Below are 60,948 nucleotides of genomic sequence, written 5' to 3' on the forward strand. Positions count from 1 at the left end.
AAAAACAGCAATATCCAATATGCTTACAACTATTGGTTGACAACTCAAAAGTTCCCAAAAGAATTTTTGACACTAAATAAAGGTAAATAGCCTGGAAAGCCTGCAAGCCAGCATAGGAAGGAAGTGGAAAATGAAATGTTGATGGAAAATAAATCTGGAAGTCCGGGCGTGGTGGCTCATGCCTGTAATCCCAGCACTTTGGGAGGCCAAGGTGGGTGGATCACCTGAGGTCGGGAGTTCGAGACCATCCTGACCAACATGGAGAAACTCTGTCTGTACTAAAAATACAAAATTAGCCGGGTATGGTGGTCCATTCCTGTAATCCCAGTTACTTGGAGGCTGTGGCAGAAGAATTGCTTGAACCCAAGAGGCGGAGGTTGTGGTGAGCTGAGATCTCCCCATTGCACTCCAGCCTGGGCAATAAGAGCAAAACTCTGTCCCCCCAAAAAAAGAGAAAAGAAAAGAAATCTGAAAAAAGGAAAAGAGAATTGAGGATAAAGCTTTGCAAATACAAAATCCAAAATCAAATGATAGAAATAAGTTCAAATATATCACTTTTTCCTACCAAACATAGAGGGATTAACCTCATATATTAAAATACAAAATTATCAATAACAAAGCAGCACTTTCAAATTAAAGAAATAAAAAAATAAAAATTTTATAAAAATTTTAAGTAAATATTCACAGAAAGCAAGCTGCTATCACAAAATTAATTTAGTTCAAATAAAATTTAAGGAAGAAATAATAAACAACAGGATAGACACTGCACATGGATGGACAATAGAACCGAGTAGGTGAAGCAACGTCAAGTCCAATGCTGGCCTCGCCTCCAGGACATACAAAGAAACTAACAGGATAGAGCAGGTCTAGAGAGGGACGCTGGAACCCATACTTCTGAATTTAAACGGGAAATAGACAAAGATGTTACGTGTTTATAAAAGGTTTTAAAATCACAACAAATGCTGAATATACGTCACTTTCTAGTATATGTAATACTTACCAAATGGGACACATATTAGGTTGCAAAAGAAATTACAAAAAACTGGAGCTAGCGACCAAAGGACTAAGATAACTCAGAACAAAAAACACGCCCCATATATTTTAGGAAAAAACGGCACAGTGATTTAATGGTAAATCACTATAAACATGAAGGGATTCACCCAGAGTTCAAGACGACAACATGTGTCAGCCTGACTTTCTGAATGACTGCACAGGAAAGGCTGCCATCCAAGGAAGCACAGAAAAGGACACCCCTTAGGTCCTGGATGGAGGAGGATGTTCCCCAAGTCCTGCTTGGAGAAGGTGGCTCTGGGGACCGCATGGGGAAGGATGCCCCTTTTCCAGCCTCCCCATCCATACTTCTCCTGACCTGTTAATGTAGAACAAAGAGATTTGGAGGAAGAAACATGGGACTAAACTTTACTGTTTTCCTTTTAATCAACATTTTATAAATTCTAATTTTTATTTGATAAAAATAAGTGAAATGTATGACATAAACACAGTGTAACAACCGATTAGACCTATTTTTCCAATCTGAGTCCTGGCTACCGGGAGTATTAGTCATTCTACTTTTCTGTATTTGTAAAGCTTCTCAAAATTAAAGATAAAAGAGTTTATTGCTAGTAACATGTATAAATAGACATTGAATAAAATGTGACTCTTTAAAAATTAGTTTATTCTATGGGCTTCTTTTGAAAGGTTATGATGTACTAAAATTACTAGCGGATCTTTATTACAAGCTCACTGGTAAAAATAGACAATGTGGAAATATTCTAATTTGTTAGAAATTAGTGTTGAATGAGTATTAATCAAAACTTTAAAACCAAAGTACATGGACATAAGAATAAATTATTCGACTTAATTATCCACTGACTTTAAATTCTAGTTGCTAAATTTACTTTTTGCCCATTTCACCTCCTTCAAATCTCCAAGTAACTCTTCATTTTTCTCTCCTGTCAATATTTTATTCTCCCTTATTTTTTTTCTATTTCCTGATTTTTTGAACAACTCCAAGGGAGTTGTGTTTTGCTTGTGTCGAATGACATCATTACACCAACCCATTAGGCAACTAGACCCTCATCAAGGTGAGCAATAGGAGACTTCAGACCACAGAGCCTCTCCTGATTTTTGACTCAGGCTACCTGGCAACCGTGTTTAAATTATGAGTTGTTTAATTTTTTAGATCCCCTATAGATAAAGAAGGATTTTAATAATCATCAATTTAAAATGCACTGGGACACTTTATGACTGACATTTCTTGCAGTTTCTGTGCTGCGGCCTCATGAGTCTGTAAGAAACATCCTGTTCCTCATTCTGCCCTTGCTCCTTGGACTCCAAAGGGAAAAGCCAGAAATTCTGTGGATATAAAACATGGAAACATTCATTCTTTAAACAAAAAGGCAGTAAAGCAGAGATGAGAACAGGGAAAGGATGTTATTGAATACATGCAAATGGATAAAATATGAATGATCATGTTCTCATGTTCAACTCAATTTTTAAAAGTGGATGTATGAGCAGTGCCAGCATTTAGTCAGACCATGGTGGGCCTGTGGGCTAGAACAAGAGGCCACACTCAAGGAGAGATGGCACTCACGACGTGGGGCCTCTGCTCCTTTATGACTCCCCTTCTTCAGTGACCCAGAGCACCCTCCTATCACAGCCTGTAGGGAAGAGGAAGGTGTTAGGGCACTTTGAATCACAGCGGAGTGTGTGTCTACATGCTCTCCTCACATGCCACAAATCTGCATCGCTTTACAATATTTCAATAGATTATGAGTAAGGAAGATCGCTGCAGAACCAGTAAAAGCTGCTCTCACAGACGATGCGCTAAATTGGGTTTTACAAAGTATTGTGAGAGATCTCGGGAGATGGGGAGCAACCTGCTCATAGATTTTGCCAAAATCAACATTTAAACACCTCCGTTAGGCAGAAGAGCAGTGCTACTGGAATCAGTTAGCAGCTCTTTCCTGCTGAACATCTCTCAGCCTCCAGACCCTACAGAGAAGAGGCCATGACCTAAAAGCAGTTTAAAATCTTGAAAAATAGAAGCTAAGGATTAAGTGAATATCGAAATTTGGAAAAGGAGAGAAGACTTTATTTCTTGTAGAGGGTTACAGCCTGCAAGGTGGCCACCCCACAGGCTGGGAAGAACAGCCTCCTGCCGAGACCAGCGATGGGCACTTCCAGGAGGAGGGGTTGGGGCAGGAGCTTTGGGGTGAAAGGGTTGGCTAAAGATACACATTCATCAGGTGACAGGCATAACAACATAAAACCAGCTGTAGGTAACACAGAATGATTCTGATACTGATGTTCAATTCCACACACTAACAGACGTGAGAACCTCATTCACTGCATGTGGAGAAGGCACTGTATCTGCTCTGTGCTGGTCCAGATGACTTATATTTATCATTGACTGGGTCTGCATTTTCTCTTCTCTAGATTTTGCTTATCCTGCAAAGCTTGTGCTGGGACTTCATTTCTAAGATTGAGTTTAAGCTGAGCCTCAGAGGCTTTATTGCAGCTACGGTGGATATGGCTTGGTTCCCTGCAGTACTCTCTGGAAAGTACCTTCCTCCGTTTGAAATCCCTGACATGGTACCTCCTACAGCCTGCACAGCTCTGGCCTCTGCCATGGGTCCCATGGCCTCTGCTGCTAAAACTAGAGAGGAGGTTCATCCCCTGCCTCTTTATAGAGAAGAGCCGCTTGCTGACTGAGCTGAAAAGGGACTCCCCACTGAGCAGGCTCACCAGTGTCCCGACAGCCGGGCAGATCATGGGGACGGGGAATTCTGAGCAGACCCTCTTCAGAAATTGAGTCTCAAGGGGCCTTGGGGAACTTGGTCAGCAGATGGCAAGATTTCATCTGTCAGTGGGTGGGTCAGCTTAGTGGGACTCCTGTCTTTGAAACTGAGACTCAAATCTCTACTCTGTACCGAGACAGAGATGGGGGCCAGGAAACAAGACACACAACCATTTTCCATCATCGAGGGGCAAGGCAGGGCTTGGCATGAGGCAGAACCGGGCTCCATCAATGCCACATGTCAGGAGGAACCCCTTTTCTGTTTCAATCCCTCCTGCTCATTTGTGGGAGGCATTAGAGAGGCCTGACATAGTTTTTTTTTTTTTTCTCCACGGCCTGAGGACGTGATAGGATTTCATTCCCACCCCACCTTGTGGTTGGATGGAATCATGCACCCAGTTCTGGTCAAGACCAAGAAACTGAGGTATCAGTTTTCTTTGTGTGGGACCAGGAAAATGGCTCTAATTTGGCTTTGTGTTTGTGCATGTGTGTGAGAACAGACAGGTAAATGTGTGTAATGGAGAGTGTGTGGGTGAGTGTGTACATGTGTGAGAGTGTGTATGTGAGTTATTGTGTGAATGTTTGTGAAGAAATAATGGTGTTTGAACTTGGGAGTATGAGTGTGTATGTGGAATATAACTGCGTGTGGATGTGTAAATATGAGTGCGTATGTGTGTTAATGTGTGTAAGTGTGTGAATAAGCCATGTAAGTGTGGTGTGTGAGCTTGGGCCTATGAGTGTGTGTGAGTGTGTGTGTCTGTGTGAGCATGACAGAGTGTGTGAGTTTGGGGTGGGCGCAGGCCACATCCAGCCCCTCCTGGGGTACTAGATCTTTCCAACCCAAGAACCTCAACTTGTTCTTCCTCACTCCACCCTGAGCTTCCCAGCCAACTGTCTCTCATCCAAACTCCCACAGGGAAACAGAGTCCCTGGGACCAGGGGCTCTGAGCATGGCACAGTGCCAAGTCTCCTCCCTTGCCACCTCCTGAGAACCTGGGTGTAGCACAAAACAGTCAAATATGTTCCTCTTCTGTCATCACTAACTAGAGCTCCACAACTTCCCAGATCGCCCTGTTAGCTCTTCACCATAATTAGCTATTTTCGGATGTCATACTAACATTCCTTAATTATTCCCTCAGAAACAAAGCAAATCCATGGGATGCAGAGGGTACGCAGATGATTTCTGCTCGGGAGAGAAGCCCAAACACACGTCCTAGGCAGAGCCCAGAGACCTGGAGTGTGGCCGCCAGTGGGCTGAGGGACAAGCAGATAGGCCTCAGTGGTGGCTGCCAGGTCCCTGGACACCGGTAGCCACTGGCCTTGCCTCTCCTCTGCCTCAGAAGCACCGGAGGCTTTGGGGATCTGGTGGTCCTCCGGCCCTAAACATGCACCTGGCGTGACAAAGGGAAGTTTGCCATCTGCATCCTCCTCAAGCTGCCTGTGCACCCCAGTAGCACCCACCCTCTCTGTGCTCCCTTCTGCACCCCATGTCCTGGGGTCCTTCTTTGTGCTACACCTGATGACAGGAACCAGTGTCCCGACTGTGACTTGCTTACCCCCTCAGGGACACACAAGCACTTTAATATCGAGGCTACTTTTCACCCCTTCTGCCTCCTGCAGGGACGCTCGATGCAGAGGCAGGAGGACAGAGGGGCTGGTCTCAGGTGTGGCTTCTCTCACACCTGGCGCAGGTGGCCACTCCCTGCCCCCCACCCCCCACCTCAGCTCCCGGGTGTGAATGAGAAAGGGGAACCAAGAGATCATCGTTACATGGGACACACCACAAACCCCAAAAAGACCCATTTGGTGAAAAGAAGTAAAACAACCACAAGTCTATTTTCGCCTGAGGTGGTCTCATGGCTGAAGCAGACCGCTGCTCTCCTGTCTGGGCTACTCAAATAGTAACCCGGTGTGTCCTCCCATGTGCATTTTCCTTCGGGTTGAGCAAAAACACTTTGTCATCTTCCCACTCCTCAATAGAGCAGAAGGGAACGAAAGGCAATTACAGGGCCTTACAGAGCTGCTCCGGGGGCCGCGGGAAACTTATCAGCATCCTGGAAAAGACAAAACCAGTGGGTTGCATGTGGCCTCTGACACCTGCCACCCTGACTGCAGGGTGTGGCCACCCCCACCTTTCACCTTCCCATCATTAGCGCCTGGACAAAGCGCTCGAAAGCCCAGGCCCGTGGGTCAGCTCCAGCTGCTCCGCCTGACAGGGGTCAGGGAGGCGGGCCAGCCCCACAGCCAAGTCACAGCTACAGGGCCTGGTCGCACCTGAGCAGCGCGGCCTCGGGCTGCTGCTGGCGCTGCAGGCTCCGCGCCTGACCCTCCAGCCTGAGCAGCGGGCACTTGGCCGGGAAGCACCTCTCCAGCTTGCGGCTCAGCACCACGTTCACGCGCAGCGCCTGTGGCCGCTCGGCCCCGGCTCCACGCAGCGCTTGCAGACCGTGAGCCCGCAGGGCAGTGTCACCGGCTTGTGCAGCAGCCGCGGGCAGCCGAGCAGGTCGCGGGGCGCGCCGGGCTCCAGGGCCGGCCCTCCCTAGCCTGGCGCCTCAAGCTCGCCGCCCGGCTTCCCCGTGAACAGTGGCCGTTCGCGCAGGCCGGGGCACACCAGGCCGCCCGCCAGCTCTGCCAGCTCTCCCAGCTCCTCCGGCCGCAGCGCCTCGAGCCGCAGGGCGACACAGAACGCGCCCAGGGCCACCGGGAGGCGGTCAGCGCGGGCCAGCGCGTTCCCCAGCCTCAGGCACTGACCGCGGTCGGGCTGCGCCAGCCGGGCCAGCGTGGAGCGGAAGAGCCCGGCTGCTTTCTGGTACTCGCTCTGGCGGAAGGCCTCGTCGCCCACCTCCAATCGCTGGGCGATCGGCTCCCCGCAGTCGCAGCCCGGACACTGGGGCGGCGGCGGGACCGGCTCAGTGCTGATTCCCGCGGGGCTGCGCCCCTGCGGGCCTGGAGCGAAGGCGTGGAGCAGGGGCAATGCGCTGCTGCTGGGAACTGGCCGGCGGGAGCACGGCCACAGCCTTCGCCTGCAGAACGAAAAAAGCGTTTTAAAAATCCTTTTAACATCCGCAGAACGATTTTTAAAACCTTTTTTAACATCTCTGAAGAATTACATTGGAAATTTGTTAGAGATTGTATTGGACCTATAGACTGATTTGAGTATGATGGTCATTTTAACAGTATTAATACTTCTAATTCATAAAAATGGGATAACTTTCCCTTTATTTGTATCTTTTTCAATTGATTTTTATCAATGTTTTATAGTTTTCATTTTAGACATATTTATTTGGCTTAGTTTATTCCCAGGCATTTTTTTATAGCTATTTTAAATGGGATTGGTTTCTTGATTCCTTTTTCAGATGGTATGCTGTTGGGTATAGAAATGCGACTGATTTTTCTATGCTGATTTTGTATTCTAAAACTTTACTGTATTCATTTACTATTTCTGTTTTTTCAGTAGAGTATTTAGGGTTTTTTATACATAAGATCATGTCATCTGCAAACAGGGACAATTTGACTTTATTTTTGTTTTTCAATTTGGATGTCTTTTCTTTTGCTGGCCTAATTGCTCTGGCTAGGACTTCCAGTGCTATGTTGAAGAGAAGTTATTAAAGTGAACATCCTTGTCTTGTTCTAGACCTTAGAGACACAGTTTTCAATTTTTCCTTATTCAGTATCATGTTGGCTGTGGGTTATCATATATGGCCTTTATTTTATGGAGCTATGTTCTTTTTATAACTAATTTGTTAAGAGATCTTATGTTTACAAAAAACATTGAATTTTGTCAAATACTTTTTCTGTATCTATTTAAATGACTATTTTTTTATCTTCCCTTATCAAATGTGGTGTATCACATTTATTGATTGACATATCATAAGCCCTCCTTGCCTCCCTGGAACAAATACAACCTGATTATGGTGAATCATCTTTTTAATGCACTTCCAAATTATGATTGCTAGCATTGCTGGTTTTGAATTGTTGCATTCATGTTCATCAGTGATATTGGCCTGTAGTTTAGTTTTTTACTGTTCTTGTCTCATTTTGGAATATGGTAATTGTGTCTTCATAGAATGAGTTTGGAAGAGTTTCCTCCTTTTCACTTTTTTTGTAATAATTTGTAAATAATTACTATAAGTTCCTCTTTAAATGTTTTGAAGAATTCAGCAGTGTAAGCATCGGATCCTGAACTTTACTTTTCTTTTCTTTTCTTTCTTTCTTTTTCTTTCTTTCTTTCTCTCTTTTTCTTTCTTTCTTTCTTTCTTTCTTTCTTTCTTTCTTTCTTTCTTTCTCTTTCTTTCTTTCTTTCTCTTTCTTTCTTTTGTTCTTTCTTTCTTCTTCTTCTTCTTATTAAATATTTTTGGTTTAGAGACAGGGTCTTCCTCTGTCACTCAGGCTGGAGTGCAGTGGTGCAATCATAGCTCACTGCAGCCTCAAATTCCTGGACTTCAGTGATCCTCCTGCCTCAGCCTCCCGTTGTTAGGACTGCAAGTGCACACCACTACACCTGGCTAATTTTTATTTTTATTTTTGTAAAGACTGGGTCTCACTATGTTCCCCAGGCTAATCTGGAACTTCTGGCTTCAAGTAATCCTCTTGCCATGGCCTCCAAAGTGTGAGTTTACATGTGTGAGATACTGTGACAGGCCCTCCAGATTTTCTTGTATTGAGAGACAATGCTTCAATCTCATTATTTGTTATTGGTCTGTTTGCATTTTGTGTTTCTTCATTCTTCAATTTTGATAGGTTATATGTGTTCAGAAACTTATTTATTTCTTCTATGTTTTCTAATTTATTGGCATATAATTGTAGTACTTTCTCATGATTCTTTGTATTTCTGTAGTAACCATTTCAATGTCTTTTTTCATCTGATTTTATTTATGTGAATCTTCTCTTTTTCTTAATCTGACTAAATACATATCGATTGTGTTTATCTTTTCAAAAAATAACTTTTCATTTCATTGATCTTTCATATTTTTGTCTCCATTTTGTTTATTTGTGCTCTATTCTTTATTATTTGTATTCTTTTTTACCAATTTGGGGCTTAGTTTGTTCATGTTTCTATGATTCCTTGAAATACATTCTTAAGTTATTAATGAGAGTTTTCTTTTTTTCATATAGAAATGTATTTCTGCAAACTTCCCTCTGAGGACTTTTTTTGCTGTATTTCTTAAGTTTTTATATGTTCTGATTTCATTTTCATTTGTCTTAAGAAATTTTAAAATGAAACAAAATTTATTTTTTAACCCATTGTTTAAGGACACATTGTTTAATTTGTATGTATTTGCACAATTTCTGAAGTTCTTGTTGTTTATTTCTAGTTTTATTCTATATTGTCAGAAAAGACGTGATATAATTTTGATCTTTTTTGAATTTGCTAAGGCTCATTTTGTGCCTAATATATGATCCATCATGGAAAATGTTCCATGCGCAGTAGAGAAGACTGTGAATTATGCAATTGTTGGATAACATGTTCTGTAAATGACTACTAAATTATTTGGTCTAGAGTTCATTTTAAATATGATGTTTCTTTGTTGATCTTCTGTCTTGATAATCTGTTTATTGCTGAAAGTGGAATGTTTAGATTTCTTACTATTATTTTATTGCTTGCTGTTTCTCCTGTTAGATCTATTAATGTTTGGTTTATATATTTAGGGGCTTCAATATAGAGGGCATATATATTTACAATTATATTATCTTGTGATATTGACCCCTTTATCATTATATAATGGCCATATTTGTCTGTTTTTATAGGATTTTGCTTGAAGTATATGTTATCTGATATAAATATATCTATACCGGCTTTCTTTTGGTTTCCATATTTATGAAATATATTTTTCCATCTGATCACTTTCAATTTATGTGTGTATTTACAGATGAAGTGAATTTCCTGTAGAAAGTTTATAGTTAGGTCTTGTTTTTAATCAGTGTAGCCATTATATGTCTTAAATGGGATAATCCATTTACATACAAGATAATTATTCATAGGCAAGGACTTGGTCCTGCCATATTATTACTTGTTTTCATGTTTTTTAAAAATTTATACTTTGATTGATTGATTGATTTCACTATCTTCCTTTGTGATTAAGTGATTTACTCTATCAGTGTGTTTCGGTTTCTTTTTTTTTAATTTTTAAAGTATCTATTAAAAGTTTTTGCTTTGTGGTTACCACAAGGCATGCAAAGAACATTTTATGGTTACAGTAAGTTATTTTAAAGAGATAGCAACTTAATTTTGATTCAAAAAAAGGGGAAAAGAAACCACTCTACTCTTTAACTTCATCACTCCCTCACATTTTGCATTTTTGATGTCTTAATTTACATCTTTGTATATTTCTATTCCTTAACAAATTATTGTAATTATTATTTTATTTGTATTGTATTTTAACCTTCCTACTAAGGATATATAAGTGGTTTACATCCAATTATTACCGTATTAGAGCATTCCAAATTTGTCTGAATCCTCACTTCTATCTGTGGGTTTATACCTTCAGATTTTTTGTGCTACATATTGCTGCCATTTCCTTTCAGTTTGAAGAACAATATTTAGCATTTCTTGTAAGGCTTGTTTGATTACAATGAATTCCTTTGCTTTTTGTTTGTCTGAGAATGTTTCAATCTCTCCTTTATTTCTAAATGATAGCTATGCTGGATACTTTATTCATGGTTGACAGTTTTTTTAATTCAGCACTTGAATCTATTATCCTACTCTCTCCTGGCCTGTAGTGCTTCTGCTGAGAAGTCTGCTGCCAGGCATAATGGAATTCTCTTATGTGTTGTTTCCTTTTTCTTAGTCCTTTCAGGGTCTTCTCTTTGTCTTTGACCTTTGAGAGTTTAATTATAATATGTCTTTGGTTGTCTTATTCAGATTAAATATGATTGGGCACTTTGACCATCCTAAACATTTTAATCTTTCTCCAGGTTTAAAAAGTTTTCTGTTATTTCTTTGAATAAACTATCTCTTTTTCATTCTTAGTTCCACTTTAACACCAATGATATGTAGATTTCCTCTTTTGTTGGTGTCCCACAAATCTCATAAACTTTCTTTGTTTCTTTTCATTCTTTTTTTTCATTTTACTCTGACCATGTATTTTCAAAGAGCCTGTTGTTTGAGCTCAATGTTTCTTTCTTCTGCTTGATCAGTTCTTCCTTCTGTTGATGCCTTCCGTTGGATTTTCAATGTGTTCATTGAACTTTCCTGCTCCAGGGTTTACATGTGATTTTTCCCATTATTTTGATTTCTTTGTTGAATTTCTCTGGTAAATTTCTGAATTGTGTCTCTGCTTCTCAGTGTTCAGGCTCTTCTTAAGACAGCCATTTTGAATTATTTGCCTGCCAGATCATTCATCTGTATGTCTTTAAGTTCAGTTGCTGACACCTTGTTTTGTCCATTTGGAGAGGGAACTTTTCCTAAGCTATCATTATTATATGTAGATATACATCTCTGTCTACACATTGATGAATTAGATGTTTATTTGAGTCTTCTCAGTCTGGGTTTGCTTGTGACTACTTTTAAGTGGGCCTATTAAGAAATTTTGAGTGGACTTATCATCGTATTCCAGTTTAACGTTAGAGAGAGCCCAAATCCCATGTTAGACGTAAGTCTTCCAATGGCTCCACTGATGCAACATTTGCTGGCTGGGCCCATGGGTGATCCACAGGGAGCCCCTGGCTATGGGGGAGAACAAGTCAGGCCGTCAAGCCTGTAGAGTCTGTGTATTATGTTTCACATGGTGGCTGTTGCTGGCCCCACCTCCTCTTATGTCATTAACATGCCTCAGGTGGTTCATCCCTTTTGGCACTCATGGTGCCACTTGTGGGCTGATACAGGAGTGAGGCTACTGTGAAAGAACTCAATATAGTGGAAAAAACAAATATCAAACTCCTGCTCACTTTCTTCAGTGTAAAAACTATAAGCCCTGTGGGAGTTTCTGCAGATGGTACCATAACGGCCTGAGGGAAGAGTATCACAGTCACAGAGTATTGGTTCTCTCACTGCATAAGCCATGGTTTCACCCATCTTCACAGGCTAAAGGTGCTTCATAACCTTGTTCATGTATTGAGGTTCTGTTGGCTCTTGTAATGGTAATTTCACATGTGGACAGTTGTTCATATTGATGTTTCTATAGGGGTACGATAGCTGGAGAGGTCTGCACCACTGTCTTGCTCTGCCTCAATCATTTTTTTTTTCTAACAAGAATTTGTCTTCTCCTAGTTTTTCTTTTTCTCTTAACTGACCTAGGTTTAGCCTTGTAATCCTTCTCCCTCCTCTGCTTCTAATGTCATTGTTTCTTTGTATTCCTATCATATCTACATGCTACATGACCTTCAGCTGGTTATGTATAATATATAAGACTTAATATCCTATAAAATAGAGATAATAATAGCATCTACTTGATAGGAAAGTTAAGAATATTAAATGACACCATTGATGTTAAATGGAGGTAACTTTCTGAAATGTATTAATAAGACATTATTCTTTGTTCTAGTCTTCACTTTATACACTAGACTACTTTATTCGAGTTTTCTTCTTTCAGTCAGAGAAAGAAATAAAATTGTAATAGTAAAAATTAAATAAAATTTAATTTAAAATTGTGTTCTGGTCTTCTCGTTGTTCAGCCATGGAAAGCAATAAAATTGTTATAGCAGAAATTAAAAGTGAGCAGAGACTTATTTAAAAATTGGTGTTCTGCTTTTCAATGCCAAAATAAGAACTAGAAACTTTTAATAAGGCAATGGTCTGAAGAAACAATTTATTGAAGAGAATATGGGTTTCTACATCCTAAGAAGTTTTTTTACGTATGTGAGTCGAGTTTGGCTGCCTTGAATCCTACTATGACTTTAATGGAAGTTCTAGTTAGGGTGGAAAGTGTCAAAGAAAACAATTGCACCAGACGAAGTTAAACACATAAAAAAGCTGTTATTGAAGGCTATTGCAAAAGGACAAAGAGGCCAGAACTTAGTCTGAACTCAGCTCCACTGAAACAAACAGCAGTAGAGATTTTAAGAGCTGGGATGAGGGGGTGATCATAGGCCACTTGTTTTTGACAGTTGTCTTTTTCCAAAGGAACATTAAACTATCTTATCTTTATGACAGAAGGTAATTTTACAAATCAGAGCAATATGCCCACCATAATTTGGCTCTTACTCTCTTATGGAGTCTGGGAGATAATGGTGTTATCTTTCTTGAGGATTACATTTCAAAGGAATGGCTCTGAGGTCCTTGAAATGGACATTTCTGAAGTGTAAAACTGGCAGATGGGCTCTTAAAAAGATTTATATATCAAAGAGGCAGAGAGAGAATTTACAATGATAACATTTCTAAAATATGCTAATAAAAGAGGCCAGGAGCCAAGAATCAGAAATAATCCTGTCTAAAATTTTATCAAGCTGAGGGGATGGTTTCAGTCAAAGGTTTAGTGTAAGGGGAATTTCTATGAACAAGAGGAAGAGAAGAGCTTTTAATTACACAGGAAGAAGAAAGTTCCCAGGAGATGTGACTATGGCTCTGCCTGTGTCTCTGATCAGGTATTCAGCCCCAACATCTTCCTGGGACTCACTCATACAGATAGATAGGAAAAAATAGACAGTTAAAGAAAGATGAGAAAATATGCAGGCTGATGTCTTACTTCTCTAGTGCACATAGGGTGTTCCAGGAATGACAGAGTGGCAGGACAGGGGGAAGTGCCTAAGAGATCAATTCCCTTACTCTCAGCTTGTGAGTGCTGTCTGAAAAGCCAGTCTCTCCAAGCTTGGTGGGAGGGGGACTCACAACTGGTTTGACAGGGCCAGTGGAGGCCCCTGGTGGGACATGCTGGCCTCAGAATGTGAGGTCTTGGTGGCTAGAGGAAAATGGCAGGTGACCAGAAACTTCATCAGTGGGTGACAATACATGCAAAATCAAAGAGAAGATGAGCCATGCCAGCAGATATCTGTGAAGAATGCCCAGAGAAGACTACATTGACCATGCACAGCACAGACCAGCCTGTACCAGAGGACGGTGCAAATGGCACGCCGCAGCAACAGAGGCGACTTCGACCCCGCCCACGCCACCAGCAGCTCGGACCCTAGGGTCAGATACCACCACAGAGGCTAATTCCAGTGGTCGCCCCGCATCTCAGGAAGACGGGAACCTGCACTCAGCACCATCCCCGTGGCTGCACAGGGCCCAGGACCCGTAACCCGGCGCTCTGGGTGCGGGCCAAGAGCGTAACCTAGGGTGGCATGTCGGTGAACTCGGCGACCCTCTAACAACCTGGGAGCAGCCCCAACAGCCTCAATTGTGGGCTCATCTGCAACTGCCACCTGCCGATGGCGCACGGGAGCAGCAGTGGCAACCCTTGACCCTGTCCCCACCACCAGCAGCGTCGACAGCAGGGCCAGATAGCGCCGCGGCGCCTAAGACCTTAGGCCACGCAGCTGCAGGAGGACGTGAAACTGGCGCTGACCGGCCCCCAGAAGCTATGCAGTCCCCAGCGCAGGCCAGTCCGCACTCTGGGCGCGGGCCAAAGATCAGATACTATGATGAAAGGACGGTGAACTTGGTGACCCTGAGGCTCGCAATGGGTTTAGCAGCAGCTGCCACCTGCAACCAACCCTGACCCTGCCCGCGTCACCAGCTGCAGTAACCCAGGGCCAGATGCCGCCTCAGCGGCTAGTGCAGGTAATCGTCCTCCAGCTGCAGCAGGGAGGAAATCCGCTGCTCAGCCCCATCTCGGCGGCTGCACAGAGCCCAGCGCCGGCACAGAGCCCAGAGCCCGCACAACCCGCTCTGGGTAAGGGCAAAGGAAGAGCGGACCTAGGGTGGGAGGACCCTGCACTCCCTGACCCTCAGGCCGTCTGGGGCCAGCCCTGCCAGCCTCGGTCTAAAGCTCCGCTGCAGCTGCTACCTGCTCATGGAGCGCAGCGGTGGCAAACCCGGACTCCGCCCACCAACACCAGCGGCCTCGAAACCCTAGAGCCAGACTCCACCTAGTGGCCAAAATCAGGCAGTCGGCCCACAGCTGTAAGAGAGCGGGAACGTGCCCTTCAGCGGATTCCGGGAGGCTGCACAGTGCCCAGCGCAGCCACCCGGATCTGGGCGCGGGCAAATGGCCCTCAGGCCGTCTGGGACCGGACCAGCCCTGCAGCCTCAGCGGTGGGCTCAGGGGCGGCTGCCACGTGCACACGGTGAACTATAGCAGCTGTGGCAGCCCCCGACCCTGTGCAAGCCACCGGCAGTGCGGATCCCATGACCAAAAGCCGCCGCGGCGCATAACTCAGGCTGTCGGCCCCGCAGCAGCCAGAGGGCGGAAACTTTCAGCTTAGCCCCATCCCAGCACCTGCACTGTGCTCAGCGCCTGCAATCCAACTCTCTGGGCGCGGGCAAGGAAGACTGGACCTTAGGGTGGGAGGGCGGTGCATTCGGGGACCCTCAAGGCTTCTGGAATAAGGCCTTCCAGCCTCCGCCACGGGCTCAGCTGCAGCTGCCAGCTGCACACTCCTGGAAGCAGCAGCGGTGGCAGCTCTGTTCTCTGCCAGCTCCAGCAGCAGCGCGGACCGCAGAGCCAGAGGTCACTGCAGCGCCTGTTATGAGATTGGCTTCTCAGCTGCAGGAGGGCGGGAATCTGCACCCAACCAGATCCTCATGGCTGCACAGTGTCCAACGCCCACAACCCTGCAATCTGGGAGCCGGCCTAGGAATAACGGACCCTGGGGTGGAAGGGTGGTGCACTCAGCCACCCTTAGGCAACCTCAGACCAGCCCTGACAGCATCTGCCTCGGACTCAGCTGCAGCTGGCACCTGCCCATGGCGCACAGCAGTAGTAGTGGCAGCCGTGACCCTGCCCGCAGACACCAGCAGCAAGACCCCAGGACCGGATGCCTCCAAGGCATCTAAGTCAGGTGGTCGGTCCCATAGCGCTGGGGATTGCAGCGGTCGCCCGCTGCAGCAGGGCGAGAATCGGCTGCTCAGCCCCATAGCAGCTGTGGCAGCCCCCATCTCTGTCCATGCCACCCAGTAGCACGTACCCCAGGGCCAGATACTGCGGTGGCGCCTAATTCAGACTGTAGCTGCAGCAGGGCAGGAATCCGCTGCTCAGCCCCATCCTGGAGGCTGCTCAGAGTCTAGCCCTCGTACACCGCGTCCTGGGAGCAGGCTAAGGAAGAGCAGACCCTAGGGTGGTAGGGCGATGCACCCAGAGACCCTCAGGGTGTCTGGGACCAGCCCTGCCAGTCTCTGCCACGCGCTCACTTGCAGCTACCACCGCCAGGTGGCTCCCACCAGCAGCGATGGAAACCCCGCTGACCTTGCCCGCCGCCAACAGCAGTGAGGATTCCACTGCTGGATCCCTTGCCAGGGCGGGAACCTGCCGCTCAGCCTATTCTGGGCAGCTGCACAGGGCCCAGCGCCTGAAACCCCGAGCTCTGGGCTCGGGCCAAGGAAGAGTGGACCCTAGGCTGGGAGGGCAGTGCACTCGGCGATCCTCACGCTTTCTAGGACCAACCCTGCCGGCCCCTACTGAGAACTCAGCTACAGCTGCCACCTGTACAACGGCGCCGCAGCAGCAGAGCAACCGGGCACTTTGCCTGCACCACCAAGAGCCAGGACACCAGGGACAACGCCGCCTCAGCGCCTAATTCAGGCAGTCAGCCCCGCAGCTGCAGCAGGGCAGAAACCTTTGCCCTCGGCCCAGTCCCCTTGGCGGCACAGTTCCCAGTGCCCGCGACCCGGAACTCTGGGAGCAGGCAAAGGAAGAGCGGACTCCAGGCTGGGACAGTGGTCCACTCCATGACCCTGAGGCTGTCTGGGAAACCCTTGCCTGCACATGGCGCGCGCAGCAGCCTTGGAGGCAACCCCAGACCGTGCTCCTACACCAGCCAGGCGGATCCCAGGGCCAGACCTCGCCCAGCGGCTAATTCAGGTGGTCAGGCCCCAGCTGCAGGAGGGCGGGAACAGGCCGCTCAGCCATTTCCTGGCTGCTGCCCTGTACCCAGCGCCTGCACACCCCGCTATGGGTGCCGGCAAGAAAGAGCTGACTCTAGGGTGAAAGGGCCCTGCACTTAGAGACCCCCAGGCTGTCTGGGACCAGCCCTGCCTGCTTCTGCTGTAGGTTCAGCTGCAGTGGTAACCTGCACAAGGCGCGCAGCAGCAGCTGTGGCAAACTCTGACCCTGCCAGTGCCACCAGCAGTGCGGACCCTTGGGCCAGAAGCCTCCACAGCGCCTAAGTCAGGGTATTGGTCCCCAGCTGCAGGAGGGCAGGAACTGGCGCTCAGCCCCACCTTAGAGGCTGCATGGTGCCCAGAGCCAGGGCCCAGCTCTTCTAGCGCAGGTTGTGGAGGGGCCAGGGGCCACCCAGGCTGGAGGGCAGTGTCATGATCACAGCTCACTGAAGCCTCAATCTCCCAGATTCAAGGTATGCTGTCACCTCAGCCTCCTGATTAGCTGGTAGCTGGGACTACAGGCAGGTGCCATCATGCCTGGCTGTTATATTTTATATATATTTTGGAGAGACAGGGTCTTACCATGTTGCCCAGGCAGGTCTTGAACGCCTGGAGTTCAAGGGATCCTCCCAACTTGACCTTCCTCAGTGGTGGGATTATATGTTTGAGCCACTGTGCCCTACCTGCCGCTTTTCTTATAAGGATACTTGTCATTGGATTTAGGGCCCATCCTAATCCAAGATGAGATGCCCTCATCTCAAGGTGCTGGATTTAATTACATCTGCAGATTGTTTTCCAAATAAAGGCACATTCACAAGTTCCAGGTAGACATATCTTTTGATAGACCACCATGCAATCCACTCTAGGAGTATTAAAGTGCCAGTGTGGACTGAGGCACCAAAGAATCACATTATTATGTCATATAACTTGCCTTATTCATAGTGACCCATGGGCTTGGAAACAGAACCACTTGCAGCTGTCAGGGAAGTAAGTGCACAGTGCCTGACCTTTCCTGCAGCCTCCTCCCCACTGGTCTTCCATGAGAAGATCACCCCTTGAGAGTGTCGAGAGATTCCTGTTAAATGCTAAAGACCACAGGAGAGTTTGGGAGGGGGAAGATGTTTGGGGAGCAGCTTAGTTGTCCTGAGGTGCCCATCACCCTTCACCATTTCAGCAATATGGATCTTCCAAGGATCTGGGAATGGGAACCAGGCATAAGACAGATACATGTGGGTGAGAAGAGGCCAGAGTCTTTCTCTGTGTAGGCACCATCCAGCCCAAGATGAGCATTGCTGCAGAAACACATGCACTCATGATGCTAAACCCAATCTATTGAGGACTTAATACAAACTGCGATTTTTTTAAAGCATTTAATTCTTACCACAGTCCTTTGTCATCTTATTGTCTCCATTTTACAGATAAAGAAACAGGCACAGAGGGTTTAAGTAACATGTACGAGGTCACACAATCACAGCTAGTAAAGCCAGGATTAAAGTCCAGTCAGTCGGCATTCAAAGCCTGTGCTCCTGCCCCAAAATGACAAGTAATGACTTAAAGGCAAGAAAAACAGACCCTCCTCTACCCACCATCCTCATACACAGCCTTCCAGCCCAGGATCTGAGCCATTCATTCATTTGCTCTCATATTCATTCATTCATTCATTCATTCATTCAGTTCTTCATCATACATTTAGTGAAGCTCTGTCATGGAATGTCCACACAGAAGGTACAAAAATGAGGCAGGTGTATTTTCTCCCATCTAAAGGGGGATGACCACGTGAAGAGAACTGATGGGCTGCGTGTCCAATGGCCTTATGGGGCAGTGGTGGAGGGTGGCCCAGGTCATCCACTCTCTGGGGAGGCAGAACCAGAAGCACCAGTTGGACAACTGCTAAAGAGATGTTTATGCAGGCTTATATGTTAACTCCTATATTTTGAAAGCTTTTTAAATTTTTTCTTTAAGATTTTAGATGCTTACCACTGAGTACCAGAGGGATGTAGCCTGATGCCCTTATCAACAAAGTCAGGGATGGTGGCACACAAGGTTTGACTACTGCATACACGGTCACAGCGCTACCTCCAGATGGCCTGAATTCCCCTGCCCTCTCTAGTGGGGAGAAGAGCTGGCAGAGCCATTAGCATGGGCTTCAGCCAATCCTGGCCACTTTGATGCTCCTGGTGCTGACCCAGGGTCCTGGAGGATGGGCTGAGGTGGGGGGTAGAGATGTTCAGGGCAGCGGCCCCTTTCCATCCACCCTGGAACTATTTCAGTATTTCACCACCAATTCATCTATTCCCTTGTGCACTGGCTGAACATCAGCCCTGCTCCAGGTCTCAGTTTTCCCTTTGTAAAGGGAAAGCTCTGGATTCAGGGGTGATGAGAGGCCATCATGGTCTTGAGATTCCAGGCCTGTAGGCATGGGGTGAGAGGTTCACTAGGAGTGCAGAAGACCAAGGTTGGGGAGAAGCAGAGGAGAGAGTGGCCTCCCTTTGGCCCAGGTGGGAGGTTCACAAAGACACCCTTCCTTCTTCTCCAAGGCAGGACTTGTTAACAGTGAGCTTCAGGCAGTCTGGCACTTGGGACTAACTAGGATGTCACCCTCCCTGCAGCCTCCACTCCATAGACAACATGAGAAGAGTGTGTAAGTATAACTAGGAACAGGCTAGTGTCCTGATATTCTCTGTGATGGAGGGGACAATCCTCCTCAGAGACCCAAGGGAGCCCAGAACCATGGACAGCCTGAACACACTTTACTTTCTCAGCAGTGACAATCAGAACCCTGGCTTACAAAAGCAGAAATTAAAAGGAGAAAAACCTAAATTCCTGCCTGTACCAGGCTGACTCACTCCAAGGCCCTGCTAGGACTAAGCTAACTTTATGTACAAGGTCAAGCAGAGCACAGAAGGAACGGACTCCAGGAACGGGGATGAGAAAAATAAGTTCTTCTTATCAGCTTCCCCCTTTGAGATTCTTTCCTAGGCCAGTATGTCTTTGCTCTGCTCTCATAATTATTTTTGTAACTATTTCTGTAAGTTTGTAAGGATTTTGTAAGTTCCTGTTTTCCATCTGTGCAACACTGAGAAGGTCACAAGACATGCCTGAGCAAGCCTAAAATAGTGACCATCCACTGAGAGCCTGCTGGGCAGCCCAGCAGAGGTCACCAGGCATGTTTGAGTCATACACCTGTCACTGTTTGATTAACTGCCTTTGTTCTGCTTCTATAAGCTTGCCATCCCGCCCTGTGAGTTTCACGCAGCTGCATGCTTAAAAACCAGGCCCCATCTTTGTTCGGAGCTCAGCCTTTTGGATGCGAATCCACTAGGCCAGTGGCCACTTTAATAAAATCCTCCTGTCTCATCCATTGGTCTCTCCAGTCTCTTGAATCCCGCAATGCTACAATGGCTCCAAGACAGCATGTGGGATCTAAGTAATAACTTTTTTGTTTGTTTGTTTTTATTTTTGTATATTTTGTATATTTGTTTATATTTTTGTATAAGACTGGGTCTGGCTTTTTCACCCAGGCTGGAGTGCAGTGGTGCAATCACAGCTCACTGCAGCCACCTCCTGGTCTCAAGCCACCCTCCCACCTCAGCCTCCCAAGTAACTTAGGACTACAGTTCTATACCACTATGGTTGGCTAATTTTTGCATTTTTTGCAGACACAAGGTCTCACTATATTGCTCAGGTTGGTTTCAAATTCTTGAGCTCAAGAGGTTTACTAGTCTCAGCTTTCTAATGTGCTAGGATTACAGGCATGAGACACCGTGCCTGGCCAGTAATTTTGTTTTATTATATTAAGGTGAGGTTTATACCACATTCTTCTGGTTACAGAAGTAATACATGCTCATTGTATACACTGAAAAATGTAAGCAGTATAAAGAAGAAAATAAAAAAGAATATGAAAATCATTAGTGGTCCCATTGCCTACCATAACATTATGTGCTGCTTTCTAATCTTTACTTCCTCTCCCTCCATGTGTGTCTTTGTGTGTGTGTGTGTGTGTCTGTCTGTGTGGTTTTTTGTTTTTTTTTTTGGCACATAGTACAATAGCTGACATTTATATCTCTCTGACCAGTGTTGAGCATGGTGTTAAGCAATTGACAAAGTGTATTGTATTTAACTCCTACAGAAAATCTAAAAAGGGGAAGGGCAGTATAATTAATAGAATTTTCCAGATGAAAAGACTGGGGCCTGAGTTGAGGTCACATTTTATATACAGCATTATATTATACTTCAGACATGTAACACAGTAAGTGTCCTGGAGAATCTTGGTCTCTTAGTCTGTATAATAACATAAGCATCTTTTGTGGGATTAATAGTTTTTCCAAAGCATGCCTGGAATTTTTGCATAATATTCTAGTGTTTAAATATGTTGTTTATTGCCAGGTGTAGTGGCTCACGCCTCTAATCCCAGCATTTTGGGAGTTCAAGACAGATGGATTGCCTAAGCTTAGGAGTTTGAGTCCAGCCTAGGCAACACAGGGAAACCCCATCTCTACTAAAATACAAAAAAATAGTGAGGCTTGGTGGGGTGTGCCTGTATTCCCAGCCACTTGGGAGGCTGAGACAGGAGAATTGCTTGAACCTGGGAGATGGATTTTGCAGTGAGCTAAGATCGTGGCACTGCACCCCAGCCTGGGCAACAGAGTGAGACCCCGTCTAAAAAAATGTTGTTTATCAAACCATTTTCATCTTTGAAACATTTCAGGTCTCCTCTTTGGCTTTTTTGCATTATAAATAATACTGTGATAAACATCCTTCAGCAGAAACCTTCATAGGCTAGCTTCCTAGAAGTAGAGGTATTAGGTCCAAGGTTTTGAATTGTTTTAAAGCTATTGATTTATCTGGATAAAATTGCTTCCAGAGATATTGTCCCATTTTGCATTCCAATCAGTGGAACTCACCTTCAGTATTTTGTGCAATTAAAAAAAATAATGTTTCTCCTTTTAAAGATTATATTTAAAATAGCTTTTAAATGTGAAAAATTTGTATCTACAAATAAGAGATAGTGACAAAAAATAAATAATAAAATAAACACAAGAGCAGAAAGTAGATTGAAACATTAAAATTCAAATCACAGGCCTCTGTTATGGAGAAGACAGCTGCAATAGCTTTTTTGTTCTTTTATCTACATTGGTAGATTCTTCTTTTAATTAATTTTTACCCCAACTTAAGTGCTGGCTGGGTTGGCAATTTGTTGCTGGGATGGAAAGAAGAAATGTGCACCTTGTCTTTTGCAGGTTATGAGAGCCTTGTCTGTCTTTGTGGTTGTGTGGGTGTCTGTTAGATTATTGTGAATATTGAGCTTTGAAAATAACCTAACAGTCAATCAGCTGCTGAGCTTCTATTACCAGTAGTGGGACACAATGTACATCATGTAAATAGGCAGACTTGTCACTCACAAGAGGGCTGACCCCTGGAAAGCCAGCACAGAGCCAGCTTTTCCATGTGAATCCACTCTCTCCAGAATATAACATAAGTCATGGAAAGAAATAAGAGTCTCAGGAAATGAGACTCTTACCACGATGAGAGGTGAACCTTGAAAAGCTATTTTAGCAATTAGGAAGAGAAGTCCCCTTTTGCATCCCAAATTAAGTAGAGGCCTGCTAGTCCAAACATAATTACTGAATAACCTGAGTCACCTGGGCCCTGAGGACTCCTGGCCTCTTAGTCCACATTTGCAGAAATATCAGGAGGTCAATCAGGAAGCTGGTTAGGCAGCTCAACACAGGGTCAGAAAGCTCCTAGGCATGCAAATAAATGTGCACACTGGAAATTGAGTTCTGCAATTTTTCCATGACCTAGAAAGCTATGATGATGAAAATGTTCTACATTCATGCTGCCTAGTTCAGTAGCCACTAGCCACATGTGGCTATTGAGTAATTGAGATGTGGCTAGTACAACTGACCAGCTAATGTTAAATTTTGTTTTATTTGAATTAATTTTAATTTTAATAGTCACCTGTGGCTATTGGCTACTGCACTGGATAGCACAGAGATGAGAAATAATAGAAACTTTTTTTGTTGTTGTTTCAATGGCTAACATTGTCAAAAGCTGAATTCCTGTTTCATGTAAAATTTTGGTTTATATTTTCTCAAAGAAGTGAAGTACAAAAAACAAAACAAAACAAAACAAAAGGATGATCAAGCAGAACTTTGGTAAGGAAGGGTGAAGCAGAGACACTTAATTTGGAGTGGGGACAACAGCAATGACCTTGTTTGAAATGCAGCTCCTGTCTGTGTGGCTATCTGTGCTCTGTTCAGGTGTCAGTTCTTCACTTCTTAGTTAAAGCAGTTATTTCAGCTGTGCAATGCTTTTTTGTTCAATAAGCATGATTTTTTACACAGCTGGTTTATCTCCAGTATGGAAACTTTCTGCTTAATCATCTTGATTTCTCTGGGCTTGTTCCCACTCTGCATATGTAAGCATGACACTTGTATCTCTCTCTCCAGGCTCTGATCTAGGATGACAGTTTCTATGATGTGCCCATCTACAGAAACACGCAAATTGCAACTTTAGGAAGAGAAAAAGAGGGCCCTGCAAAAGGCATCTACAGGCCCCATGTGCTGTTCACATTTCTTATTTATTGGTGAAGTGAGTCCTCATCCATTTATTGGACAGTTGCAAGCAAAGGAATTAACTATGACAATTCACCTTGATGTACAACAATTTAGTCTGTTTGGAGTTTCCACTGTTGGAAAATACCTAGTTATCCTAATTAAGAATAGTTATAGATAGTATAGTGATAGCCTTTTTTTTTTTTTTTTTTTTTTGAGACAGGGTCTTGCTCTGTCACCCAGATTGGAGAGGGGCAGCACGATCATGGCTCACTGCAGCCTCAACCTCCCTGGGCTCAGTGATTCTCCCACTTCAGTCTCCTGAGTAACTGGGAATACAAGCACATGCCACTGTGCCTGAATATTTTTTCTATTTTGTTTTGTTTTGTAAAGATGGGGTTTTGCCATGTCACCTAGGCTGGTATTGAACTTCTGGACTCAAGTGATCCTCTCTCCTCAGCCTCCCAAAGTACTTGGATTACAGGTGTGGACCAGCATGCCATGCCTATAGTGATATCTTTAAGTAACCCTCTCTTTTCTTCTTTTGAGCAATTTTTCAAAGCAACAGGCATTTTATTAAATAAGAAAGTCGATGTGCTTTCCTAATGCCTGTTAATAAAGTAAAGAGCCAAGGAACCTCTGTGATTTCAATGAAATCCCTCCAGATATTATAGGCTACTTGTTACTGACAAGTATGGCAGGAACTGCAGGTCAAGCTGTGATAGGCAAATAGATCTTGCTGAAGAGGAAGAATGATTGGCTAAGATAATGCCCCAGGACAGCTGGCATACCTTTAGACACAGCTAAATTGAATGCTTTCTGAGGAGGAGTGTATTAGTCTGTCTCACACTGATATAAAGACATACCTGAGAATGGGTAATTGAAAAAGAAAAGAGATTGAATTGGCTCACAGTTCTGTGGGCTGTACAGACTTATGCTTATAGGGAGGCCTCAGGAAACTTACGATCATGGCAGAGGTGAAAAGGAAGCAAGCACATATTCACATGGCTGAAACGAGTCAGGGGAGGTGCTACACACTTTTTAAACAAGCAGATCTTGGGAGAACTTTATCATCAGACAGCACTAGGGTGATGAGGCTAAACCATTAGAAACCACCTCCATGATGCAAACACCTTCCACTAAGCCTCTCCTCCAACACTGGCAATTACAATTCCACATGAGATTGGGGATGGGGGGTGCACAAATCCAAACCATTTCAAGAAGCATTTTAAAAATTTAGGGAAGTTCTAATCAGATGGCAAGTCAGGATAGGGCATTCCATCAACATAACACTCCTCTCAATACATGCCAAAATGAGAGAAAGGAAAAAGTGCAAGGATGAAGAAGGGACACAGCAAAATGACAAGATGACTAACAAGATGACCCCTGTGGAAAGCATTTACTGATTCAACAACCAAATAATGAAGAAAATAAGAGCAAATTTGCTGAGTTTCTATGCTGTTTATGTTTATTAGGGAAGGGCAAAAGCCAGTCCCTCGACATTGTTACTGTTAATTAACATCATCACTACCTGCTCTTAAGTGTCTAGATACTTTCAAGAATCTAGTATTATCTTCACTTAAATGTTTCTTGGATGTGCCCTGTCATGAATGTGATATTGCAAAAAGATTCTACATTAACCACAGCAAGATGGCTATGTAATAATTGGGATCACTTTAGGGGAGCATATTTCTACCACATTTTGAGATGGAAAATGAAGTAAAGATATCCATTTGTCAATTTCTTCTACATTATGCCAAACATTCAAAGAGATTATTTTATTTATTTCAAAGATGTATACATGTTGAAATTAAAATTTAAATTAAGAAAATTTATTAACTGTGTCAAAAGAAAAGTAAGCGAGGCAGTTCTGCATGCCCTGGAAGTGTCAGGCATATATGACTAAAGTATTCGGCATTTGGCCAGGTGTGGTAGCTCATGCTGTCATTCCAGGATGTTGAGAGGCCGAGGCAGGTGGATTGCTTGAGCTCAGAACTTTGAGACCAAGCAAGGCAACGTGGTGGAACCCCATCTCTATGAAAAATATGAAAATTAGCCAAGCATGGTGGTGCCCACTTTTTAGTACCAGCTACTGGAAAGGCTAAGGTGAGAGGATCATTTGAACCCAGGAGGTCAAGGCTGCAGTAAGCTCTGGTCGCACCACTGCACTCCAACCTGGGTGAAAGAGGGACACCCTCTGCCCAGGACTCTTGGGATATGACTATACCCATAGGGATTGCCCTCAGTAACCTCACATTTGAGTGGAAGTGGAGATCATATGTACCTATACCAATATGTAGTGAAAAAGGAAAACATAAGAAATCATGGCAGAAATGGCACAAAGTATAAAAGAGGCTTGGTATAATTGAGAGAGGCTTTCTGGTGATAAAATTTGAACTGATTTCTGGAGAATGGGTTGAATTTCAATAGAGGGAGATGGACCAAAGTTAATTCTGATGAGGGAAATGTCTTGAGCAAAATCTAGAAAAGGGAAACATGCCCATTTTAAGTGTTAATGAGGGTCCAGTTGGGGTACAGTGCAGGAAGAGAGTTCTAGTGAAAAGGTAGTTGGTCTGATGGGTCAGGGTCTTGCAGGCAGAGGCAGATACTATCATTATTTCATTTTTCAGATTGGAAAACAGACACAGAGAGCCCAAGGTCACAAAGCCAGAAAGTGAATCTGGGCAGTCTAGCGGTAGCACCCTCTTCTTAAATGATCTATTAAAGGGCCTCTTCTCCAGGCACTCTAAAACTGTTCTCCATCTTTAGCTTCCCCAGAGTACAGTGAGGCCCCCTGTTTACCTCACAGGATGGGGTCTCAGAAAAGCAACAGATCCCAACTCATACTAGCTTTTAAATAAAAAAATATATAACCTTGCAAAAAAGAAGTGCAGAGGTTGGGAGAGAGCCAGCACTGGTTAATTCAGCAGCTCAACAATAAATCCAAGACCTGGGTATTGGTTCACCTCTCCACACCACCATCCTCATGGGCCAACTTCTACCTTCTCCTGAATGCTGTGTCTTTGCCTAGTTTTCTCCCTGATTGTAGCTCAAGTGCTACTTCCTGGGGGCAACCTTTCCTGCCTCCCTCTTGGGGTCAGTCCGCCTTCCCAGGCTCTTGTAGCACCCCTGGGTCTGCTGAACTTTCCCTTATTACATAATTCTGTGACTAATGTCAGCTCTTTCTGTTAGACTCTCAGCTCCACTAGAGAAGAAATTCTGTGCATGTTTGCTCACTATTGAACCCTGGAGTCTACTACTCAAATATTTGTCAAATGAGTAAACGGTAGCTCTGTGCAGGGCCAAGGAACACAAGAAACATGCAATCTGCCAAAATACTTATTACAGCTCACTCTCCTCTGGTGACATTTCCCTGAGGCACATTCCTGTTGGTTTCTTCCCCTCAAGAAGCATTCTTCTTTCTCCTTCCTATAAAAGCCAGGATTTTCTCAGATAGCCACACCATGCCCCATGCAAAGAGATCTGGATTATTCTACCATCTTGAGGCATTTCTGTGGAAACTGCTATCAGTCCAAGTGGCCCATGACCTAAGCTGACCCAAGCCAACTGAAGGGAGGACGTATTCTATGCATGCTGTGCAGTTCCACAGGGTGCTGGTTGTCCCAGCTGCTGCTGGTGGTCTTCATGTAGCCAAGGTACCACTAGTGCATATGGAGAAAACAGAACAACTGGAGAGAAACTGAGTAGGTAAAAGTGGGCAGGGCTTGGTGATGTTTGGGGATATGATATGAGCGATAAGACAGAGGATGGTCTTAGGAAAATCTCCTGTATTTTCCTTTTGGACAATGGTATAAATGAATGAAAGTTCCAATCGCTGGGATAGAAAACACTTGGAAAATATGAGATTCATTCAGGCAAGCCTTTCATACACTATTCCATAATCAGTTTCATAAGTGAAAGGGAGTCAGAACTCATTTCTACCTTGTTTGCTTCTATCATACTGTGTTGTACCCTGTTGGATCTACTTATCACATTCCTCCTGCTAGTGGACTTACCTACTAATGTTTGCACTTCTTCCTTGCCAGCCTGGAACCTCTGAGACAGCAGGAGCAGTGTGTGTGCATGCATGTGTGTGTGCACTTTTGTGTGTGTGTGTGTAATTGGATTCCCCACAGCACATTATTGTTTTATCCATAGTAAATGGTGGATGAATATTTGCATGATTTAGCTGGACTGCAGCATTGTGGAGGTCAGATAACCACATTTTGATAGACAAGTTGCATTCTAACCTTGAAGCAGACAAAATGCCCATTTTATCAGCCTCGCTCACACCAGCTGTGCTTTTCCTTTGTGGTTGTATGTTTAAGGAGCTCATCTAACAAGCTTCTTAAAAAGGGGATTGGCCTCAGGCTGCATGGCAAGGTGACTGTGTCTTTGAATATCCCAGATGGAGGCTGGTCACCCTTTTGTCTTTGGGTGAATAGACTACTCGGGAAGGCAGGGATGCATGCACCCCCCCTTTCTTGTTAATGAGTTTGCAATTTATTTTGGCAGATCTAAAATAATAATTCAAAGGCAGTGTAGAAGAAGATGGGGACATTACTTTCAATTGTTTAATATTGTTATGACATGACATGTGCTTACAGAAAGAGAGGCAAGCCACCATCTTCAAGGGAGGGCATAGTCATCGACTGTGATCCTGGTGTCCATGTTGGAATATCATGGCAACTGTCTCCCAGCACTGAACTCGATTACTTCTGCTGCATTCCCAGTGTTAGCTGAGTTGCTTAATTTACTTTCTTCAATGCCATGTGTGAAAGGGAAGCTAGAAAACTGCACTATGTATGGCTTCGTGCACTGAAAATTTGACATTATCAAAGGAGGCATGATCTTGTCTCTCTCTATCCCTCTCCAAATGTTTTCTATAATTATATTCAGAGGCTCATGGGTCTTACCATGGGTGATCAAGGAAGGGCTGGTAACTCTTTCAACCACAGGTAAAATATTACCAACATCTGAAACCTGCATTTTTACAGGTGAGAGAAATGAGGCCAGAAAAGTTAAGTGCATCATGTTGAGTACAATTTTATTTGGTGATCAGGCAGCCCTGGGTTCAAATCCTGGCTCTGTTGCTACCAATTAAGCCACTTAACTCCATCTGAGCCTCAGGTTGCCCATCTGCATAATAAGCAGTAACAGCAGCTGTCCTGCAGGACTACTGTGAGAATTACAACTCAGGTAATGATCATGATATTTCTTGGCAGAGGTGTTCACTACCTAGGTAGTGTTATTATTATTATGTCTAAAGTCACAAAGGGAGTTTTTGAGAAAGCTGGAATGAAAACTTGTTCCTCTCAACACTGAGCTTATTAGAGCACACCGTTTTGCTTGAATAAAGCAGCCCTGGAGTCTCTCAGGGGAGGGTGTTTGTAACATCTGCTCAGGCACGGTTTCATTTGCTATATACCCAGAGACTAGCACTGTACAAGTTGTTGGGAGATACTCATGTGAGTTGGCAGACTTTTGGTCAAATATTTTCCCTAAATCCAGGTCTCTATGGCATTCTACAGAACACTCTGCATCCTTCTAAGGGACACTGGAAGAGCAAATGGATTGTACAGTGAGTTACAAATAAAATGGCTAATCTCAGCATGAAAGGCTGAGGGTGTTACCTGAATGAGGATGCAGACCCTCCATCTACATACAAGCAAACCTAAGTGACCATGAGCCTGCCGGAAAGAAATCACATGCTATGTAAAGGCTTAGTAACAGTGATGAATATTTGAACCTGAACTCCAGCTCCAGAGCAGTTCAGTTGCATCTCTTCCAGGAACAGAAGCCAAAGCAGCTCAGGATTCTTGAAGGCTCTGAAAGGTCAATGAGAATCCTGGTATATGTCAAGACTATCCCACCAAAGAAGGGCTCCATGTGTAGAGACTTAGAAAGGATTCCCAACCTTGGCCCCTCCAAAACCAGAAACAAAGGTGGGGGACAGCCCAATTAAGTGGCCCTAGAGATTTGCCCAGGAGCTGGAGCCCTCCGGAGAAGTCCAGTTTTCCTATGCAGGGAGAGGACTGGGAGTTCTCTGGTCACAAGCCTTCTCCCTTTGTTTTCATGAAGCTATGTCTCTTACCTGGTAAGAAAAATGGAACTGCAGGCAGCTGCTGAAAACTTTAACCAAAAACCCATTGATGCTGGCACAAAGAAAGGAGGCCTGAAGAAAACAAGTGGAAAAGGGCTTGGAGTAACTGAGGTCAGCTGGATTCCTTAAACACTGCCCAGAGCCCTTGAAGCCAACTAAGGGCACACTTCTCAGGCCTGCTCCGAACCACACTCAACTGGGAATCTTTTAAGGACAGCTGCTCTGTTAGGCTTGCCTGAGATGGTGCAGTTTTACCCCGCGGCGGCAGAGGCACAGACAGTTAAGAATGCAGGAGCGGGGCCTCACAATGCCTTGGACTAGGGCAAAGGAAGACCCCCGCCTCTCCCCTCCCGGGGCTAAAACATGGGAGGACCCGGACCCGTGGATCCATTGACTCCGGTACCAGAGGATCCCCGCTCTCCAGCGCCCTAGACTGAGGCAGGAGAAGACCTCAGACCCACTCCGCCCTGAACTAGAGCACAGTGGGACCCGCGACCTGCCGTGGCCTCAGGCACTGGAGGACACCTGCAACGCCGTGCGCTAGACTGTGCTACTGAAGGACCTCTCCCGCGGCTCAGCCCTGGACTAAGGCACGGGAGGATCCCCGCCCTGTCCCGCCCCGCGGTGTCCTGGACTGTGCCACTGCAGAACCCCCACCCCTCCACACCCTGGACTCTGGCTCCCGAGGACCTGGGCCCCGGCTCGCCCTGAACTACTCCTGCCCCTCAGCGCCCTGGACTGTGGTTCCAGAGTACCTGGTCCTGCGGCAACTTGGGCTACCACGTGGACTCCAGGACCCCAGTCCTACCAGGCCCTAGACTGAGACACGGGAGAACCTCTGACTCGCCGCCCCCTGGACTAGGGCACCAGAGGACCCACACCTTGCGGTGCCCTGGACTACAGCACAGAAGGACCCCCGATCCGCCAGGCACTGGGCTCCTGCACAGAGGGACGCCCGCCATGGAGGTCTGGACTACCCCTGCCCCACCGCACCCTGGATTACTGCACGCCAAGACCCTCACCTGAACGCGCCCTACACTCTGGCATGGGGGAACCCGGCCCCGCAGAGCCCTGGACTCTGACATTGGAGGACTCCTCGGCTACGTCCTGGACTCCTGCACAAGAGGACTCCTGCCCTGCCACACCCTGGACACCTGCACTAGAGAAACCTGCCCCGTCGCCCCCTAGACTATGGCACGGGAGGACCCTTGCCACCGACTTCGGCACGGTAAGACCCCTGACCCGCCTTGCACTGGATTCCAGCACTGGAGGACCCCCTGCCACGGCGCTCTCTGGACTACCCCTGCGCCACCGCGTCCTGCACTACAGCACAGCAGGACCGCCGTCCCACCGCGCACTGGACTGAGGCACAGCAGGACCACCACTCCCACATGCCCTGGACCACTGCAGGACAGGTCCCCCACTCCGCCGCGCCCTGGAATATGGCACTGGAGGACCCCCGTCCTGCCGCTCCGCGGACTCCACCACCGAAGACCCTCGCCCCCCTGCGCCCTGGACAAAGGCACGGGAGGACCCGGCTTCACCGACCCGTGGGCTATCGCATAGGAAAACCCCCACCTCCACCCCCACCCCGCGCCAGAGACTCTGACAAGAGAGGACCCCTGCCCCCTGCTCCCCGGACTACAGCAAGGCAGGAACCACCTTCCTCCAAGATCCTCACTATGGCAACTGTGGACCCCCGCCCTGGTACGCCCTGGACTAATTCACCAAAGGACCCCGACCCCACAACGCCGTGAACTCCAGCATTGGAGGACCATTGCCTTACTGCGGACTCAAGCACTGGACTATCGCAGGGCAGGATCCCTGTCCCGCCATGCCCTACACTATGGCACGGGAGGACCCAGCCTCACTGTGCTCTGGACTCCAGCACCGGAGGACTCCTACAAGGAGGACTCCGGCTCTGCCACGTCCTGGACTCCTGAACAAGAGAACCCCCGCCCCGCTGCACCTTGGATATAGCAAGGCAGGAATCCCGCCCTGTCGCGCTCTGGACTGTGGCACCTGAGGATCCACGCCCCAGCGCGCCCTGGACTACTGCTCCGCAGGACTCCTGTTCCACCGCACCCTGGACTATGGCACCAGAGGACCCAGCTCCCCGCGACCGGGACTAAGGCACCAGAGGACCCAGCCCCCTGGCGTCTTGGACTATGGCGCCAGAGGACCCAGCCCCTCGCATCCTGGACTATGGCACCAGAGGACCCAGCCTCCCTGCGTCATGGACTATGGCACCAGAGGACCCAGCCCCTCGCGCCCTGGACTATGGCAGCAGAGGACCCAGCCCCTCGCATCCTGGACTATGGCAGCAGAGGACCCAGCCTCCCTGCGTCATGGACTAAGGCACCAGAGGACCCAGCCCCCTCGGGCCCTGGACTATGGCAGCAGAGGACCCAGCCCCTCGCATCCTGGACTATGGCACCAGAGGACCCAGCCTCCCTGCGTCATGGACTATGGCACCAGAGGACCCAGCCCCTCGCGCCCTGGACTATGGCAGCAGAGGACCCAGCCCCCTGGCGTCCTGGACTAAGGCACAGTAGGACCCCGCAGCATCGTGTACTCCTGCACAGGAGGACCCTCGCAGGGCTGCGTCCTGGACTGAGCTACTGAAGGAGCCTCACCCCTGCCTCACCCTGGACTAAGGCACTGGAGAACTCTTGCTCTGCAGAGCCGCGGACTCTTGCAGGAGAGAACCTGCGCCCAGCCGTGCCCTGGACTGTGGCACAGCAGGGCCCACACCGCGCCATGGACTCCTGTACTGGAGGAAGAGTAGTGACAAATGTCCAGGTTTACAAGTTGAAAAGTAGCAATCAATGTGTTACAATGGATGGATTTGATGTAAAATTACAAATGCTGAAAACATTATGTGTAATTGCCTAGCCAGATCAATTACACAAGACAAAGAAATAAAAGAAATCCATATAGGGAAGGAAGAGGTAAGATTGTTTCTGTTTTCTGAAAATATAATCTTAAGATACAGAAAATCTTTTTTTATTATTAATGTTCTGTTTACTTATTTTTATAATATTTTATAAATAAACTTTATTCATATAAAACAGGCCAAACATCTGACATTCAAAAATGGCTACTATTATAAAATCAGAAACATAGTCAGAGTGTTGGGAATATTGAAATTTCTAAATCTTTATGAATAACACAATCACTTACGTTATATCCACAAAGAACAGAAAAGAGGCAAGCTTGAAAATGTGAGGATAGAAAGGTGTCACAGTGATGTGTTTTTAGAAACAGTACCTTCACCTCTAAGCACCTTTCAGGTAGGTGATAGCTAGCTCATAGGCACCAGAAATTCATAACAGAAATTAAATTACCCAAAAGGCACAGAAGAAAATGTTAACACAAGTATAAAAGTAATTTTATGTAAGATTAAAACCTATTTTAAAATGCTTCCAAATATGTAAAACTATAGACAAATCCATTACACATTCAGCTTAAGTTTACCATTAAAAAGTGTACACACAATACTCTAACTGTAAATACATGCCACTGTTTATAATGTAGCATTTACCACCACAGCACCCAAAGATATTAACAGAAACCAACTCCCTACTAAAATCTAGGGAAAGGTTTTACAGCTAGTGAAATAATTTATTGCAGACCGTATTTATTATAAAGAAACTGTTGGCTCATTCTACTGTATCCACACTCCCTCACAATCTTAAGGGAAATACAATAAATCCACTTTCTTCTCCTAAAATGATATTTAGCACATTTGGCAAGGAGGAGTAGTCCCTTTACTCCTTCTTCTTATCTTTTTTTCTTTTTCTTTTTCTTTTTCTTTTTTTTTTTGAGAATAAACCACTTTCACAAAACTAAGACTCAAACTTTTTCAAAGCTCAGCTTGATTTGCTGGAACTACACAGAGACATGCTTGATCACACAACAGCAACTGTACATCCTCCCACGTCTGGAATACAGAATTGATGGAGGACACTTACTTGCTTAAAATATATTTGATTATTCTGCATTTATGATAAAAATATCATCAAGGGATCATATTCAAGAGGGTAAATTTAGGATTACATGTTTCTAGAACATATAATATGTAATGCCATGCCAAACCAACAACAAACAACATAAAGCACTGAAACTGAAGAACCACTTAAAATTTAGAATTAGGAAATTTCAATCTATAACTGTCAAACAATAAATGAGTTATAATATTTTTCTAATAAGAAAAATATCACCTAAAGTGGAAAGCCAGTATTTAGTCCGGAACTATGAGATACTACATCCTTGATCTGGCTGGCCACCATTTTAAAGACCACCACAGATCTCAAGGCATGAGACCACTCACCAACAAAATCTATCCCTGCTATTGCACCTAGTGTCATCTCAATATGTGGCTGACAGCAAATGTTCTAACTTAATCTGATAGATGCTCCTTTAGCATATAAAAGAGCTTGCTAAGTCCCTATTACCTGTAGCAGTCTATCAACTAAATATTTAAGAAATCATTTCATAGACAAGGTTTATGAATGACTTAGAAGTAAAATTAGTAATTTCTAAACCACTGTAGAGTTTTCTATGTTTTTAGAGATATTCCTAACACAGAGTTTTCCAAGGAGCTGTGAAAACAAGTACAAACACACATGTGTAATTTTGTCATGGATGTTTCTGTACTAATTTGGGGGAGACTAGTGGGCCATAAATAAATGAGATACACATCCTAAAAATAATGGTAAAAATTATCAAGTACCACTTTCAGATGGTTACTCAAGTATCAACTTGGTATGCAAGTAAGTTCACCAATGTCTTCACTTATGATTTCATATTCAAAGTGCTACATCTTACTTAGGTACTGATAAATTTAGAAACCTTTATAATCAACCTCTTAAAGAAAATCCAGCTTTTTCCGATGGTAAACTTGTCTTTACTAACTTTAATGCCTGTAACTATTTCGATATAACCAAAGAAAAATTTAAAAAAATATATTCCTTACAGCTCCTGATTAACTTATTTTTGGATACATTTTGAGGCTAGTAACAAAATTTAGACCAGAATAGGTTTTCATATATCAAAAAAGGAAAGGAACACGGAGAGCACAGATGAGACGTATGGAGGCTCTATACTATAGACCCATCCTTGCTCTGTGCGGGAATCATCACAGGAATCACGCCCATTCGACTTAGATTAGGGGCAGCTACCTTAGCAGGTGGGAGAGTCGGACTCTGAGGAGTGCGTTCAAAGTCTTCACTCGGTACTTGTTTATACTGAGTCTTGGAATATCCTTCCATGTTGGAAGGAGACATGGATCCCAGGGATGAATGATTACTGCCTATGCAGCTTCTGGCAGCGGACGTACGGCTCTTTGGAGGCGGCACATCTTCCCTGATATCGTGATGAACTTACTTTTCGTATTTTTCTTCTCTGCGCTTTTTACGACAGCAAAAGATGATAAGACCAATGAGCACTAGAGCAAGCAAAGTTCCTATAATGGCTCCTGCAATTAGTCCAGCTTTATTTGAAGGAGGGACAACGTTTACACGCAACAGGCACTGATCAGAGCCCACTCCGTTTCTGATGTACAGCTGTATGTCCCAGAGTACTCAGAAGAAGCATTTTTTTTACAGATATAACAGATGAAGTCATTTCTGCTAACCATGAAGTGGGCATTTTCTGTGAGTCAGACAATTTTTGCCACTCATACTGTAATGGAAGTGAACCTTCTTTTGGTTCACATTTTAGTTTAAAGTCACTTCCAATTTCTTCTGATCCATCAACATAACATCTTGTACCTGAAGGCTTAACAAGAACTACCAGCTGAATCTTCTTATTTGCAACACCAGGAGCTTTTTTCACTTTGCACTGATCTGTGCCAATATCTGACAGCTGTAAATTCGTTACATTTATTGAAGCATCACCAGATTTGAGATCATTTCTCTTAAAATGTACTCGGCCTTTCAGTTCTGGATAGTTATCATCATAAATTTTGTTTCCAGAATATAAAATCATCACTTGATCCATCTTCTGATTATCAGCTGGTGATATCAGCCACTCAATGTCCAGTGGTCCCTGGTCTTCAGGACTAAGCATAATTTGCATGGCAGATAGGTAGTTTCCCCTTTGGCTTTTTCAATCATCTGCTCAGGAGTAGTGATACTCAAACTTCTGGTGAAATCCGCGACTCCGCACAGGAGCACGAAGCGCAGCAGGAACGCCATGGTGGCTGCCGTGCCGTGGGCGGCGGCTGCAGGTAGGCGGCTCTCGCTCCAGGTCCTAGGCTCCCCGCGCCTCGCGCACTCAAGATAGAGAAAATCTTAAAGACTCCACCAAAATAAATGGTTAAAGCTGATAAAGAAATTCAATAAAGTTAATAGTTACAAAATCAACATACAGCTAGCATTATTGTTTCTATACACTAATGACAAACTATTACCTGAAAAATAAAGTAATAAGGCAATTCAATTTATAATAGAATCAAAACAGATATAAAAATATATAAAAGACTTAGGAGTAAATTTAATCAAGAATGTGAAAGATTTGCACACTGAAAACTATAGCACATTGATGAAAAAAATTAAAATGGCATAAATAAATGGAGAAACATCCTTTATTGATGGATTCAAAAATTAGTATTGTAAAAGTGTCAATGCTACCCAAAGCAATCTACAGATTAAATGCAACCACTATCAAATTCCCCGAAATAGAAAAATTACTGCTAAAATTTGTATGGAACCACAAAAGACCCCGACTAACCAAAGCAATCTTGAACAAAAAGAACAAAGCTGGAGGTATCAGACTACCCAATTCCAAACTATATTACAAAGCCATAGTAATTAAAACAACATAGCAGTGGCATAAAAACAGACAGGTAGAACAGTGCAAAGGGATATAGAACCCGTAAATAAGTCCGTGTGTCTGTGGTCAACTGATTTTTTGATAAAATGACTAAAAATACACAATGAAGAAAGAAAATTATTTTCAATAAATGGTGTAGAAAAAACTGAATATCCACATACAGAAGAATAAAATTTGACTTTCCTTTTGCTCTTTATACAAGTATCAAATCAAAATTAAAGACTTAAATGTAAAACTACTACAAGGAAATATAGAAGAAGACTGTATGACATTGGCCTGAGCTATGATTTTCTGTAGATTATTCCAAAAGCACAGGCAACAAAAGCAAAAACACACGAATGAGATTGCATAAAACTAAAAAGCTTTTCCACAGGAAAAGAAGCGATAATAGAATGAAGAGAACCCACAAATGGGATAACATTTTTAAACCATACATCAGATAAAGGGCTCATATAATAATATATAAGTAACTCAACCTACTCAAAAATAAGAATAAAACTATGCTTATTAAAAAAATAAGCAAAGAACCAGAATAGACATTTCCTAAGGCATACAAAAGGCCAACAGGTACATGAAAAAATCAAAAACATTTCTAATTATCAGAGAAATGCAAATCAAAGCCACAATGAGATATCACCTCACACATTTTACTAAGGCTATTATAAAAAGAGACGGAAGATAAGTGTTGATGAGGATGTGGAGAAAAAGAAACCCTGTACACTGTTGGTAGGAATGGAAATTAGTACAGCCATCTTGGAAAACAGTATGAAGTTTCCTCAAGAAATTGTAAGTATATTTACCCTATGATCCATCAATCCCACTTCTGGATATATGTCCAAAGGAATTTCAATCCGTATGTCAAAAAGAGACATCTGCAATTTCATGTTCGTTGCAGCATTATTCATAATACCCATGAATTAGAAACAACCTAAGTGCTTATCAACTGAAGAATGGATAAAAATATGTGGAAAAATTGGAACCCTTCTACACCACTGGTGAGACTTTAAAATGTAAAACAGTCTGGCAGTTCTTCAAATGGTTAAACATAGAGTTATCACATGACCCAGCAATTCCACTTCTGTGTGTTTACCAAAAAGAAAATAAAACAAATGCTACACAAACAGTAGTACACAAATGTTTATAGCAACACAAAGTAGAAAACAACAGAAATGTTCATCAGCCGAGGAGTGGATAAATAAAATGTGGTGTGTCCATAAAACAGAATCTTATTTAGCAAGAAAAGGTAAAAAACTGTTAATGCATGCTCCAAAATGGATGAACATTAAAAATACGTTAAGTGAAAGATGTGAGTAAAAAGTGACTATGTGTTATTATGATTCCATTTATGTGAAATGTCCAGAATAGGCAAATTCATAGTCAGAAAGTAGACGAGTGGTTGCCTAGACTAGGAGGGGTTTAAAAAAGGCTGGAGAAAATGGGGAAGATTGCTAATGGGTGCAAGTCTCTTTTAAGGAGAATTAAAATGTTCTAAAATTATATTATGATGATTATTTGTCCATCCAGTTAATATACTAAAAGAATTTGAAGTTTGTACTTTAAATGAGTGAATTACACAATGTATAAATTATATCTCAATAAAGCTGTGGAAAGTTAAAAGTATATGTAGGATGCATACAAAAATACAGCTTATCTTTATAAATGAATGAAATTCTGTCATTTGCAAAAACATGGATGGATTTAGAGGACATTATGCTAAGTAAAATAAGCCAGACACAGAAAGACAAATATCTCTTAATATCACTTATATGTGAAATCCAAAACTGTGCACTCATAGAAGTTAAGAGTAGAATGGTGGTTTATCAGAGGCTGAGCAGGGTGGGGGGCAGGGGTGGAAAAAGGGGAAATATTCAATGGGATAATGCTTCAGTTAGGAGAAAGACATTCTGGTGATATGGTGCACAGCAAAGTGACTGCAGTCACTTATAATGTAGTGCATATCTTAAAAGTGCTAAAATAGTACATTTTAAATGTTTCACCATAATGTAATAAATATCTGAGGTGAAGGATATGTTTTTTAGCCTAATTTGTCCATTTCACAATATTTACATGTATCGTACCACATTGTACCCTATATATATTTATTTATCAATAAAATCAACATTTTAAAAAGTGAGAAACACAGATGTGCTAGATCTTCATCTAAAGACATTTCTGAGAAAAATGTATCTGTTTTCTTTCAAAAGAAATTTACACTTAATAGATATTATAGTAACTAAAGTAAGGCAGATAATTTCGGCCATCAGCTTATATTATGGGATAATCTCTTTTTGCTGACCTTGTAAAAGCTGTGGCATATTAACAAGTAGGAACATTTTTTTATCACGATCAGGTAAAGGTTCTGCATGTTTCTATTTTGAATAATATTTTCCCCAGGAATCACAAAGTGTGAATGCCTTTTATTTCAGAGGTCTAGCCCTAAATGGTTTAGTCAATTACATCATGCATTCTGAAATAAGTACTGGTGCATTTGGGAAGGTACCATATACAATTGTGTTTTAAATTTAACTATCATATAAGTCTACTTTTCTAGTTAAGAGTCTATATTTTATAGAGGCCCTCCATATATATAAGAGCTTTTCTGATAGTATACCCATTAGATTTCAAAGATAAGTAAAGGAACAATTTTGCTTTTATTTTTTATTATTATTATTTTTTAAGGCTAGTCAAGTGAAGCAGTGGGAGTGGAGAAGGAACTGCTTTCATTTTTATATGTTGGTGTTACAGGCTATATGTGACAGGCTATATATTTTTATGCTGAATTTTAGAAACAAAATGAAATATTTATTTCATATTTCATTAGATTTAGGGATGATTACATTGAGGGGTTGGGACTAGACTGAAGGCACCACATCATCAATCACTTGGAAACAATATTTTGCCTATGTGTTATGTTATATTGACAAAAACTTTTATTGTTGCAGGCAATATATCTCCCTATTGAAATATGTGAAAAACGTAGAGAAAAAAAGACAATATTTGTTATCAAGGGATATTTAGGCCTGAGATGCATGATGCTAATATTCAAAACATACACTTTTTAAAAATTAGATTTAAAATGTAAATTGAAGCAGGACATTTAGAAAAAGACATAATATCTACTATAAAAGTCCTGGGTTAGAAAAGTTAAAATGCTAAATGAAAAAATAATGCTTCTTGGGTGGCTTAGAATCGAATATGAGACAAAAGATTACTCAGAAATTTTTCTAAGATTAAAAACATGTATACAGTTTCTTTGATATAAAATGAAATAAATGTCTGGATATAACTTTAACAGAATAGAATAGGGAGACAAGGGCAAAGAGCAGGTGTATGCAGAATAAAGTGAACATATTATTGTAATAATGAGAGGGACAGAGTTGAATGATTGCTCTTGGAGACAAGGGATTTTGATGTCTAAGTTAATGACAAATCTTTTGTTTGCAAGTTAAAAAATGTAACTTAAACCTGGTGAAGGAATAAAGGGTGGTTGGGGGGATGATTCTTTGTACACTAAACTTATTTTAATGACTAATGAATTAATCATAAGTTCAAATGATTTTATGGAGGCCCTTTCTTTATTTGATATTTCTGGACTCCTTTTTTCTTTGTATGTGCTCCATTTTTACCTACTTGAACAATTTTTACCCTCAAAGTTTAGGAAACACTGTAACCAAATGTTCCAACATGATGTAATCCCTGAAAGCATTTGCAGCTGGGGGAGTAGGGGAAAAGGGGTTTCTCTTTCAACAAATGCATGTTAATCTCAGTGAAAACTCAGAAGTTTAAACATGGTCCCCCTTGGGTCATGTGGCTACCCCAGGACCAATCATTGCACCAGACATAGGAGATAATCTCAAAAGCCAGGTTGGAGTCAAGGTTCTTCAGTGGAATTTCCACTTTAGAAATCAGTTTTGTCAGGCTTTGTGTTTGCATATTACAGACATGATAGCCATATAGCTATCTATTCCACTTCCGGTAGAGATGAAAACCTAAGAGCATATGACCATTCAAAGGATTTTACATGAATCTTCATAGCAGCTTTACTTGCAACAGCCAAAACCTGAAAACAGTTCAAATATCCATGGACAGGTGAATTTGTGATTTATAAACTTACTATGGTATCTGTATATAATGAAATAATACTCCCTAGTAAGAACAGAACAATTGATAGATGTAGCAACATGAATAAATCTCAAAAATAGTGATGCTGAGTGATCAGAAAGTATACGTACCCTATGATTTTATGTATTTGGAAATAAAAACTCATGGATAGTGACTGGAAGTGGATCAGTGGTTGCCTGTGGATGGAATGGGGATAGGCAGGAAAAAGTGAGTAGAAAAAGCACAAGGAAACTTTGGTGGTAAAGGTAATGGGTATGTTTGCTATTTTAATATGTTGTTGGTTTTGTAGAGCTACAAATGCCAAGAATTATCAAAATGTACAATTGAAGTATGTGCAGTTTATTGCATGTAAATAAACCTTTTAAAAATTAACTGATACAAATTGACTTACATGACCAGAAAGCTCTTGAAAAACTCTCCTGTTTTCTCCCCTATTTTTATTCTTGCATGCCCTTATAGCCTGTGTTAACACATTTCTCATCTTACCATTCTTTTGTGTCTACATTTCTCCAGGTCAATATAACTACCACCATAATTTCTTGGTTTCTCTTTAGTTCATTAGTAATTATGAGTAATGTATTGAAATGTTAAAGATATGTTCATGCATTCAGAATCCTCTGCTCTCTGATCCACATAATAGTGAATTATGCTGTCAATAATTACACAGTATAGTGCTTTTTTTCTTTTTTGAGACAGAGTCACACTTGGTTACCCAGGCTGGAGTGCAATGGTGCATTCTGGGCTCACTGCAACCTCCACCTCACGGGTTCAAGTGATTTTCCTGCCTCAGCCTCCTGAGTAGCTGGGATTACAGGCATCTGCCATCATCCCTGGCTAATTTTTGCATTTTTATTGGAGACAGGGTTTCACCATGTTGGCCAGGCTGGTCTTGAACCTCTGACCTCAGGTGACCTGCCTGTCTTGGCCTCACAAAGTGCTGGGATTATAGGCATGAGCCACCACACCCAGCCAGAATATTGCTACTTTTGCAAATAGCTACAATTGACCCTGATCTGGACTTTGAGTTGATCACAGCTTTGTAAAAGAGGATAGCATTGTAAACTACAAAATTAGCCTAATAATAAATAACATAGAATGCTTTCAGTATAAGAAATAATACTATCCTAAGCAAAAATAAATAAATAAATAAAAGTGGAGGAATTATATTATCTGACTTCATATTATACTACAGAATTATAGTAACCAAAAGAGTAGGGTACTGGCATAAAAAGAGACCCATAGATCAATGGAACACAATAGAGAACCCAGTAACAAATCTATATACCTACAGTGAACTCATTTTTGACAAAGGTGCCAAGAACATACACTGGTGGGAAATGGTGTTGAAAAAACTGGATATCCATATGCAGAAGAATGAAAACAGACTAGTATCTATCACCGAATACAAAAGTAAAATCAAAGTTGATTAAAGATGTAAAGCTAATACCTCAAACTATAAAAAAATCTCCAGGACATTGGTCTGGGCAAAAATATCTTGAGCAATACCCGACAAGCACAGGCAACCAAAGCAAAAATGGACAAATGGATCACATTAAGTTAAAATGCTTCTGCACAGAAAATGATACAATCAACAAAGTTAAGAGACAATCCACAGAATGGGAGAAAATATTTGCAAACTACTCATCCAACAAAGGATTAATAATCAGAATATATAAAAAGCTCAAACAACTCTTTAAGAAACAATCTAATAACCTGGTTTAAAAAAAGGGGGCAAAAGATTTGAATAGATATTTCTCGAAAGAAGACCTACAAATGGCAAACAGGTATAAGAAAAGGTGCTCAATATCACCGATCATCAGAGAAATGCAAATCAAAACTACAATGAGATATCATCTCACCACAGTTTATATGACTTGTATGCAAAAGACAGGCAGTAACAAATGCTAGCAGGGATGCAGAGAAAAGGGAACACTTGTACACTGCTCCTGGGAATGTAAATTAATAAAACCACCAAGGTGAACAGTTTGGATGTTTCTCAATAAACTAAAAGTTGAGCTACCATATGATCTAGCAATCCTACTGCTGGGTCTATACCAAAAATGAAGGAAATCAGTATGTCAAATACATATCTGCACTCCCATATTTGTTGCAGCACTGTTTACAAAACTAAGATGTGGAAGAAACCTTAGTGTCCATCAACAGATGAATGGATAAAGAAAATGTGGTACATATACACAATGGAGGACTATTCAGCTGTAACAAAGAACAAGATCCAGTCATTGTCAGTAACACTGATGGAACATTATGGATCATTATATTAAGTGAAATAAGCCAGGCGCAGAAAGACAAATGTTACATGTTCTTACTTATTTGTGGAATCTAAAATCAAAACAAACTCATGGACATATGGAGTATAAGGATGGTTATCAGAGGCTGGGAAAGGTAGTTGGGGGGGAGGTTTGTGGGAAGGTGGGGATGGTTAATGGGTATAAAAATAGAGAGTTAATAAGACCTACTATTTTATAGCACAATAGGGTGACTATATCCAATAATAATTTAATGGTACATTTTGAAGTAACTAAGACTGTAATTGCATTTTTTATAACTTGAAGGATAAATGCTTGAGGGGAGGGATACCCCATTCCCCAAGATGTGCTTATTTCACATTACATGCCTGTATCAAAACATCTCAGGGACCCCACAGATACATACACATACTATGTACCCACAACATTTTTAAACAATCTAATACAATTTTTTAAATAGCACTTATTTTTTGTTACCTTCAACTATTGTAAAATATATTCTATTATTTATGATTAGACTTGTTTGAAAACAAATTTTAAAAACACTATTTAAGACCAGATAAATGGACTAGGAGTAACTTGCATAAAAATGACAGAAATTGCTGCTACTTCTTCTAATTATTGAGATGGTATTTCTATATTTGTGAAATTATCTGTGATAGAAAATTGAATTGTTTCCAACATTATTATTTTTCATAATTCCACATGTTATATTGCTACTTCTTTAAAAGTGGCCTTTAAAATATTACCAATCTATTTTAAAGTCTACTTGCCAAAACATTAAACTATTCTTTAAAAAAGTAATTTATTTAATTACCTAACATCCTCAAGCAATGTCCTAATTTTCTCAAGCAATTATCTGATTTTCTCAAGCAATTGATATTAGCAAGTTGTGCTAGCTAACTGCTGAGAATCATTGTCTACATATGAGATAAATCATCTGTCAATCCTTTAAAGAAGACTTTATGAGCCATAGAGATTGTAGTCCAATCTGTATCACTGACTTTAAACATTGGATAATTGACACTCCGTGTTGTCTGTAAGCCTATTTCACAGCAGCTGAGTGATGTTAATAGATACTTCTTGGAGTGCCATTTTCCTTATAACCCTTAGATTAATTCAGATTGACTGAGTTCTGTGTCAGTGGAAATTGCCAGAATTATATCATTGTGCTTTGCATCTAGTTTCACTTTTCCAAAAGCCTATACAGATTTCAGATGTTTAGAAAATAGCTCTTGTTTTCCTTCTGGGTAATCTTTTTCATGTCACCACTCTTGTCAGCATCTGCATTGGGCAAATTTCCTAGGACCTCCCTTCTGCGTCTTTTAAAAAATGAAAACAAAATCAATGTAGCGCAGCAAGCCAGGGAGTCTGCTTTGATTGACTTATGGCCATAGTCACCCAGCAGTTCCTTCAGATGTGGCTTCCCAGGTCAGCCACTGAGCCCACCGCTGTCCTCCTGCCTGCAGAAGTGGCTCTGTGAGCCGTTTGAGGAGAAAATGGGGGACTTTGGGCTTCAGCCCGAGGAGAACAGGGTGGAGATGGAGGAGCCCCTGGGCGTCCGCAGGTTAACTGAAAACATGAGAAAACACAAGCACGGGACCAAGTCTTTCACTAACCTGTAAAGAACTCTCACCAAGCCGACTGGGCACTTTGTCTCAGCGCCTGCCTTTGCGACCACTGTGTGCGGGAATGCCTGGGGCACGACTGGGCCATCCCAGTGTTCTTATGTCTATACATTCCGAGGTTACCCCTCAGCAAAATGCCAGAGGCTGTCAGACACAGCGGAGCATCCTGCAGTAGGGATCCGAAGCCGTGGAATCTCCAAAGGACCACTTGACCGCGTCCCAGAATCTCCAGCTCAGGCCGGACATTGCCCAGAAAGCCCACATCGTCTTTGGCAATACCTCCCGGATTGTGGTTTTGATTTGCATTTCTCTGATGGCCAGTGATGATGAACATTTTTTCATGTGTCTGTTGGCTGCATAAATGTCTTCTTCTGAGAAGTGTCTGTTCATATCCTTCCCCCACTTTTTGATGGGATTGTTTGATTTTTTCTTGTATATTTGTTTAAGTTCTTTGTAGATTCTGGATATTAGCCCTTTGTCAGATGGGTAGATTGCAAAATTTTTCTCCCATTCTGTAAGTTGCCTGTTCACTCTGATGGTAGTTTCTTTTGCTGTGCAGAAGCTCTTTAGTTTAGTTAGATCCCATTTGTCAATTTTGGCTTTTGTTGCCATTGCTTTTGGTGATTTAGACATGAAGTCCTTGCCCATGCCTATGTCCTGAATGGTATTGCCTAGGTTTTCTTCTAGGGTTTTTACGGTTTTAGGTCTAACATTTAAGTCTTTAATCCATCTTGAAAAGTTAATAATAATAAAGATAATAATATGGAAGAAATTAAAAAAAAACCTCCCGGAGACCAGGAACTTGGTCGGGGCGCGCGGCCTGAGATCACCCCAAGCTCTGGGTGCCTTCCTATCCTTCTGCTTCTTCCTTGGCCGCTTTAGGGGGCGCGCCTCGCCGTGGGTCTCCCTGCGGGTGGTGCAGTGGTGCTCCTGGATGTCACCTCCAGGCGCTTTTGAGACTGCGGCAGGCACCGGGCACCAGGCACCTGCGGATTGGCCTCCCCAGACCGGGCTCAGGAACCTCCAGTGCTCCGCAGTGCGGGCTGCAGGCGACCTCAACGTGGAGCTGCTGCCAGCACCACAGGCCCCAGGGGAGGCCCAGGATGCTGCTTCCCCGCCCCAAGAAGGGCAGTTTGGAGGAAAGTCTTTGGCCTGATGGAAGGCGGCGCCCATCGGGGACGGGGCTGAGAACTAGGCTGGCGCCGCTGCCTGGTAAGCGGGGACCAAGAGGCCCACGGCCTCCATCAGGAACCAGGTGCTTCTCCAAATCCCGGATTTCCAGGAGGAACAACGGCGTCAAGCTGGCTGACACCAGGAACACCCAGAAGTCCCCGCTCCTGTCTGTCCTTCCGCACTCAGGAGCGGGGATGGCCACGGGGACACCATCCGCCCACAAACCGCTGGCGTTTGCTGCCATGGTGCGCGGAGATGCGGTCCCCGAGGAGGCCACTTTCGGCCAGGACGCTGGGACCGTATCAGCAGCAGCATCCCGCGCTGACACTCAGTATTGACTTTCCCCGGACATTGCTGGATTTTTTGCTTTTTAAAACAATTTTGCAGTGGGAGAACAAAAAAGGGCATCCTCAGAGCTTTTGCAAAATTCTCCTGGACCTGTGGTTCTATGGTGTTCACCTCTGCGTTTTACGGACCACTAATTGGCCAGAGCTCGTAAGGCCTATAAGGGCCCCACCCAGCGCTTTAGACACCCCTGAGGGACATTCGCAGCTCAGGAGGATAAAGGTCCTCAGGGGCCTGCCGCGAGGAGGACATGCAGCCCCTCGGCCACCACATCTTCCTCCATTCCAGCCTGGAAAGAGAGACCTTGCCCTCCACCTTACAGGCCTTCATGACCTTGGGACCCACTCTAGAGGCCACGCGCATTTCCACTGCCAAAGCAATAACACAGGAGATGGAAAGAAATTCTTGGCCAGGCGCGGTGGCTCACACCTGTAGTCCCAGCACTTTGGGAGGCCAAGGCGGGCAGATCACGAGGTCAGGAGATCCAGACCATCCTGGCTAGCAAGGTGAAACCCCGTCTGTACTAAAAACACCCAAAAGGTGGCCGGGCTTGGTGGCGGGCTCCTGTAGTCCCAGCTACTCGGGAGGCTGAGGCGGGAGAGTGGTGTGAACCCGGGAGGCGGAGCTTGCAGTGAGCCGAGATCGCGCCACTGCACTCCAGCCTGGGGGACAGAGCGAGACTACGCCTCAGAAAAAAAAAATTTTGCCTTCACTATATGCCTAAGTAATTTCTCTATTAGAGCTCAGAGTCGTGGGGCCCACACCGCCAGCTGACACATGAAAATGTGGCAATGATGTGGTGGTGTCTCTGTGTGGCAGCGTGGTGGTGTGTCTGTGTGGTGGTGTGTCCGTGTGGCAGAGTGTCTGTGTGGTGCTATGTCCATGTGGTGGTGTGTTCATGTATCTGCATGGTGATGTCTCCGTGTGACAGTGTGTTTGTGTATCCATGTGACAATGTCTGTGTGTCCTTGTGTCCACATGGCAGTGTCTGTGTGGTGGTGTCTGACAGTGTGGAGGTGTGTCCATGTGACAGTGTGGCGGTGTGTCTCTGTGTGGCAGTGTCCATGTGGCAGTGTGTTTGTGTGTTCCTGTGATGGTGTGTCCATGTGACAGTGTAGTGATGTCTCTTGTGTGTCTGTGTGTCCCTGTGATAGTGTGGTGGTGTGTCCATGTGATGTCTCCGTGTGTCTGTGTGTCCCTGTGATAGTGTGGTGGTGTGTCCGTGTGGATTTCTCCGTATGTCTGTGTGTCCGTCCATGTGAATGTGCCAGTGTGTCCATGTGACGGTGTGTCCGTGTGGTAATGTCTCCGTGTGTCTGTACATGTGACAGTGTGGTGGTGTGTGCGTGTAACAATGTGGCGGTGTTCCCTTCCCGGCTTGCGGAGCTGGCGTCTTTCCCTCTCAGCCCAGGACGCCCCAGGAGACCCCCAGCTTGGAGGGCAGGAGGTGGCTTCTGTGGAGGGAGGACCAGGGAGCCCCAACAGCCGAGTTTGTGGGGTCCCCTGCATTGGGTGGGAGTGAGGAGAAAGGCGCCGGGGCAGCCAGGACAAGCCTGGGCCTGCCCTAAGGAGGTGACCCACTCCGGGCCTGCATTTTGGGGCGAGCACTCCAGCTCGGTCATCTTGTCCTAAGTCCTTTGTGTGCCGTGGAGATTGCTGAGTTTTGAAGAAGGGAAGGTCATCTTTGTCGCGGAAAGCCTGATGTGTTTCTCTATTGCTGTCACTTTTCAGCCTCATTGCTGGTGAAACATCAAACATTGGGCACATTCTGCCAAGAAAACACCCGGAAGAAAATGTGGGGACTGGCAGTATCAAACCAGAGGAGTCACACACAGATTTCTGTTTGGTTGGAGATCTGCCGTTTTTCCCTGTGGTTTGGGGAAGCGGAGCAGCTCTGCAACGGGAAGGAAGGTGGGTTCTGTGCGGCCAGGAAGGTCCTGGCCCGGGGCAGAGGGGCGAGAGGGGATGTGCGGCGAAAGGCTGTGCAGGGCAGCGGGCAGTGTGCATCGCCCCTACTGCCGGGCGCCCAGGAGGAGGACAGGTCCCAGCCTGGCGGGAGCAGAGGCGGCAGGGCTGGAGTCCCCACACCGGGCTTGAGGGCCGGCGGAGCCGCAGGCTGTGGCCGAGGGGGACTCCCGGGCACCTGGTGGGCGTCCCCATGACCAGGATACACACCGGGCTCCGGAGGCCAGGCGGACCAAGCTAGGGGTGCCAGGGGAGGCTCGAGGTTCCCGCGGTGGGAGGTGGGTCCCTGGACCCTGGTCTCCTGCTGCTGTCCCACACATGGGCTGCCTTCGCTCAGGGGCACCCCGCCAGCGTCGCCTATCTGGGACCTCAGCGCAGCTCCTAGCAGGCGGGAGGCTGAGGCAGAGACCTCAGGGCCCAGCTGGGTCTGCAGTTTCCACCACTCGTGACGCAGGGCGAGCTCAAGCTGTGCCGCCCAGGCAGGAAACCCTCCGACCTTGCCAGCTTTGGCGCCAGCCTTGGTGACTCTCTCCAGCTCAGCTTCAACACCTTTCAACAGTTCTGTGTTCGCTATTATCACAAGAATTCTTTCTGTATTTCCTATCCTTTATCAAATAGGAATTTAAATATGCATATGGAGTGATATCACAGTTGAAACATTAAACAATATACAATTTCATGTGTCTTTTTTTGTTTAATATATAATTTTCTAAAAAGTAAAATTATGACTCTACTGCAAATATAAGATAAACACATATCAACAATGTTTTTCAACTCAATAAGCGATGAGGGTTCCAGTAAATAGGTTCAAATCCTTGCAAGGAACATTAAAGGAGCTTTACAGCCAGTGTTAAAGTCAGATCGTTGGGTACTTACAGTACTGGTTAGTATCCAACATAGCCAGAAGCTGTCATCTTTGTGAGTTCTCTCTTCCACGGCACAGAAATAATGTGTTTTTCTACTGTACAAAATATTTATCTTTTCTACTACTTCTGCACATAAAAATATTGCTAGTCAGAAAAGACCAGGATTGCACTGAAAAAAAATCTCAGTAATATCTCTCACCTGTATTCATACTTCTTTTCTTCCTTTATGAAATATCTTTCAACTGCATTTTCTATCTGAAGGTTTATAGAGAGAGGAAAATGAATAAAAGCATAGTAAGTGAATATTTGGTAACATTTTGCAGCTTTATTCATGTCTAACGAACATAAAACACACTTCCAATATTTAAAGTGTAAATGAGATGAATTTGATATGTACATGTGCCCATTAAACAATCACCATGAAGGGGACAATGAGCATATCCAATACTCTCAAAGCTTCCTAGTTCTCTTTTGTAATGCACACTCATACCTCTCAGGTGTGAAGTATTGAGCTTCACACATACACACAAATATATACTGGGATATCTAATTGTTTCAGAAGCATTTGTTGAAAATGTTATGTCCATGAATGGTCTAAGAACTTTATCAAAAATTAGCTGATAGCTGATATACATGTGTATATCTATATTTGTACTACATTGTCTTAAGTATTACTGTAACGTTCTAAGTCTTGAATCCCGGTGCTGTTTATTCTCCAGCAGCACCTGGTTTCAAAGTAACTGTTTCCTTTCAAAGTAATTTGCCATTATAGGTCCTCTACCCATTGATGTACATTTCAGAATTTTAGTTTCTCAATTTCTAAAATAAGAAATCCAGCTGTGATTTGATTGGAATTGTTATAGATCAATGTGGGAAGAGTAGACATCTTAACAATATAGAGATTTATGACTCATAAATTCCATTTATTTAGGTCTCATTTATTTTAGCAATATTTTGTAGTTTTGTAGTTTTCAAATGTTTCTCTTTTTTGCTGGTTTATCTCTAAGTACATATTTTGATATTTACAATAATATCAAAATTATGGTAATATTAATGCAAATGTTGTTTTATTTTTTTCCTCCATTAATTGTCAGGTAGTTTTAAATCATAATTTAATTGTATGATAAAACTGAATTTTGCGAGAAATGTATACATATTGTATATATACTGTTTGTCAGTTTGGCAGATTGACTGCATTATCATATCATAATTTAAAATTGCACTAATTACCACTCAGCCTCCTCTCAAGGACAATATATCAAAATATATAGCATGTTTCAGTTTATTTAGCATCATGAAACTCTCATATTGCACTTACTTTTGGAAACCTGGAATAATAAAATAATGTAAATATCAGTTCACAGGCGACATATAAGTACATGAGACAATTTTCTAAATATCTACCTATCGCTCTTTAATTCTATGTTAATATTGTCAATTTTTTCCTCCTCTTGAAACTCTCTTATGCAGCTTATTGACTTTTGGTTCAATTCCTTCCCTGTTTTTCCCCCTAATCTACTTTCTAATATTTTACTGATGTTGTGCTCCTTTTTATCTGGACACTTTTAAAAAGCTGTGTAATTTCTCCTTTGTATTAAAATGCAAATCCATATCCAAAATAAATGAGCAGAGGGACCAAACAGATGTTTGTGCAGCGTGTCCATTAGCAATATTATTCACAATAATCAAAGGGAGGGAGCAGCCCTTGTGAATATTGATGGATGAGTGGTTAAACAAAATGTGGTATATACGGCAACATAATAATATTCAGCCTTAAAATATATTCTCACACATGCTACAAAATAGATGAAACTTGAAGACATGCTAAGTGAAATAAGCCAGTCAGAAAAATTCAAACATTCTATCATGCCACTTCTATGAGTTACTTAGTGAAAGTTGTAGAGACAGAAAGTAGAATGGTGATTGCTAGGGGGAAGGAGAGGGAGAGGAATGGGAAGTTGGTGTTCAATGAGTAAAGCATTTTAGTTGGAGAAGAAGACAAGTTTTGGAGGTCTATGGTGGTGACTGTTGCACAATAGTGCAAATATACTTAATGCCACAAAACTGTGCACTTAAAGTGATTAAAAAGGTAAATTTCATGTTGTGTATATCTTTCCAGAATTATAAACCTGCCATCACATTATAGAAATAAAGAGTATATTATATAGCGTTAGGTGATGCTATTTTACACATTTGCACATAATTAGAATTTCAAAGCCTTAATTTCACATAAGGTAGTCTAAGACATAACAATATTGATGTAAGAAAGCCATAAGCAATGTTTATTTTCAATCAGATTTACTAAAAAATTTTATTGAACTGGTCAATTTTCTTTGCCAATATTACTGTATTCTTATTTCTAGTAATAGAGGTGTGAGAAAGCATCAAGGAAACTTAAATTGCATTCTCATACTGACTGCATACAATAATTCTGAAAACAGCAGAAGTTATGTATATCCCCCATAAGTAAAACATGAGTAACACAACACAACAAAAATTAATAGGAGACAATTCAAATAATGGTGACTTGTTATTCTTATCTAGTTAAGTACTATTCTTTTCTAACAGGAATTTGCTATTTCAAATATATTTTCTGAGATGTCTATATTTATATTTTGAGATGACATACAAACTTGAGTCAATGACATAGAATTTTACAAATCAAGAAGCTTATTCTGGGGCCATTTCTTTTGACATTTTCTCTAAACTACTAGAGAGGCATTAATGATCCATAAATTATATTATCTATATTTACAGCATTTAAAATGTGTTCAGCATGAAATATTAGCTACAGGGTAAGCTAAATAAATTAAACATGGGATAAAGATTTATCCTTAAATATAAATTACAAGAAGACTTTGATATTAGTTTTTCACAAGTGAAGCATTCTTATAAAATGTCATAACCTTTTTGGGGAAACTCTGGGAAAAATGGAGAAACTCTGAAGGGTTTTAAGTATCTTTCCTGAAGCTACAGACTCCATAACCTCTCTTTACAGGGAGCTCCTGCAGCTCCGACAGAAATGAGTGGCTGAGATTCCTGGTTGCATAGCAGAGCTTCTCATCCAAACCCTTTCCCTTTTTAGTGTCTGTGTATCAGTACAAAAGTTCTATAAACTGTAGTTATTTTAATCCCAAAGCACAGTAATAATATATTTCATCCAAGGGTTGGCAGTTTCTGTGAGTGTTTTGTCTAATTCTCCAAAACTCTATCTACAGGATTCCAAAGAGCCTGAAAAGTAAAATATTTTAAAAAGGGGAAAGGGAGAAAGGGAAAGAAAATAAAATTAATAGCCCATTCTGTCATTGTTATTAAACACCAGAGTACATTTCTGCTAGTCTAATTAAAATTAGTGACATCATTTAACATTTATGTCTTCAACAAAAGTTTGGAATCCTGAAAAAGACATTTAATTTGCTAATAAATATATTTGAATCAAATTGAAATCCTTACATATTACTTTAAATAAAGAACACAAGATGATTTATGATGTAGAAAATTCTATCCCTCATTGTCCAAAATCTAATAGTTAAATTGAACTTGTTAAATAATATTTTTGGCCAGGCATGTGGCTTACACCTGGAGTCCCAATACTTTGGGAGGCAAAGGCAGGTGGATTGCTTGAGCTGAGTAGTTGCAGACCAGGCTCGGCAACATGGTGAAACCCAATCTTTACAAAAAAAAAAAAAAAAAGAAAAAGAAAAAGAAAATTTAGCCAGGCATAGTGGCTTGCCTGCCTGTAGTCCCAGCTACTCAGGAGGATGAGGTGGGAGGATCACCGGAGTCTGGGGAAGCTGGGGCTGCAGTGAGCCATGATTGTGCCACTGCACTCCAGCTTGGGCAACAGAATGAGACCCTGTCTCAAAGAAAGACAGAAAGACAAGGAAGGAAGGAAGGAAGGAAGGAAGGAAGGAAGGAAGGAAGGAAGGAAGGAAAGAAAGAGAGAAAGGAAGGAAGGAAAATTAATAGTTTTGGTGCCAATAATCTTTACGGAATTTTGCTTTAATGAAATAGATTTAACTAAGTAGTGACATGATCTGCTTAAGTGTATTGACCCTAGCAATCAGAGGCCTCCGTATCCCCACAATGACTTAACAGTTACATTTGACAAGCCTTGATTCTCCTAACCTACGCACAGCATAGTCAGAATTTCAGAATTCCAACTTTCCCTATGCTATTTGGGCACATTGCTTAACTTCTCTAAGACTCAATATTTTTACTCTTAAGATACTACTAATAATAGTACCTAGTTTTTATGATATAATGTGCATCAAAAGCATTATACTTTCAGGCAGATGGCAATTTCTCAATAAATATTTGCTAATGTTTTAGTACAAACAGGAAAATTGGATTATGATATTTATGACACTGTTGATTCTCCTTCTAGAAACATTTGTTTCTAAAACTTGTTTTCAAATTAGAGCACTATTTTGTATTCAGATTGAAAATACTATATGTTCAGATTTTTTAAAAAACAGTATTGCATGAATGTTTTAATTAAAATATTCCTAAATGAGCTTGAGCAAGGAGGACAGGGGAGATAAGTAAAATAAGGCTTTCTGGCATAGGAGACATTTGGTGGAAATCTTTCAGCTCAACTAAGATTTGAAAAAAAAAGAGAATTTTTATAAAAAATGTAAAGGCAGGATTTACCCTGATGAGCTTGTGGAGAAAATACAGAGTCTAACATAATTCAAAAGAGACTAATCAGTCAAAGTAGTTTTGAAGGAATATCTTGAAGAGAGAGAACATAAAATGAAGATCAGGTATGTAGTTATTTTAATAATCTATCCATGAGATAAAAAGCATTGGGTTTTATTTTATTTGTCAAAAAGGGACAATAGTTCCAAGAACCATTCTTTGTTCAGCCTAAAGAGGTTTTTACATTTTGAACCAGCGACATATTGTGCTAAGTAGGATAATATCCAAATTTGTGTCTATATCAACAATTTTGTTCTCAATTAAAAACACTTTATTCACACAACTGATGATTATCTGCATTTGATTTAGTGCTGAACTGTCAAAGGGGGACTAACAAAAACAAAACATTAGAGTTGCAAGCAGTGTAAGTGGAAAATAATGATCATATTGAACTCATCATTACTGAAATAAGAAAACAAAGCAAAAAATAAATAAGAAAAAAATTGACTACATGAACATTTGCTTCTCTCCTAAGAATCAAAACCCTTAATTTGCTGTGGCAAAAAAGCATCTGGGTCCATGAACCCATGCAAAAGTCTACTGTTTCTGGGAGATAAGAAGAAGCAAAACACATCAGCTTTCAGAGAAGGTTAAGAAACCTCTCATACCCTACCCTACCCCACCTGATACCAGGCAAAGGATCACTGCTTCTGGGAGAGGGATGCAAGAAAAATACTCCTCCATCAGGAGAGGAACAAGGATTGTTTTGGGGCCCAGGATTTTGCACTAATGCAGAGTCGTGCTACTGTGGTAAAGGTTTGGAAAGTCTCCATCCAGTGACCACAGACAAAGGTATATTGTTCCTATGGAAGGAGAAATAAAAGAGTTTGTCCTTATTGTGGGGTTGAAAACTTGCAATGATATAAATCAGAGGTTTTCTACTACTGAGGTGGGAGGAGGGTAAGTTATTATTTCTTCTGCAAAAAACAACACAGGTAAGTGACAGTTTGACTCCCACTAGAATAAGAGTCAAGAAGTGTTAAAAATACCCCTTCTGTGAGTGTCCAATGATGAAACTGGCTCAAAAATAACATGAATCATCCCTCTGTCCCCAACCTGAATTTTTTGCCTAGTCACACACACACACACACACAAAATGATGTTCTACAGTTAGAGAGGAACAAGAAAGTGGAGAGAGACCCTCTCTATAACATAGGTGGTAAGGACTACCGAAAGCTAACTGTGGAACAGGATCATTGGCATATGCTCTCCAGAGTCTAAGGCCCCACACAAGGCACATCACATAGCAGCCTAGTGCTGGAGAAATCTGAGTTACATTGGTCACTGAATGTTTCAGACACCGCAGCAAAAAGCAACCTTTGTTCCTGCCCACACTAATAGCATGACATAAAAATGAAAGAGAAATATAAAACAATCTCGACATAATTATCTCATGATCTACTGTTTTTCTACATCAGATGATTTGCATTTTTTAGAAATTGGGAGACACATAAAAGCAAGTTAGAAATTTGAGTTATGAGTTATAATATTTTCAAAGGATAAAAAGTCAACAGAATCAAATTCAGAGATAATTCAGATGTTGGAACTAAATGCAAGTAATTTAAAATAATAATGATCAAAATGTTAAAGGATCTAGTTAAAAAATACAACATGTATGGAAAAATGAGGTATTTCAGCAAAGATGGGAACAGTAAAAGGCAAAATCTAGAAATAAGTGAAAGCATGAGAACAAAGATGAATTACATCAGCAAGCTGATTAGCAGACTGGTCATCAGAGTTAAAGAAAGAAGCAGTAAATTTTATACTAGGTCAATACAAATCATTTGAATGGTAGCACAAAGGGAGGAAAGAGAAAAACCAAATAAACCAATAAACCAAGCAAATAAAATACTCCAGTGAATCCAAGAATTTTCTGGTAATATGAAATTAACTAAAATATAATTAATTGGAATTACAGAAGGAAAGTAAAAACAGAATGTGAGAGAAGAAAAATTTGAAAAAGATGACTAAGGAGACCAAATAACCTCAAAATATCCAAGAAAGATTAATACAAAATTTAAAGAACGCTAGAATAATCACACTAGTCAAACTGCTGAAAACCAATGATTACCACAAATCTTGAATTCAGTCACAGAAAAAATAGGAACACTGTGTAGAGAGATAAACAGAAACAAACATTATAATGAACTGCTTGTCAGTAACTCTACAAGTCAGAAACCAATGATACAAAATTCTTAAATAACTGAAGAAAAGTCAACCCCCAATCTTATATCCATTAACTGTAATACAGCAAAAATAACAATTAAATGACATTTTCAGATTAACACTGGAAGAGTCCCTTGCTAACAGGTATGCACTAAAATAAATGTCAAAATCATTTCTTGAGGCAAAAGGAATATGGAAGCAGGTGAAAGTTGAAACTACACAAAGAAATAAATAATGCCAGAGAAGATATAAAGATATATAACCCAATTATTTTACATTGCTCTAAAGATAATTGATTGTCTAATTTTTTTAAAAAAAGTAACTTTATATTATGGAATTCATAATATTTGAGACTATAATGCATGACATAAATAGTATAAAGGAGAGAGGAAACAGAAATATACATTTTAAGGTTTTTATACCATAGTTGGTATAGTACAAATTATAGGTTACTGTAATAAGCTAGAATAGGTATTGAAATCTCTAGAGAAACCATGAACATTTTATAAAAATGGTATGTGCATTGTTTTCATAGAACTTCCAGCTTTTATTTATTTGTTTTTATTCATTTAATTTTATTTATTTTTTTTGAGATGGAGTCTCGCCCTGTTGCCCAGGCTGCAGTGCAATGGTGTGATCTCAGCTCACTGCAACCACCTCCGCCTCCCAGGGTTCCAATGAATTCTCCTGCCTCAGCCTCCTGAGTAGCTGGGATTACAGGTGCCCACCACCATGCCCAGCTAATTTTTGTATTTTTAGTAGAGACGGGGTTTCACCATGTTGGCCAGGCTTGTCTCAAACTCCTGGCCTCATGATCGGCCCACCTCAGCTTCCCAAAGTGCTGGGATTACAGACTTGAGACACCATACCAGGCCCCAGCTTTTAGTTTTTAAGGTAGTTGTTATTACATGTGAAGTAAGCTTATTCTTAAATATCCATGTTTTGAGAATTAATGATAATGACAAATTAATTTATCTCAATCTAAATGATATTTTAATATTAAATATTTAAATATTTTTATTATTTTTCCTTTTTAACAGAAGTCATTCTAACTGGTGTGAGATGGTATTTCACTGCTGTTTTGTTTTGCATTTCTCTGATGATTAGTGATGGTATGCATGTGTTAATATGTTTGTTGGCCACATATGTGTTCTTCTGAAAACTGTCTGTTTATGTTCTTTGCCCATTTTTTAATGGGGTTATTTATTTTTTGCTCGTTGATTTGCATAAGTCTCTTATGGCTTCTGGATAATAGGCCTTTGCTGTATGCATAGTGTGTGAATATTTTCTTCCATTCTGTAGGCTGTCTGTTCAATCCCTTGAGAGTTTCTCATGCTGTGTAGAAGAAGCTCTTTAGTTTAATTAAATCATACTTGTCAATTTTCATTTTTCTGGCAATTGCTTTTGAGGACTTACCCATAAATTCATTGCCAAGTGCAATGTCCAGATGAATATTTCCTAGGTTTTCTTCCAGGATTTTTATAGGCAGAGGATGTAATCTCATGTCAATGGGTCTTAATAATCAAATGACTCCACACTGAGAATCATTACTGTGAAAAATCGATTTTGTTATAATGATGGAAATTTAAACATATAAAAGTAAAAACAGATGCCACCTCTTTGCTAGAACTCCACAAGGCAAATTACTACAAGAGAGGCAGAGAAAACACGATATATATATATATATATATATATATATATATATATATATAATCTCCAAAATATAATTTGCAGTGAAATAAATGAAAGCACATTATAAATAAACTTACCTGATTTTACAAACTAACCTGTAAAGGGATTTGTACTAATTTTTCCATTGCCTGCATTGCCTTTTCTTCTAGATCCAATTTATATTTTTGTACTTCACCAATGTGTCTTCACCAATGTGTACTTTCCATACGTTTTTTAAGATTTAATATTACTTCTTCCAACATCTTTTTAGCCTCAAGTTTTTTACATTCCTGTTGTATTTTTTCATACATAATAACTCCTGTTGAATACCTTGTTTTGAGTCAAACAGACATATTTTGAAGATACAGCTTCCAGCTCTGCTGTAAGATCATCAAACTACATTAATAAAATAATATAGCTTGAAAATGAAGTAGGCTGAGAATAATCTCATACAAAACCAATAACAAATTTTGAAATACATTTACTTGCAATAAAATGTTATCTATAATGTAGATTCTTTAAATGTTAACCCTTAAATTACTCAGAAATTCAAGAACAAAGTAAAAGCCACCATAAGTCACATATACTCTTTACTATCATCATCTTTGCCACAGAACTTTTGCACTTGATCTTTCTTTTATTTTTCTGATAATTTGTGTCTGTTCCTCCTTAAATGGCTCTACGTTAACTCTTATTAGAAAGTTTCAAACCCCTTTCTCTCATCATCATGCCCCAAAATTTGTCAAAAAAAGTTTCAGAGATATAATATTGAGTTATTTAGGCCAAAGTCAATAAATGGCTCTTAGAATAAGACTTTGAAAATAATGTAATACTCTATGCTAGGCATGGTGGCTCATGCCTGTAATCCCAGCACTATAGGAGGCTGTGGCAGAAAGATTACTTGAGGCCAGGAATTTGAAACCAGCCAGAGCAACATAGTGATAACATAATCTCGACAAAAATTTTTTTTTTTTTAAATTAGCCAGCCATGGTGACTTATGCTTGTAGATCCAGCTAGTTGGGAGACTAAGGCACAAGGATGGCTTGGACTCAGAGTTCAGGGCTGCAGTGAATTATGACCAAGCCACTCCACTTCTGCCTGGATGACAGACAGAGACCATATCTCAAAAAAACACAAAATAATCCTATAAATAAGGATTCTAATGTCATAAGCCTTTCCCTAGGCTGTAAATGTTTTATGCTAATTTGAATTGCATTTTTAAAAGTAATGACTCTTGGGGTAGAGGCCATAGAATACAGCACCCAGATATATATCCACATATTTGCCTTACAAGAAATAAATCCACATTCTTACCTTACAAGAGCTCCTGAAGGAAGCACTAAACATGGAAAGGGACAAACAGTATGAGCCACTGCAAAAACATACCAAATTGTAATGACCATCGACACTATAAAGAAACTGCATTAACTAATGGGAAAAATAAACACCTAACAACATCATGACAGGATAAATTTCACATGTAACAATATTAACCTTAAATGTAACTGGGCTAAATGCCCCAGTAAAAAGACACAGACTGGCAAGTTGGAAAAAGACTCAAGACCCATTGGTGTACTGTATTCAGGAGACCCATCTCACATGCAAAGACACACACAGGCTCAAAATAAAGGGATGGAGGAATATTTACCAAGCAAATGAAAAGGAAAAAAAAAAAAAAAAGCAGGGGTTGCAATCCTAGTCTCTGATAAAACAAACTTTAAATGGAAAAGATCAAAAGAGACAAAGAAGGGCATTACAAAGCAGTGCCATCTGCTTTTCCTCAGGACTCTGCTCCATCAGCCATCAGGTGGCAGCCATTCAGGCTGTTGGAACCTGGCCATCCATGCTTCTCTGAGTGGGTGAAGTTAAAGGCTGGTCCAACTGCATGAGGAGCATGCTTGCAGAGGTGGCTGCTTGCTCTTTGAGCCAGCTTGGCCTTGCCTGGCATGCACAGGCCCCAGCTACTGACACGCTGCTCTGAGTAAGCTTGTCCTGCCTGGGGCCAAATTCTAAGTCTGGCCAGGGCCACAGAAAGGCGAGTCCCCTGGGTGGTAATCCTGACTTTTTTCTGCACTTGAACATAAAGTCCTCCTCAAGACGGCCTGTGGTCTGCCTCTTGGCAACCAAGAAGCCTGCAGTGCCATATAAGCTCAGAGGCATGGACTAGAGCCCCAAAGGCAGTGAACACCCTGCTCCTGAGCCTGCTGCTAATTCCCTGTGTGTGGCTCCATTTGCACAGCTGTTGTACTGAGGCTTGTGCATACCGAGCGAAGCCAAGCTGGCTCAAAGAGTACCCAGCCACCTCCGCAAGGGTGTGCCAGGAGCCGGTGGAGCAGACACTAAACTCACACGCTGCCGGTTGGGGCACATCAGTTCTTCTCCCATAGAGGTTGGGCCCCAGTGCCATCTGCTTTTCCTCAGGCCTCTGCTCCATCAGTCTCCAGGTGGCAGCCAGTCAGACTGTTGGAACCTGGCCATCCGTGCTTCCTTGTGTGGGTCAGTTTGATGGCTGCTACATCTTCTCCAGGCACACCCTTGCGGAGGTGGCTGGTTGCTCTTTGAGACAGCTTGGCCTTGACTGGCATGCACAGGCTCCAGCTACTGAGATGCTGCTCTGAGTGAGCTTGTCCTGTATTAGGCCAAATTCTAAGTCCAGTCAGGGCCACAGAAGGCAGAGTCCCCTGGGTGGTAATCCTGGCTGCTTTCTGCACTTGAACATAAAGTCCTCCTCAAGATGGCCTGTGGTCTGCCTCTTTGCAACCAAGAAGCCCACAGAGCCATACTAGCCCCAAGGCATTGACTGGAGCCCCAAACGCAGCACACACCCTGCTCCTGAGCCTGCTGCTCTGTTTTCTCTGTGTGGCTCCATTTGTAGCACAGTTGTTGTACTGAGGTTTGTGCATGCTGGGTAAGGCCAAGCTGGCTCAAAGAGCAACCAGCCACCTCTGCAAGGGTGTGCCAGGAGCAGGTGGACCAGCCACCAACCTCACTCGCAGCCAGTCAGGGTACATCAGTTCTTCTACCCTAGAGGTAGAGCCCCAGTGCCATCTGCTTTTCCTCAGGCCTCTGCTCCATCAGCCATCAGGACGCAGACATGCAGGCTGTGGGAACCTGGCCATCCCTACTTCCTTGAGTGGGTGAGGTTGGTGGCTGCTCCACCTGCTCCAGGTGCACCCTTGCAGAGGTGGCTGGTTGCTCTTCGAGCCACCTTGGCCTTGCCTGGCATGCACAGGCCCCAGCTACTGACACACTGCTCCGAGTGAGCTTGCCCTGCCTGGGGCCAAATTCTAAGTCTGGCCAGGGCCACAGAAGGCAGAGCCCCTGGGTGGTGATACTGGCTGTTTTCTGCATTTGAACATAAAGTCCTCCTCAAGATGGCCTGTGGTCTGCATCTTGGCAACGAAGAAGCCCACAGTGCCACACGAGCCCTGAGGCATGGACTGGAGCCCCAAAGGCAGCGCACACCCTGCTCCTGAGCCTGCTGCTCATTTCCTCTATGTGGCTCCATTTGTGGGACCACTGTTGTGCTGAGGCTTGTGCATGCCGGGCAAGGCCAAGCTGGCTCAAAGAGCAACCAGCCACCTCTGCAAGGGTGTGCCAGGAGCAGGTGGACCAGCCACCAACCTCACTCGCAGCCAGTCGGGGTACATCAGTTCTTCTACCCTAGAGGTAGAGCCCCAGTGCCATCTGCTTTTCCTCAGGCCTCTGCTCCATCAGCCATCAGGACGCAGCCATGCAGGCTGTGGGAACCTGGCCATCCCTACTTCCTTGAGTGGGTGAGGTTGGTGGCTGCTCCACCTGCTCCAGGTGCACCCTTGCAGAGGTGGCTGG

General features: G+C 42.7%; 1 long non-coding RNA gene and 1 pseudogene across 1 annotated transcript in view; both read right to left on the reverse strand.

Annotated features, from left to right (window-relative positions):
• LOC107987359 (uncharacterized) overlaps positions 1 to 5,691 on the reverse strand; it is an 8,052-nt gene extending 2,361 nt beyond the window's left edge. Inside the window, exons 1-2 of the long non-coding RNA XR_001756104.1 lie at positions 5,626 to 5,691; positions 2,253 to 2,355 (exon numbers count right to left, since the gene is read on the reverse strand). This is a non-coding gene — a long non-coding RNA (uncharacterized LOC107987359). The remainder of the gene's footprint in view (positions 1 to 2,252; positions 2,356 to 5,625) is intronic.
• A 22,137-nt stretch (positions 5,692 to 27,828) lies between these two features.
• LOC100288929 (coxsackievirus and adenovirus receptor-like) lies at positions 27,829 to 58,006 on the reverse strand (annotated as a pseudogene).
• Positions 58,007 to 60,948: the final 2,942 nt, after the last annotated feature.

This window comes from Homo sapiens, unplaced genomic scaffold (assembly GCF_000001405.40).
Source record: "Homo sapiens unplaced genomic scaffold, GRCh38.p14 Primary Assembly HSCHRUN_RANDOM_CTG2".
Lineage (NCBI taxonomy): Eukaryota > Metazoa > Chordata > Mammalia > Primates > Hominidae > Homo > Homo sapiens.